Source organism: Schistocerca nitens, chromosome 1 (genome assembly GCF_023898315.1).
Source record: "Schistocerca nitens isolate TAMUIC-IGC-003100 chromosome 1, iqSchNite1.1, whole genome shotgun sequence".
Lineage (NCBI taxonomy): Eukaryota > Metazoa > Arthropoda > Insecta > Orthoptera > Acrididae > Schistocerca > Schistocerca nitens.
Window position 1 is genome coordinate 1,283,884,563 of NC_064614.1, and position 72,089 is coordinate 1,283,956,651.

Here is a 72,089-nt window from a genome sequence, read left to right on the forward strand (position 1 = left end):
TCTGTTTGTATCAATCCCTTCTCCGTTTGAAACTACACTGTGGGTGTGATCCACTCCTTACAAAGTATCGCAGAGCACAAACAGGACATTAAGTGACCAGGTACTGCATGCGGCCAGGTAAGACACGTGGGAAGATTAAGAAAGTTTTCTGTCAAACATGAGCCCCAGTAATTTTGTAGTTTCAGCAAACTGAAGAGCAGCAGGCCAAAGAGGTGAAGACTGTTTGTGGAAGAGACCCAATGAGTTGCCAGAAATTGTTTTATCAGTGGAAAAGTAAAAGCCAATGTCAATGCTCCATGAGTGAAGACAGTTGAGACAATGCTGAAGATGCTGATCAAGGAGACAAGTCTGTGGAGAACTGCAATAGGTTGCAGAATCATGTACAAAAGAGCTCGAGATGCAAAGCAGGAGACAAGCCATAGTACGGTTAACGGCGATAACAAAGAAGCTGACGTTCAGGACGGAACTCTGAGGCACACCGTTTTCCTGGATTAAGCTGTCTGACAGGGAAGAACCCACACATACCTTCAAAACTCTATATTTAAGAAATTCTTGAAGGAAACGGGACAATCGGCCTCGGAGGCTCCACGTGTAGTGAGTACACAGGATACCAGCCCCCCAGAAAGTGTCATAGGTTTTCTCCAAATCAAAACACACCGCCAGTCTTAGATTTCCACAAAAATCGTTTGCATAATGGAATGAAGTCACAAGACGGTCAACTGCAGAACAGCATGCTCTAAATCCACTTTGAAGCCACCACAGCAGAAAGGCATAAATCACTCGCACAATCTACTAACCACTGCACAAACTTTCCATCACCTTGTGAACACAGTGAGAGAGAAACGGAGATAGCTTGAAGGAAGGTGTTCGTCCTTATCAGGCTTATATATGGGTATGACAGTGGCTTCACGCCAGTGTCTGGTAAATGTTCCATCTGTCCAGATGCGACTGTACATATGATGGAGAAAGTCTTGACCACAAAAGAAAGGTTCTGCAACATCTGAATGTGAACTTAATCCGGCCCAATGTGAAAAATGAGGATGAGATGAGAGCATAATCTACCTTTCCCTACATAAAAGCAGCATTATAGCAGTCACGATTCTGAGAGAAGGGATTCACCAGGGCCTACTCCACTTGTTTCTGACAGAAGAAGGGAGGGTGACAGTGGGAGTAGCTTGGGATCTCCGCAAAATAGCGGCCCCAGGTACTGGAGACAGCGAGAGCCCACAATGATCATATCTACTATGGTCTGGCTGGAAATAGGAGGGGACCTAGGTCCCAGAGAGCTATCTGAGGTTTGCCCACACGATGGAAGAGGGAGTGGAACTGTTGGACACAATAAATAAAATCCAGCTAGCTTCTTTGCTATCTCTAAAAAATGTGATGGCACTGCAGACACAACTATTTACAGCAAATAGAGTTCGCCATAGTAGGACGACAGTTAAAAATGTGGAGAACACATTTCTGGATACGAATTGCATTGTACTGTCTCAGTCCATGAAGGGACCACGACATGGCACAGTAAAGGTGACGTGTGAGGAATGGAATTGAATGTTATGTGGCAGTAAGGATAACGTTTGTACGGTATTCTACCTGGTCAGCACAACTGGGGAAATTATGTTCATTGGACGTCACCAGGGAGGATTAAAGGCTCCCTAGCTGCCTTGTTCGCCACGCTCCCCCTGCCACTCCTCCTCTTAAGGGACTTTAATGCCCACCACCCTTTATGGGATGGGACCCATATCTCGGGCCAGGGTAGGAACGTTGAGGCTATCTTGGCACAGCAGGACATATGCCTTCTTAACACTGGTGCTCCCACATATTTTAGCTTGACTCATGGCACATGATCAGCCATTGACCTCTCTTAGTAGCCCAGGTCTTCTTCCATACCGCAGTTGGAGGGTCCACGATGACCTCTGTAGTAGCGAATACTTTCCTATCCTCGTTTCTCTTCTTCAATCCCAACCCACTGATGAGCTGCCACGATGGTCCCTTCATGGAGGTGATTGGGCAGCCTGCAACTCAGCTACTATTGCCATTACTCTGATGGCTGGTGACATTGAGTTGGCAGTGGACAAGGTCACTATGGCCATTTTTTATGCTGCTGAGGCAACTGTCCCCTGCTCTTAAAGTACCATACGGCGTAAGTCAGTCCCTTAGTGGACACCAGAGATTGAAGGAGCTATCCGGGACCGCCGGCGAGCCCTGCAACAACACCGGCGTCATCCTTCCCTACAGAATCTGGTTGCCTTTAAACGGCTGCTGTCCCGGGCTCGGCGGTTAATCTGGCGGAACAAGCAGGCCTACTGGGAACGATATGTTGCCACCATAGGTTCTCACACCTACCCATCTCAGGTGTGGTCGCGGGTATAGCAGATTGTTGGCTTTCGCCCTCATGCGTCTGTCCCTTGCCTTTCTCATCGGGGTGCACTTTGTACTGACCCAATCGCCATCGCCAAACATCTGGCAGAGTACTTCGCTCGAAGTTCCACGACAGCAGGCTACAGCACAGAATTCTGAGCCATTAAAGAGCAGGCTGAGCGTACGCAGTTGTCACTTCGCACGCACCGTTGGAAACGATACAACGCTCAGTTTAATGAATGGGAGTTCCAAAGTGTCCTTACAGCTTCCCCAATAACTCTCGAGGTCCAGACCGAATTAACAACCAGTTTCTTCGCGAGACCTGAGTTTCTCCTGGCGTATACAACTTTCAAATAACTTCCGGGAATTCAGCCAGGTAACACTTTCCTTAATGACACTGTCCCAATAGCTGGACGTGCATGCCAATATCTCTGTGTTATTATATAACATGGGGTGACCAGTATCCAAGCAATGTTCGGCAATAGCAGATCTATTTGGCTCTTGTTCGCGAAAGGATTCGTTTTACTCGTCGACGTTTGGATTCTGTTTCCAAAGAATTGTATCGTTTTCATTTAATGGTTGCATCTGAAGTGTCTGATTTCACTTGGGATTGGTTGGACGGTGCCTCATGGACCCAAGCTGACTGGGAGTACAACTCCGTTACTGCCCGGCATTTGGCAAAGTTTGAACGTTTTCATCGCGCGGAGTCGGATGTTATATCTCGACGTTCTGTGATAAATCTCACAGAGAAATCTTTTGACGACGCAACCTTATCCGTGCTAGGGAAGGGTTTAAATTTTGCACCCACTCCGAAGAATTTGCCGGTAGTTGATGTTATTAGTTCAATTGAACAGGCAGTTTGCAAACTACCTCCTGACGCTGCAGAGGAAGTTAGGAGGGAGGCATGCCGTGTTTCGACTAGGGCACGTCCACCCAAGAGTAATGTAACAGCAGCAGAGAGGGCTGCTTTACGCTCTCTCAAAGTTGATCCCAGTATTGTTATTTTACCTGCTGACAAGGGCAATGCCACCGTTGTTTTAAATAAACCTGATTATGTACAAAAGATGCAACGTTTATTATCTGATTCAGCGTATCGCAGAATCGATGCTGACCCCACGAAAAGCGTTGAGAGAAAGACCAACAGCCTCCTGAAGGAAAGTGGTTTTTCGCAGGACACAATCAAGAGGCTTAACACCTATAGTGCCGTTCCCCCTAGGTTATATGGCCTTCCAAAGGTTCATAAGGAAGGGGTTCCTTTCCGTCCTATAGTGAGTAACATCGGCGCTCCGACATATCGCGTATCCAAGCATCTTGCTTCTCTGTTGAGTCCACAAGTAGGACAGTGTGAACATCATATCAGGAACTCAGCTGATTTTTTACGTCGTTTGGAGGGACTGAGGCTGAATGACTGATATTTTAGTGAGTTTCGATGTGGTCTCTCTCTTCACTCGTGTTCCTCTGTCTGATTCGTTGCGGTTAATTGAAGCCAGGTTTGGTGCGGATTTAACTAATCTCTTTAGGCATGTGTTGACATCCACTTACTTTTTATTTAATGACCAGTATTACGAGCAGACAGATGGAGTTGCGATGGGTAGTCCGTTGTCTCCTGTGATCGCAAATTTATTTATGGAAGACTTCGAGGAACGTGCTTTGGAGTCGGCGCCTTTAAAACCCGCCTGTTTCTTTAGATACGTTGACGATACCTTCGTTGTTTGGCCTCACGGTAGGGAAAATTTGAATGTCTTTCTAGAACATCTGAACTCGATCCACCCGAACATTCGTTTTACGATGGAGGTGGAAGAGGATGGTTGCCTTCCCTTTCTCGACGTGTTGGTTAGGAGGAAGGATGATGGATCATTGGGACATGCAGTCTACAGGAAACGTACTCACACCGATTTGTACTTACAAGCTAATAGTTGTCACCATTTGGCTCAGCGTGAAGGGGTACTTCGTACCTTGGTACACAGGGCACATGTCGTGTCTGACGCTGAGACTTTGCCAGCTGAGCTGTCCCATCTTGAAGTTACATTTCGTCAAAATGGTTATAGTGATAGACAGATTGAACGTGCGTTGCGCTATCGACCAACTGTACATCGGGTGATTGATGATAATTCTGAGTCAACACCTAAGTCTACTGCCTTTTTGCCTTACGTAGGAAACACGTCCAATAAGATCGGTCGTATTTTACGGAAATACGATGTGAAATGTGTTTTCCGACCTCCGTCTAAAATTAGAGCACTTTTGAGTTCCGTTAAGGATGATCTTGGATTGCGTAAGGCAGGTGTGTATCGTATTCCCTGTAGCTGCGGTATGGCATATATTGGTCAAACTATCAGGACCGTGGAGGACAGATGTACTGAGCATAAACGGCACACACGATTACAGCAGCCAAATAGATCTGCTATTGCCGAACATTGCTTGGATACTGGTCACCCCATGTTATATAATAACACCGAGATATTGGCATGCACGTCCAGCTATTGGGACAGTGTCATTAAGGAGGCAGTTGAGATTAAACTAGCGAGCAACCTCGTTAACAGGGATGGAGGTTTCTGTTTAAACTGTTTGGAATCCGGCTCTCTCCCTTGTCAAAAAACAGAGGAACAGAGTCAATGCTGCCTCACCTGTGAATTCATAGTCTCACTATCGATAGCTCTGACTTTGGTCATCTTTGGTGGCACTAGTGTTCAGTGTGTGTGTTATCTTTCTGCTTCTGTCGCAGAACCGAGGTATTAAATTTGCATGCACGCCGCCTGTCCGTTGCAGTTTGCCTTGAAAATGGCGGGGTGTTCTCCCGCCGAAATATCGGCGGTCGCTGAAAGTGTTACCTGGCTGAATTCCCGGAAGTTATTTGAAAGTTTCTTCGCCATCTCTCGCCGCACTGTCAGGGTGAATTACTCTCCCTGTTTAACCGCTTCTGGATGGAGGACGTTTTCCCAACTCTTAGGCAGGATAGCGTTACCATCCCAGTGCTGAATCCTGCTGCAGACCCGCTGGTGGTTGATAGCTATCGCCCTAGCAGCCTTACCAACGTTATGTGCGAACTCCTGGAACGGATGGTGAGTCGGCATGTCATCTGGATACTCGATGATCAGGGCCTCCTAACCCAGCAACAGGTGGGGGGGAGGGGGGGCTTCCGTCAGGGCTGCTCAGCGATCGACAATTTAGTCTCGCTAGAGTCGGCTATTCGTACACCTTTTACTCGGCGAGAACATCTAGTTGCTGTTATTTGATCTTCGGAAGGCGTACGATACCACCTGGCGCCATCATATCCTTGGCACGCTGCACAAATTTGGCTTAGTCCACTACAGACTTTTCTACGGAATTTTCTCTCCAATCGCTCCTTTCGGGTTAGTTGGTACTTATTTTAGCTCTGCACATATTCAGGTGAACGGTGTCCCGCAGGGCTCGGTTCTCAGTGTTCCTCTTTTTTTGGGGCAATTAATGGTGTTACGGCTGCAGTGGGCTCATCGGTCTGTTCCTCTCTATATGCCAACGACTTCTGTCTTTATTACAGTTCCCCAAGCATCAGTGTCGCTGAACGGCGGCTGCAGGGAGCTATCTGTAAGGAACATTTTTGGGCATCCAACCATGGTTTTCAGTTCTCAGCCTCTAAGACCCGAGTGATACATTTCTGTCGTCGAATGGTCCACCTCAATTTAGAGCTCGAGCTTGCCAATGAACTCCTTCGTATTGAGGCATCACTTCTTTGGCATGCTGTTTGATGCTCAGCTCACTTGGACACCTTATCTTCGCGAGCTTAAACAACGGTGCCGGCGGCACCTCAACATCATTCGCTGACTCAGCCAAGCAGTTTGGGGGCTGCACGAACAACCCTCCTACAGCTCTATATGGCCTTACTGCAGTACAGTCCCGTCTCGACTGCGGAACTGTAGTGTGACTCAGCAGCACCTTCAACTATGCAGATCCTCGACCCAATTCTCCATTGTGGCGTCAGACTGGCGACAGGTGCCTTCCGCATTAGTCTGGCCACTAGCCTTCTTCTAGAAGCTGGAATTCCTCCCCTACGATTCCGCCGACAACAGTTGCTTGCGTCATACGTCGCCCGGATCCATGCCTCGCCCGACCACCCAAACTGCAGGCTCCTTTTTCCTTCTTTTGCACTCCCCTCCCCATGACGGCGGCCTAGGTCGGATCTCCCGATCGCGGTCCGCGTTCGTTCCCTTCTCTCGTCACTAGAGTCCTTTCCCCTTCTTCCATCCTTCCGGCCATCTTATTTTACCCCTCCTTGGTCCCTCCCTCGCTTGCAGCTTTGCTTGGATTTGTCGTGCCACTCAGTCCTCCGTTCCACCTGCCAGTCTTCAACAATTCCTGGCTCTTCTTGCCTCGTTTCGCGATGTAGATGTAGTCTACACCGATGGTTCTGTGGTCTATGGACGCACTGAGTTTGCTTTCATCCACAGCGTGTAGGTTGAGCAGTGGGAGCAGTGTTTTCACTGTGGAGCTGGTTGCTCTTTATCGTGCACTCGCTCACCTTTCCTCCTGCCGTGGGAGTTATTTGTCATATGCAGTGACTCCGAGTGCTTTGCAAGCACTCAACCAGTGTTTCTCTCGGGACCCTTTCGTGCGCGGTATTAAAGATGCTGTTTCTGCTTTCGCCGAGTGTGGTCGTTCAGCGACGTTTGTGTGGACCCCGGGCCACATCGGCATTCCAGGAAACGAACGTGTCGATCGGTTGGCCAAGCAGGCCACCACTTCGCCACCCCTGGAGCTTGGTCTGGTGGAAAGAGACCTCCGGTCAGCCCTACATCGCAAGGTCCGCGATGTCTGGAGCTCTGGATGGTCTGTCTTGAACACGCCAAATAAGCTCCCCACGGTCAAGTCGTCCACGGCCGTATGGAACTCATCCTTGAGGGGCACCCGTAGGGACTCAGTTCTCTGCCGTCTCTGAATTGGACATGCGGTTGACCTACAGCTATCTCCTTCGCCGTGAGAACCCGCCCAAGTGTCGCTGTGATGCAGGGCTGACAGTGGTCAATCTTCTGATGGATTGCCCCATTTAGCCCCCTTGCGGCAGTCCTTTAAGTTACCAGTTGCACTTTAATTCTAGGTGACGATGCCACTATAGCTGACTCAGTTTTACGTTTTATCTGTGCAGCTGGGTTTTATCACTCGCTCTAGTGTGGGCGCTCTAGCATGGTTTCTCAGGCTACACCCACTCCAGCGACTTCTTATTGTTACATGGATACCAAAATAGTGCCTTTTATGTTAACAAGTTGTGTTAGTACCTCTATCAACGCTTTCCAGCTGGAGGTTCTTAGTTTGTAGTTGAGTGGTTGACCTTTTATCTGATGCATCAACCACTTAGTCTGTTTTACTCTAGTCAACTATTTGCTCTGCTGCTTTTCAGTGTCCTCTATTTTGTGTTATTGCGGTGTTCATTTTAGCTCTGTACCCCTTGGTGTTCTCCCCCTCTGGGTGCAGAGGTTACGCTTTTACTATATAGACCTTTGTCTGTTTGGAACAGGGGACTGATGACCTCGATGTTTAGCCTCCATCAAACCCCAAAACCAACCAACTACTTAATGGTGTGCGCTCCACCTCACATCGGCCTTTGTTTGATGGGCCATGACCCGCCATAAACTGCAGCTACAAACGGTTGCTCACAAGCCTGACCCGCTATGTATGCACATGCGTAAGACATGGGAAGTTACTTAACTGCGAATGCGCATACGAGAAAGTTTATACATGGGTCGGGGCTAAATAGCCCATATATGCCCCCTGCGGGTCCGGGGATTAGAATAGGCCCGAGGTATTCCTGCCTGTCGTAAGAGGCGACTAAAAGGAGTCCATCCCCCTCACGGGGGTAGTTAGCGCCTGCGTCCGGAGACGGACGGTTTCACGACCTATAATCGTGGTCTTTTTGGTTTTTCCTTCTCGTTTCTTCCTTCCTTTTGTTGGTTCCTTTCTTTGCTCTTCTCCACTTCACTGTCTTCCTTACTTTTTCCCTTGACTTCTCCTTGCCTTCTCATTGCCTTCTTCTCCTTGCCTTCTCATTGCCTTCTTCTCCTTGCCTTCTCCTTGCTTTCTCATTGCCTTCTTCTCCTTGCCTTCTCTGGTCTCCGCCTCGGCGTTTGAGACAGTCTGTCCTCTTTCTCCCTCTCTCTTCTTTTTCCTCTTCTTCCTTCCTCCCTGTGCGTGTCTGAAGGCCGACCCACGCGTTCGCACGCGTAGCCGGTGACGGGGTAACGCGTAAGTCCCCGCCCTGGGTAGACATGTAAGGCACGCGCGTACCCCCTGGTAAAGGCCAGGCCCGGGGAGGGGTGATTGCCTGAGCTGATACCTTCTGACCATGCCGATTGGTCCCTCCGTCTGTTTCTCGGGAGGTGTGACCTGAGGTGTAAACATTCACCTAAGGCGGGAGTGCCCTCTGAGAGGGTCCCCACAAGGAAGGAGCGCGCCATCGGAGACGCTGGCAATCATGGGGGATTCCTCCGCAATGGATTCTACTCCATCGCTTTCGACTTCGACCCACAAACGGAAACGTGACCAGCCAACAGTGACAAAAATACTACCGCCTGCCCCACAGTTCCTCGTAGTTTCTCGATCTGAGGACGGAAAGGATTTTTCCTCTGTCAACCCTTTCGTTATCCAGAAGGGCGTAGATGCCATAGCCGGATCTGTCAAATCTTGTACCAGGTTGCGTAACGGTACCTTATTACTAGAAACTGAGAGCGCCTTTCAGGCACAAAAACTGCTTCGGGCCACACTCCTGTACACATTCCCTGTCCGGGTGGAGGCTCACCGAACTTTGAATTCGTCTCGTGGTGTGGTCTACACTAGATCCCTCGACGGTTTGACTGACGAGGAGATTCAATCTATCCTCGCTGAGCAGGGCGTGACGGCTGTCCATCGGGTCATGAAAAAGGTCAACAATGACCTTGTACCGACCCGGACACTTTTCTTAACCTTCGATAGTGTTAAGCTGCCATCGCGCATCAAGGCGGGCTACGAGGTTATTTCTGTTCGCCCCTATGTCCCGACACCTACGCGCTGCTACCAGTGTCAGCGTTTCAATCACACTCGACAGTCTTGTTCCAATGCGGCTAAATGTGTCACTTGTGGCAGGGATGCCCATGAGGGTGACTGTCCACCTCCGTCTCCTCGTTGTGTGAACTGTCAGGGTGACCATGCCGCATCCTCCCGCGACTGTCCTGTCTATAAGGAAGAACGCTGTATCCAGGAAATTCGAGTCAAAGAGAAAGTGTCCACCTCGGCTGCTCGCAAGCTATTGGCTAGTAGGAAGCCCACGCTGCTCCCAGCGGGGAAATACAGCACTGTCCTCGCCTCTCCTCGGACTACCCGGGAGGTAGCAACCCAGACATGTGATCTGACCTTCAGCACCACGGTCGTCCGTTCGGCCAGTGCTAAGATCGCGAGGTCGACGTCTCCTCTTCGTCCCATCACCCCACAGACACCAGCCCCTTCATCAGCTTCTGCTAAGACGAAGACCCAGAAGTCAGATGCACGGGCCTTCAAGAAGGAACCGTCCCGTGCAGACTTCCTACGTACCTCGACCTCCCAGCCTTCGTCCGGTACTTCCACCAAACGACCATCCAAGAAGGCTAATAGGAAGCACAGTTCTCCTTCTCCGCCACGGCGCATTTCTTCTCCTGCGCCACCCAGCGGTTGCCGCCCCAGGCCGTCATCCCTTTCGCCTGGCCGCACCACTGGTAGCCGAACATCTGGCCGTTCACCGGCGGAGGAAGCTCCCCCTCCCGGCCATCTTCCCAAGATGGCCGATGAACCTATAGAACCAATGGACGATGACTGTCCGCCTACTGATAGCGGCGGCAGTGCTCGCTCGAAGCCAGGCCCTCAGCGGCCTTCGAGGTGACCCCTTCTCTCATCTTCCTTTTCTTCCGATGGCACTTATTAACTGGAATATTCGCAGCGTTCGCTCCAACCGAGAGGACTTGAAGTTGCTGCTCCGCTCGCATCGTCCGCTCGTCGTAGCCCTCCAGGAAACGAAGCTACGCCCATGCGATCAAATTGCCTTGGCACACTACACCTCTGTGCGTTTTGACCTACCCCCTGTGGTAGGTATCCCAGCTCATGGAGGGGTTATGTTGCTGGTCCGGGATGATATTTACTACGATCCCATCACGTTGCACACCGGCCTGCAGGCAGTTGCCATCCGCATTACTCTCCCCACTTTTACGTTTTCCTTTTGTACCGTTTACGCTCCATCGTCATCTGCCGTTACCAGGGCAGACATGACGCAACTTGTTGCTCAGCTACCTGCACCATTTTTGTTAACTGGAGACTTCAATGCCCACCATCCTCTTTGGGGCTCTCCAGCATCCTGCCCGAGGGGCTCCTTGTTAGCAGACCTTTTCAACCAGCTCAATCTTGTCTGCCTCAATACTGGCGCCCCTACTTTTCTTTCGGACACATCTCATACCTATTCCCATTTAGACCTCTCTATATGTACTCCCCAACTTGCACGCCGGTTTGAGTGGTATGCCCTTGCTGATACGTATTCGAGCGACCACTTCCCGTGTATTATCCATCTCCTGCAGCATACTCCCTCTCCGTGCTCCTCTCGTTGGACCATCTCCAAGGCAGACTGGGGGCTCTTCTCTTCCAGGGCGACCTTTCAGGATCAAACCTTCACAAGCTGCGATCGTCAGGTCGCACACCTCACGGAAGTCATTCTCGCTGCTGCTGAATATTCCATCCCTCACCCTACCTCTTCTCCACGTCGCGTACCGGTCCCCTGGTGGACCGCAGCATGTAGGGACGCTATACGTGCTCGTCGACGTGCTTTACGCACCTTTCAACGCCACCCTACAGTGGCGAATTGTATTAATTATAAACGATTACGTGCTCAGTGTCGTCGTATTATTAAAGAAAGCAAGAAAGCCAGCTGGGCTGCTTTCACCAGCACCTTCAACAGTTCTACTCCTTCTTCTGTTGTCTGGGGTAGCCTGCGCCGGCTATCTGGCACTAAGGTCCACTCCCCAATTTCTGGCTTGAAGGTCGCGAATGAAGTCCTTGTGGCCCCTGAGGCTGTCTCCAATGCCTTCGGCCGCTTTTTCGCCGAGGTTTCGAGCTCCGCTCATTACCACCCTGCCTTCCTCCCCCGCAAACAGGCCGAGGAGGCTAGGCCACGTGACTTCCGCTCCTCGAATTGTGAAAGTTATAATGCCCCATTCACCATGCGGGAACTCGAAACCGCACTTGACCGATCACGGTCCTCCGCTCCAGGGCCTGATTCTATTCATATTCAGATGCTGAAGAACCTTTCTCCTGCGGGTAAAGGTTTTCTTCTTCGTACATACAATCGCATCTGGATTGAGGGACATGTTCCCGCATGCTGGCGCGAGTCTATTGTTGTCCCGATTCCTAAGCCGGGGAAGGACAAGCACTTGCCTTCCAGTTATCGACCTATCTCGCTTACCAGCTGTGTCTGTAAAGTGATGGAGCGAATGGTTAACTCTCGATTGGTTTGGCTGCTCGAGTCTCGACGCCTACTTACCAATGTACAATGTGGATTTCGAAGGCGCCGCTCTGCTGTCGACCATCTGGTTACCTTGTCGACCTTCATCATGAATAACTTCCTGCGGAAGCGCCCGACCGCGGCTGTGTTCTTTGATTTGGAGAAGGCTTACGACACCTGTTGGAGGGCGGGCATTCTCCGCACCATGCATACGTGGGGCTTTCGCGGTCGCCTCCCTCTTTTTATTCGTTCCTTTTTAATGGATCGACAGTTTCGGGTACGTGTGGGTTCTGTCCTGTCCGACACCTTTCGCCAGGAGAATGGGGTGCCACAGGGCTCAGTTTTGAGCGTCGCTCTCTTCGCCATCGCGATCAATCCAATAATGGATTGCCTCCCAGCTGATGTATCAGGCTCCCTTTTCGTGGACGATTTTACCATCTATTGCAGCGCGCAGTGTCCACGTGTCTTGGAGCGCTGTCTTCAGCGTTCTCTTGACCGTCTTTACTCCTGGAGTGTCGCCAATGGCTTCCGTTTTTCTGCCGAGAAGACGGTCTGTATTAACTTCTGGCGCTACAAAGTTTCTCCCACCGTCCTTACGACTCGGTCCCGTTGCTCTCCCACTCGTGGAGACAATCAAATTTTTAGGCCTTACCTTTGACAGGAAACTTAGCTGGTCTCCACATGTCATATTTGGCCGCCCGTTGTACCCGTTCTTTAAATGTCCTCCGTGTTCTCAGTGGTATGTCGTGGGGAGCGGATCGAACCGTCCTACTTCGTCTATATCGGTCGATCGTCCGCTCCAAGCTGGATTATGGGAGCTTCGTATACTCCTCTGCACGGCCATCCATCTTACGCCGCCTCAACTCCATACAACATCGGGGTTTACGACTTGCGATCGGGGCGTTTTATACTAGTCCCGTCGAGAGTCTTCATGCTGACGCTGCTGAGTTGCCATTTACCTACCGGCGCGATATACTGCTTTGTCGGTATGCCTGTCGGCTACTGGCAATGCCCGACCATCCCTCTTATCGTTCCTTTTTTGACGACTCTCTTGACCTTCAATACGGGTTGTATGTCTCTGCCTTGCTACCCCCTGGAGTTCGCTTTCGTCGCATCCTTCAACACCTTCATTTTTCACTCCCTGCAACCTTTCGAGTGGGCGAGAGCCGCACGCCACCTTGGCTCCAGGCTCAGGTCCGCGTTCACCTCGACCTCAGCTCGCTCCCAAAAGAGGTCACCCCCGGTTCGGTCTACCACTCCCGTTTTTTGGAACTTCGTTCGAAGTTCAACAACATGACTTTCATTTATACAGATGGCTCTAAGACCAATGACGGGGTCGGGTGTTCCTTTATTGTCGGGGCACAAAGTTTCCAATACCGGCTCCATGGCCATTGTTCGGTCTTCACAGCTGAGCTCTTTGCCCTCTACCAGGCTGTTCTGTACATCTGCCGCCACCGACATTCTGCTTATGTCATCTGCTCAGATTCCCTGAGCGCCATCCAGAGCCTCAGTGATCCGTACCCGGTTCACCCTTTCGTACACCGGATCCAACGCTCTCTTCAGCAGCTGGTGGACGTCGGTACGCCGGTTAGCTTTATGTGGGTTCCTGGCCATGTCGGTATCCCTGGGAACGAAGCTGCAGATGCCGCGGCCAAGGCTGCGGTCCTCCAGCCTCGGACAGCTTCTTGTTGTGTCCCTTCGTCCGATTTTAGCAGGGTCATTTGTCGGCGCGTTGTGTCGCTGTGGCATGCCGATTGGGCTGCACTTACCGACAACAAGCTTCGGGCCTTAAAACCTCTTCCCGTGGCTTGGACGTCCTCCTCACGCCCTTCTCGGCGGGAGGAGGTCGTTTTAGCAAGGTTAAGAATTGGACACTGCCGGTTCAGCCATCGCCATCTGCTGACGGCTGCGCCGGCGCCGTTCTGCCCATGTGGGCACTTGCTGACAGTTCGTCACATTTTAATGTCCTGTCCCAATCTTAAAACACTGCGCCTCGATCTTAACCTGCCTACTACTTTAGATGCCATTTTAGCGGATGACCCACGAGCAGCTGCTCGTGTTCTTTGTTTTATCAATTTGACAAACCTCGCTAAGGACATTTGATGATGTTTTTTAATCCTATGCCTGTCAGTCTGTCTTTTATTGTGTTTTCCCTTTTAGTTGTTGTCAACTTGTGCCTCGCGGTGCATTCTTAGAGTAGTCAGGGCGCTAATGACCATTGAAGTTGTGCGCCCGAAAACCACAAAAAAAAAAAAAAAATAGCCCATATATTCCCAACCGCGTATCAACGTATATCAAAAAATGAAATGGATAGATCAAGAGACGAGCTAAATAGGAGATGAAACCTAAAAATAACAGCACAAGGTTTCTTGTGCTAGTAAAGAAACTTAGATATGAAGCTACCTATGACAACAGGAGGAACTCTTAAAAACTCTACCTAAAGCCAGTAGTTAGCGTGGGGGGGAGGGGGGGCGTGAGGTGTTCAACGGGCTAAAATCACCATCATCGTAAAAGAAAAATGAGGATAAAAGGAAAGATGAACGGCATGACCAACCGCGCTCGCCAATCGGCGCGCGCATCTTATAATCCCCAGATCATCAGGTTTACATCTATGAGGAACAAAGTAAGGGCGCGAAACCTTCAAAAATTTTCTATTTCTTAGCAGGAGCTGGTAATTGAGGATATTGTCCTTAACATGTTGCAGATGCTTAAAGATCTGCATGTCTTCCAAAACATCCAGTTTTAAGCCCTTAACTTCGGTATGAAGTAACTCGATATTAACAGGGCGGCTCGGGGCATGAATCGTTTGCACAAGGTGTTCGGCATAAGTAGAGCCCTTAGTACCGTCACCGCTTCTAGTAGGAGTATGCTCTTTATACCTGAGACCCAGAGCTCGCCCCCCTTTGCCCGATGTAAAATTTTGGACAATCCCCGCACGTAATTTTATATACTCCTGATTGGGAAAGTTCATCGCTCTTACTCTGCAAGGAGTGAATTAAAGTCCTATGTAAACTATTATTACTAGAATAGGCGACTCTGAAATTATGGGCTCTGAGTAAACGCCTCAATTTGTAACTTATATTGCTTATGTAAGGGATATATATCGTTGCCACCTGTTTGTCATCTATCGCATCCCCTAGGTTGGAAGACTTGTTGTTGTTGTTGTTGTTGTTGTTGTTGTTGTTGTTGTTGTTTTCTTGTTATACATCTGTCTTATGAACTGAGGCCTATAGCCATTATTTATAGCAGTATTCTCAAGTGTGGCCAGTTCTGTTTCTACCGCATCTGGTGTAAGAGGGATAACTGTAACTCGATGGATATTAGAATGAAAAAGGCCATCTTATGGGCGTACGGATGGGCCGAGTCTGCACGTATAATATTGTCTGAAAACGCGTTTTTTCCGAAAAATATTAAATTCAATGCGGTTGTCAACTACAGTTAGTGAGGTCCAAAAAATTTAAGGGCCTAGTATCGGATTCTCACTCAATTGTAAAACTGATATTATGGTGAAGCTCATTGAAAATCGAAAAAATATGGTCTACATCATTTTGAGAACCGTCAGTGACTAACAGAATGTCAAGGTATCTTTTGTAAAATTTTATTCTCCCAAGAATCTATCACTGGCAAAAAATAACTCTAAGTAGTTCATAAAAATTTCTGATAAAATCCCAGCTAGACATAGACATAGACAAACCTGCTGGTTGTAAGTGAAGTCTCCCATTAAATGTAAAGTAGTTGTTTTAAAACGATCCGTAGCAGCAACAACTCACTGACCTCTTTATCCAAAGGTTTATGGTGACGTAACTTGCACTCTAGTATTTGTAGTGTTTGGTCGATCGGTACATTAGTATATAAACTTATTACGTCAAACGGTACTAGTTTAGAATCTTCAGAACAAGATACCCCGCGTAAACTGGTAGCTAAATGAATGGAATTTTTAACGGAATAGTTTTTACTAAGAAATTTTCTTTAATCTTAGTATGCAAGTATTTCGCCAGCTTATGATAGGCACTTCCCGTACTGTGAACAATATGGCGAAGTGGTTGATTTAACTTATGAACTTTAAACTGGCTTCTCAATTTAGGGGCTTGGGATTCATGTTTATCAGCCACTTCTTTCGGAACTCTGTCAAATTTTTAGTATTTTGGATCCCAGTTCTAATTTCTTTTTGGAGAGTAACAGTGGATCTTTAAGCATAACTATCCCGTTGTAATTCAAAAAAGCTTCGGTCTTGTCTACGTATTCCTGCTTTGTGGATGTAAGTACGAAGTTTCCCTTATCGGCTTTAGTGACAACAGTATCCTTTTGTGTTAGTTTGCGGTTAATACTCCTTAAAACCTTATTTGTGTTATCCTCTTCATGTGCACTGTGTGCGGCCTTACTCATAACTTTGTAGGCCTCATAAGCCAATAGTGTTTGTTTCTCGTTAAGCATTTTGGCATAATCTAGACAGATTTTCAAGTCAACTATTGTCTTCTCGAACTTTCGGATTTTCTGTGCTAGGCTCGAAATTAAATTTCAATGTTTTGGAGAGGAGAGACTCCTCTTAGACACAAAATTGAATTTCTGTCTTAATGACCCTGTCCAAGAATTTTCTAGGTTCAGCTGTAAAATGTCATTTTGGTAGCACGTTCGTAACTAAGTTAGCAATTTTTTGTCATGTCTGTTGGCAAACTCCTTTATTTGTAGAGCGAACCACTCATTTGCCCTAAACCAAAAAGCATTTATTTGAATGTTAAAGCAAACAGAATAAAACTTCGATCTTTCTAAATACAACATATATGCTCTTTCAATAAAAATCTTTCTTGGCATATAAATCGGAGATTATAGCATTAAATATTTGGTAACGCAGCTTCTTTCTAAAGACTGGCATTTTAAGGCATGATTTACCTATGAAACCATCAACAAAACTTTGAGAGGTTGAGCACTCTACACTGTTTAATAAAATCAGTAGCCATGCTTTCCTTAGCTCTTTTCAGAATAACATCAAAGTATCTACTTGCTGCATCCGACACCTCGGCTGGTACGAATTTAAGAAACTTAAACATCTTCAAAAATATTGTTTTTTAATATATTAACGATTGCTGACGCGGTGCGATGTTAAAGGTTCTAGTTTCCGGTCCCCTAAACCTGCAGGCCGACTGAGGATTTAGCTTTCGCGTCAGCTATAGTCGCAGAAATAGTCCGCATAACGTTACAGTTAAAATTCACAATACGCTGAGAAAAGAACATGTCAAATCTTAACACTGGATGTACAAGAAGCGATCGTCCACAATTGTTTCAATGAGTTTATTTTTAAAGTAATTCTAAAGCAAAAGAAAAGTATACATCATTGAAAAATGAAACCCACTTCACCAGTGTAGTGTGGCTCAAAATTAAACCAATCGTCCTGCAGTAATCTGAAATTTCTCCACATGCGATTGATGGTAATTGTTAATATCTAACATAACGATTGTTCGTCTTAGGAGGGATAAGGTTAGGTCAGGATTAGTGTTAACGTTCACATGCTCGTATTTTATCACTAACGTGAGCTTTAAACCAGATGAAGACTTGACAAATTAAACGTGCACCCTGGACTGGAGATTAATTTTGGGAATGGTTTCCCCATGATACCCTTTTTGTCATGGGTGTTAATCCACAAAAGTACGCACGGGAACGCTTGGGGCGTGTGAAGTCGGAAAGGTAGATCGAAGTTCAAAAATGGTTCAAACGGCTCTGAGCACTATGGGACTCAACACCTATGGTCATTAGTCCCCTAGAACTTAGAACTAGTTAGACCTAACTAACCTAAGGACAATACACAGCACCCAGTCATCACTAGATCGAAGTATTGGCGAAAGTAAAGCTGTGAGGGAAGGCTGTGAGTCGTGAATAGAGAACAGAGTAAGTACGATCTGTTCTTAAAAAAGGAGCGCTTCTAGTTTTGAGTTCCATTACGTCAAACAGTTTTAATCTGCCACCAAGATCGGAAATGGCTCGCACTCTGCGTTAAAGCTCAGAGCTAGACGAATGCACTATTAGTTAACACAGGTTCTCACCAACACGCAGTCGTTCTACATGGACCCGTCGTACCACTGTTAGGTTCTTACCTGCTGTCCAACCATTCCTGGAGTTCGAGGTACATGTCCATTGTTTCAAGATAAATACGTACTTTCCTTGAACATGTGATCAAAAATGATTTATACAACGAAACGTACTCAGAAACACACCTGAACGTATAGCCACTTTTGCTGTTATTCGTGTTAGTGTTCCACGATCATGACAAGGAAGCATATGACCTAAGTTTTTGCGCCCTAAAACATAAGACAAATCACGTATCAGGACCTACATAGTTTCTAAAAGCGAGTTTATCGTATGGCCCAAGGTAAACCAAATTTCTTACAAACTGTTGTTGGGGCATCCAGTGTAAGGATAATGGGCAGTGGGACTAATATCGATCTTAGACGGAAGCAATTCTGGAGAAATTTCTGGCTGCTGATATTGTCCCGTAATGACATGGTACCCTATATTGTCACGTTTTGAAGCTATGTAACTTTTGGGCTCAGATTACATTCATCAGTCTATAGAGAAGGCCCTGTCACCAGACATCGTGGGCTGGAAGTAAATCAGTGCAAGCCAAAGACGTTTCCATATTCTGAAAGCCCACTCCAATCCATACTGCGAGGGCCAGGGTTTAAACAACACAGCTTCGTTCGGGGCGAATGCTGGCTTGTTCGACCAGTCCTGCTAAACAGTATCCGTTCCAGAAGTCGCTGCATCACAATAAGCAGCGAAATGTGACGAAAGGTTTGTGCAAGATCTGAAGCTTCAGTTGGATTTGGGAGAGCAGCTACCTTCGCTCGTTTAAGTTCTTCGGGGCACGTTTCTAGTCTCCAGTAACGAGGTCACGAAATTCGCTCCCCCCCTGCGGGTCTGGGGTACGAATAGGCCCGAGGTATTCCTGCCTGTCGTAAGAGGCTACTAAAAGGAGTCCCTCCCCCTCAAGGGGGAAGTTAGCGCCTGCGTCCGGAGATGGACGGTTCCACGACATCTATTTGCGGTCATTTTGCTTTTTCACTTCTCGTTTCTTCCTTCCTTTGGTTGGTTCCTTTCTTTGCTCTTCTCCACCTCACTGTCTTCCTTACTCTTTCCCCTGCATAATCTCCTTGCCTTCTCATTGCCTTCTTCTCCTTGCCTTCTCATTGCCTTCTTCTCCTTGCCTTCTCATTGCCTTCTTCTCCTTGCCTTCTTCTCCTTGCCTTCTTCTCCTTGCCTTCTTCTCCTTGCCTTCTTCTCCTTGCCTTCTTCTCCTTGCCTTCTTCTCCTTGCCTTCTTCTCCTTGCCTTCTTCTCCTTGCCTTCTTCTCCTTGCCTTCTTCTCCTTGCCTTCTTCTCCTTGCCTTCTTCTCCTTGCCTTCTTCTCCTTGCCTTCTTCTCCTTGCCTTCTTCTCCTTGCCTTCTTCTCCTTGCCTTCTTCTCCTTGCCTTCTTCTCCTTGCCTTCTTCTCCTTGCCTTCTTCTCCTTGCCTTCTTCTCCTTGCCTTCTTCTCCTTGCCTTCTTCTCCTTGCCTTCTTCTCCTTGCCTTCTTCTCCTTGCCTTCTTCTCCTTGCCTTCTTCTCCTTGCCTTCTTCTCCTTGCCTTCTTCTCCTTGCCTTCTTCTCCTTGCCTTCTTCTCCTTGCCTTCTTCTCCTTGCCTTCTTCTCCTTGCCTTCTTCTCCTTGCCTTCTTCTCCTTGCCTTCTTCTCCTTGCCTTCTTCTCCTTGCCTTCTTCTCCTTGCCTTCTTCTCCTTGCCTTCTTCTCCTTGCCTTCTTCTCCTTGCCTTCTTCTCCTTGCCTTCTTCTCCTTGCCTTCTTCTCCTTGCCTTCTTCTCCTTGCCTTCTTCTCCTTGCCTTCTTCTCCTTGCCTTCTTCTCCTTGCCTTCTTCTCCTTGCCTTCTTCTCCTTGCCTTCTTCTCCTTGCCTTCTTCTCCTTGCCTTCTTCTCCTTGCCTTCTTCTCCTTGCCTCCTTCTCCTTGCCTCCTTCTCCTTGCCTCCTTCTCCTTGCCTCCTTCTCCTTGCCTCCTTCTCCTTGCCTCCTTCTCCTTGCCTCCTTCTCCTTGCCTCCTTCTCCTTGCCTCCTTCTCCTTGCCTCCTTCTCCTTGCCTCCTTCTCCTTGCCTCCTTCTCCTTGCCTCCTTCTCCTTGCCTCCTTCTCCTTGCCTCCTTCTCCTTGCCTCCTTCTCCTTGCCTCCTTCTCCTTGCCTCCTTCTCCTTGCCTCCTTCTCCTTGCCTCCTTCTCCTTGCCTCCTTCTCCTTGCCTCCTTCTCCTTGCCTCCTTCTCCTTGCCTCCTTCTCCTTGCCTCCTTCTCCTTGCCTCCTTCTCCTTGCCTCCTTCTCCTTGCCTCCTTCTCCTTGCCTCCTTCTCCTTGCCTCCTCTGGTCTCCGCCTCGGCGTTTGAGACACTGCCGTCTCCCTCTCCCTCTCCCTCTCCCTCTCCCTCTCCCTCTCCCTCTCCCTCTCCCTCTCCCTCTCCCTCTCCCTCTCCCTCTCCCTCTCCCTCTCCCTCTCCCTCTCCCTCTCCCTCTCCCTCTCCCTCTCCCTCTCCCTCTCCCTCTCCCTCTCCCTCTCCCTCTCCCTCTCCCTCTCCCTCTCCCTCTCCCTCTCCCTCTCCCTCTCCCTCTCCCTCTCCCTCTCCCTCTCCCTCTCCCTCTCCCTCTCCCTCTCCCTCTCCCTCTCCCTCTCCCTCTCCCTCTCCCTCGACGGGGTAACGCGTAATTCCCCGCCCTGGGTAGACATGTAAGGCACGCACATACCCCTGGTACAGGCCAGGCCCGGGGAAGGGTGATTGCCTGAGCTGATACCTTCTGACCATGCCGATTGGTCCCTCCATCTGTTTCTCGGGAGGTGTGACCTGAGGTGTAAACATTCACCGAAGGCGGGAGTGCCCTCTGAGAGGGTCCCCACAAGGAAGGAGCGCGCCATCGGAGACGCTGGCAATCATGGGGGATTCCTCCGCAATGGATTTCACTCCATCTCACTCGACTTCGGCCCAAAAACGGAAACTTGACCAGCTACCAGTGACAAAAGTACTACCGCCTGCCCCACAGTTCCTCGTCGTTTCTCGATCTGAGGAGGGAAAGGATTTTTCCTCTGTCAACCCTTTCGTTATCCAGAAAGGAGTCGATGCCATAGCCGGATCTGTCAAATCTTGTACCAGGTTGCGTAACGGTACCTTATTACTCGAAACTGAGAGCGCCTTTCAGTCACAAACTGCTTCGGGCCACACTGCTGTACACATTCCCTGTCAGGGTGGAGGCTCACCGAACTTTGAATTCATCTCGTGGTGTGGTCTATACTAGATCCCTCGATGGCTTGACTGACGAGGAGATTCAATCTTTCCTCGCTGAGCAGGGCGTGACGGCTGTCCATAGGGTCATGAAAAAGGTCAACAATGACCTTGTACCGACCCAGACACTTTTCGTGACCTTCGATAGTGTTAAGCTGCCATCGCGCATCAAGGCGGGCTACGAGGTCATTTCAGTTCGCCCCTATGTCCCGACACCTACGCGCTGCTACCAGTGTCAGCGTTTCAATCACACTCGACAGTCTTGTTCCAATGCGGCTAAATGTGTCACTTGTGGCAGGGATGCCCATGAGGGTGACTGTCCACCTCCGTCTCCTCGTTGTGTGAACTGTCAGGGTGACCATGCCACATCCTCCCGCGACTGTCCTGTCTATAAGGAAGAACGCTGAATCCAAGAAATTCGGGTCAAAGAGAAAGTGTCCACCTCGGCTGCTCGCAAGCTATTGGCTAGTAGGAAGCCCACGCTGCTCCCAGCGGGGAAATACAGTACTGTCCTCGCCTCTCCTCGGACTACCAGGGAGGTGGCAACCCAGACATGCGATCTGACCTTCAGCACCACGGTTGTCCGTTCGGCCAGTGCTAAGATCGCGCGGTCGACGTCTCCTCTTCCTCCCATCACCCCACAGACACCAGCCCCTTAATCAGCTTCTGCTAAGACGAAGACCCAGAAGTCAGATGCACGGGCCTTCAAGAAGGAACCGTCCCGTGCAGACTTCCTCCGTACCTCGACCTCCCAGCCTTCGACCGGTACTTCCACCAAACGACCTTCCAAGAAGGCACATAGGAAGCACAGTTCTCCTTCTCCGCCACGGCGCATTTCTCCTTCTCCGCCACGGCGCATTTCTTCTCCTGCGCCACCCAGCGGTTGGCGCCCCAGGCCGTCCTCCGTTTCGCCTGGCCGCACCGCTGGTAGCCGAACATCTGGCCGTTCACCGGCGGAGGAAGCTCCCCCTCCCGGCCATCATCCTAAGATGGCCGATGAACCTATAGACCCAATGGACGATGACTGTCCGCCTACTGATAGCGGCGGCAGTGCTCGCTCGAAGCCAGGCCCTCAGCGGCCTTCGAGGTGACCCCTTCTTTCATCTTCCTTTTTTTCTTTTTACGATGGCACTTATTCACTGGAATATTCGCAGCATTCGCTCCAACCGAGAGGACTTGAAGTTGCTGCTCCGCTTGCACCGTCCGATCGTCGTAGCCCTCCAGGAAGGGGCTTCCGGCAGAGGAAGTGACACACAGCCAATACCTTGTCAGAGAGCAGAGGAGCAGACAAGACGTTAGGGCACTCTTGTCCTTGGGATGGGAAACTGCCCATAAAGGCGAAAAAACCAGTAATGATCAACACACAGGGATGCAGAAGACAATGGAAACAAATACATTAAAGACAGTAACTCTTAGCCACGTCATCTGCTCTGATTCCCTGAGCGCCATCCAGAGCCTCAGTGATCTGTACCCGGTTCACCCTTTCGTGCACCGGATCCAACGCTCTATTCAGCAGCTGGTGGACGTCGGTACTCCGGTTACCTTTATGTGGGTTCCTGGCCATGTCGGTATCCCTGGGAACGAAGCTGCAGATGCCGCGGCCAAGGCTGCGGTCCTCCAGCCTCGGACAGCTTCTTGTTGGGTCCCTTCGTCAGATTGTAGCAGGGTAATTTGTCGGCGCATTTTATCGCAGTGGCATGCCGATTGGGCTGCACTTACGGACAACAAACTTAGGGCCCTGAAACCTCTTCCCGTGGCTTGGACGTCCTCCTCACGCCCTTCTCGGCGGGAGGAGGTCGTTTTGGCCCGGTTACGAATTGGCCACTGCCGGTTCAGCCATCGCCATCTGCTGACGGCTGCGCCGGCGCCGTTCTGCCCATGTGGGCAATTGCTGACGGTCCGCCACATTTTAACGGTCGGTCCGGATTTTAACACCCTTCGTCTTGATATTGGCCTGCCATGTACTGTAGAAGCCATTTGAGCGGATGACCCACGAGCAGCTACTCGCGTTCTTCATTTTATCAATTTGACAAGCCTCTCCAAGGACATTTGATTCTGCTGTTTTCCTTTTTTAATCCTATGCCTGTCAGTCTGTCTTTTATCGTGTTTTCCGTTTCGTTGCTGTTTTAAACTTGTGACTCGCGGTGCATTCCTCACGTAGTCTGGGCGCTAATGACCGTTGAAGTTGTGCGCCCTAAAACCACAAAAAAAAAAAAAAGGAATTCGCTAACCATGTCTGAATACAGAAGCTTGACTAGGTTTCTCCAGTATTGACGATGCACTCTCTTCATGGGTGATGTCACAAAAATATTCAGTGTCTTATATGGCTGCTGCTTTCGTCTTGGAGCTCCTGTTTAATAAGTGTTACTGTCTCTCGGTGATACGCTTCTTCAGGTGTTTGGCAACGTGCAAAGCAATTTTGTGAAGTGTTAGATGTTGCCAAGTCATATGGCTGGCTCCAGCTCCTAATTTTTGAAGCAGGATGCTTAGAACTGCTGGATACTTAGAAATCGATGGAGACTACTCAGATTATAAAGTTATACCTTCTTGCAGTATCCACGCTGTGCTTCAGTTAATCAGATAATTGTAACCGCCACTTCGAAAACCATTGTGGTGATCCTCACATTTCTTGTGCCAGCCTAGAATGTCTTTTCCGATATTCTCATGACATGATCTCATTCGTCGATGTGGTAACTGCTCGTAGTAAAGTCTTGCAGATACCAGCAGACGGTAGAATCCAGTAGAGGTACTTACCGAGGAAGACGTTCGAATCAGCATTTTTGGTTCTGTCTGGACTGAGGAATTACTGTTTATTAGGTTGGTGCACAAGCTAATGGCGTTTCTGTTTATCATGTTGGTTTTTCGGTTGCTAAGGATTGATGGATTACTTTTATTTGTAGTTCACATGGGTTTCCATAATGGTATTTTGTCATTGGAGGAAGTGGAGCTAGAAAATGCAGTGCCATATGGACAATTTGCAGTTTCGTCATGTCCTCGTGGTTCAGTTGAGTAGTGGAGTGACAGCAGCGGAGGCAGCCAGAAACTTCAGCGCTGTGTGTGGAGATGATGCCACTGGACAAAACACGACAAACGGTTTCCTAGTTAAAAGGAGAACCGTTCCGTCATAAGTGACTGTCTCCAGGTACAGGAAGACCTTTAGGGGATTAAAAATCTTTCACGCATTAATCCAAACATGATTCACGTCAGTGTACTGGAGGGATCGTAAACGTAGTGAACTGTTATCATTCCGCCATCGTGAGACATTAGCATGCAATGAGGATGATTAAATGTGGGTTGTATAGGTACTGCATGCTCTAAGCCAAAATCAGGCGGTTCTCATATGTGTATCTGTATGCTCATGATAAATTTTGCTCGTGAGACACCGAAGATTGCTACCCTGTATCGTCAGTGGTCACGGGAAATGGTCTCTCCATGCTAACATGAGAAAAAGATGAATGGTTGAGCGCAAACAAAGAAGCACTCCGCTTACAAGGGCATGCGCGCCTGTTCTGGTAGAACAGGGACGATGTGGTGTGCTACGAATTACTTCCCCGAGGTCTCGCCATCACTGATATTTCGCAAAAACTGAGACGTGTTGCAGACGCAAGCCAACGACGACAACAGACTGCCTGAAGTGATTATACTCCATAACGCCCGCCCACATGGTTAGACTGACAAAAAACTCTATACAGGAATTGCGCTACAAAGTCATTGAACACTCACTTTATCTTCCATTCTTAGATCGTTGAGATTTTCCGCTCTATCAAACTGTCTCCAAGAAATTTCCTTTCATGAGACTTACTCTCCTTAACAACAGGTTACTCGTACAGCTGCGGAATCGAAAATTTACTCCCAGCGTTGGCAAACAGATTTAAATAGCAAATATTACGAATTGTGTTTATTAAACTTGCACAAAAATGCTACAGACTTAAACAGCAACCTAATAAATGAAATACTTTTGCTGATTTGTTCTAAAGCAAGATAGTATTAAGACGGACATCTGACAATTTTTTCAGTTGCAGCGACAAAGCTATGCTTTCCATCAGCAGTGATAAAACGTAAGTCTGACTAGAAACCATTTTTCCAAGCTGCTGAAATGAAGGAATCGGATATTCAGAATTGAAAGTAAAATGGATGTTATTTCCATCTATTTCCTCATATTGATGAGTTATACCACACTAAAGGAAAAATAGCAGCAGCAACAAGGACGATACAAACTCGTAGTCGACATTGTGGTCTTTCAAAGTAAACAAAATTCGACCTTAATATTGCAACTCTGAGTCTGACGGTACGTAGTTAAGTTTTGGCTTGTTTCGTTGTGTAGGAGCTGTAATACCTAGGCGCCGCATTACAGGCCAAATACTGCTGAGTCTGCCGTATACAATATGAATACACATGAATCGAATGGCCGAAGGTTCCTATTACTCGGCAATTGCGAATTTTGAGTGTAACATAGTGAAGGGTGGCAATTAAATAAAATCTGCAGGTACTATTTTAACGACTTTAAATGATTAGTACGATAGCGGAACTACCTTGAAGAATGCAATTTATTACTGCAAAAAGACTTTTAGTGTCTATGGTCCAGCAGTTAAATAAAATATTAGTTGAATAACAGGGAAACAATAGATTCTTCCTTTACGTAATCAGTTATGAACATAGCTTGCAATATATTCACTATTAAACGCATACTACGTCTTCACTGAAGAAGCCACGGAAATCTCATCAGTGCACAAGTTGGCACTACGAAATACTATCTTCCGCGAGCACTCTCAAAATGCTCAACACTCTCAAACTATTTCCAGCACTCCCCTGTCCAGCACTCCGTGTCCTGTGCTACCCGATGCTCCACACAGTCTCTCCACTGACCTCGGTAGTCGCCTACCGTAGTAACGAGCGCTGTGATTGGCTAGAGCGCTTCCGCAATGTCTCAAAGCCAACGCGCACTTAAACATATTGAAACACTTCAAAAATACTGGATTTACATTTAAATAACTTAAAAATAAATATTCCTGTGGCTCGACCATAAACACTCCAACACACATTATTAAATACATAAACAAATCACACACACGCACATGAAACGAATAGAAACAAAATTAGGCCAGTAGCCTAATGTCTGTGCTTTCTAAAACACAGTAAATATTTGATCAATTTCTTCATGAATAGTAAATACCGGATATAAACAAACCTAGATGGATAAATATATTTAAAAGGATGTTTCTACCGTTTTTTTCGTGTAACCGTGTCCGCAGCTCATGGCATCGCGGTCACGTTCTCACTTCTCGAGCACAGGGTCCTGGTTTCTATTCCCGGCAGGGTCAGGGATTTTCACCTGCCTCGAGATTGGGTGTTTGTGTTTTGTCCTCATCATTTCATCATCACTCAAAGTGGCGAGATCGGACTGAGCAAAGGTTGGGAATTTGTATGGGCGCTGATAACCGCGCAGTTGCACGCCGCACAAACCAATCATCGAGTAACGCGATAAATAGTAATGGGCCACTTTGACCCTAATTTCTTGTACTATTCATGTTACATGCTTGTAATTGATACCAATTTAGGTTTACACCAATAGCTTTCTGCACACATGTCGATCGAAAAAATTGGATGAACGGTTTGGATTTTGGAAATTCGTTGCTGGCTGTTACTTGTATAATTTGCAGTCAGATACTGAACTTTAAAGTAATAAAGATATTGAAAATCTGATTACGCCATCAGAATCGTCGTGAAAATAATGGTAATGTACGTGTTTCTTTTTAAGGTACCTCCGGCTATTATTAGTTTCTACATGAACTGTGAAATGTCTGCCATTATGGTTTCACAAAGTCCACCATGTTTGGCACTCCCAGCATACAAATCTCTTTAGCCACAAAGCCCATTCCTTGACACCACTTCAACATGGAATTTCCAGCCACGCGGTCGGCCTGGACCACGCAGTGTGGCCACCCCTGTTGCTCTCGCTGATGTTGGGCACCACGCACCTGCTGACGAGCCCCTGCTTGCCGAGTGGCCCATGCGGCCATGCCAACTCCGAACTTTGGATATTTTCAGGGCGCCACAACTCGCCCATTGCATTAAAACATCTGAAAGATATCTGTTGAGATATCGCTCCATTCGCGTAACAGCCACTAGTGGCTCCACTGTAAGGATACAAGTCAGGTTGGCTTCAAATAGACGCTGTAACGAGATTGGATGTGATACGCTGACGTTAGTAGAGAATGCCTTTCAGGCGATAAAGACGCACTAAGTTTGAGGGAACACATAAAGTAGGGTTACAAGAAAACGGATATTCTTTTTGCTATATTGCAGAAAAACTTAAAAGGAATGCGGCCACTGTCCACGATTGTGGGTAGAGGTGGTCATGGGATCTATTGTCACAAGACCACGCTTCGGACGACCATGTAGCACTACCGAGAAGAAAGACCATCGTGTTAGACGTACAGCTTTGCTGCGTGGTAGTGCATGTGCAGCAGCAGTTTGAGCAGCTGTTGGCACCACACTGACACAAGGAGCTGCTCCAAATTGATTACTTAAAGAGCTGAGCCAGACCCCCTGTAGCGTGTTCCACTCGTACCAAACCATCGCCGTCTGCAACTTCAGTGGTGTCGAGGGAGAGACCATGGGAGGGCCGGCTGGGGGTCAGTTACGTTCCCTAAAAGAAATGATTCTACCCTTGTGCCAGCGATGGCCATCGTGGTTGACAGGTCAGTTCAAGGCCGGCGACCAGCCTGTCTGTGTGCTAGACACACTGGACCCAAACTTGCAGTTTTCGTCCAGGCTGAAACTTGGTATGACAGCAGAACGACTACCTGTTGAATACCATTCACGAACAGCATTACAGAGGGTGATTTCAGACAGTACAATGCTCGGCCACATGCCGCTGTTGTAACCCAACACGCTCTACAGAGTCCCCCCAGGGGATCCACAACTCTTTTGTGGATACGTGCGTAGCGAGCACGGGACCCCGAGATGTGGCCCTCCTTCCTTTCCGGGCTGAATACCTTCCCTTTCCGCATCCTTCCCCCATCCCCCATCTTCGCCACCCCCCCCCCACCTCTGGCTCTTTCCTTCCCTTTCTCCCCCTCTGGGAGTACGGTTTGTGCCTACGTCCGGAGACGGACGCTCGAAACTGTTACCAATTCCTTGCTTTCTACGCTTGCAAGTCTTCGTCCTTCCTCTGTCCTCTTTTCCTTACTTCTTCTCTTTGCTCTTTTCTCCGCTGTGGCGTTTGAGACCCCTCCTCTTTCCTTTCCCTTTCTCTTTTTTCCTCCCTGTGCGTGTCTGAAGACCGACCCACGCATTTCCATGCGTAGCCGGTGACAGGGTAACGCGTACTTCCCCGCCCCGGGTAGACAGGTAGGACACGTACGTACCCCCTGGTAACGGCCAGGCCCAGGGAGGGGTGATTACCCGAGCTGATACCTTCCGAAAGTGCCGATTGGTCCCTCCGTCCGATTGTCGGGAGGTGTGACCTGAGGTGTGAACAATCACCTAAGGCGGGTGTGCCCTCAGTGAGGCCCCCACAAGGGAGGAGCGCGCCATCGGAGACGCCGGTAATCATTCTTCCGCAATGGTTTCCTCACCTTCCACTATGTCTGCTCACAAACGTAAGTTCACTGAGTCTCAGCCACAGACGGTTCTTCCAACGTTGCCACAGTTCCTTGTTGTTTCTCGGTCTGACGAAGGTCACGACTTCTCCACGGTCAACCCTTTCATTATTCAGAAAGGTGTAGACGCAATTGCAGGTCCTGTAAAGTCTTGTTCCAGATTACGGAATGGCACCCTGTTGTTAGAAACACAGTGCCCTCCAGGCACAAAAATTGCTGCGTACTTCACTGCTCCACACCTTCCCTGTCCGGGTGGAACCGCACCGTACTTCAAATTCCTCGCGTGGAGTCGTTTACACACGCTCCCTCGATGGATTGTCTGACGAAGAAATTCAGCACTACCTGTCTGACCAGGGCGTAACGGCTGTTCATAGGGTTATGAAAAGGGTTGACACGAACATCATTCCAACCCGCACTGTCTTCTTGACATTTGACAAAGTTCAACTCCCATCGAAAATCAAAGCCGGCTATGAGATAATTTCCGTTAGCCCTTACGTCCCAAACCCTACGCGTTGCTATCGATGTCAGCGGTTCAATCACACCAGCCAGTCCTGTTCCAATCCGGCCTAATGTGTTACGTGTGGCAAGGATGCCCATGAGGGTGCTTGTCCACCTCCATCCCCTCGCTGCATCAACTGTATGGGTGACCACGCTGCTTCCTCTCGAGATTGCCCCGTTTTTAAGGACGAAAAGCTCATCCAGGAAATAAGAGTGAAGGAAAACGTGTCGACCTTTGCTGCTCGAAAATTATTCGCCAGTCGACAGCCCACTGTGCCTCAGACAGGAAAATACAGCACTGTCCTTGCTTCTCCTCGGCCAACAAAGGAGGCGGCCACGCAGACTTGCGACCTCACCTTTAGTACCACGGTCGTCAGATCGGCCAGCGCAAAGATCGCCCGTTCAACCTCACCACTTTCGCCTGCCCGCTCTATGGCTCACGCTTCGTCGGGTTCTGCTAAATCTCGAGCCCAAAAGTCCGACGCCAAGTCTTCGAAAACAGAGCATACTCGTGAAGCGTTTTTACGTACCGCAACTTCGCAACCATCAGTTCCTCCTTCATCTAAACATCATACTTCCAAGAACGCTACAAAGAAACCCAGTTCCTCTCCTTCTCCGCCAAGGCGTGTCCCATCTACAGCACCACCTGGCGGAAATCGCCCTCGGCCGTCTTCTGTGTCGCCGAGGCGCACTGCTGGTGGCCGGTCAACCGGCCGATCGCTGGTGGCAGGAGCTGCTACTGACCAACCTATGGATCAGGATCTTCTGCCTTCGGCTGAATGCCATTCCATGCTGTCAGTCACAAGCTCTGAGCAGTCGTTGAGTTGACAGCACCCTTGGTCACATTCCTCCATTTTCTGTTCACCCTATGTCCATTATCCACTGGAATATCTGCGGCATTCGAGCCAATCGGGATGAATTGTCGATCCTCTTACGATCCTACTCGCCGGTCATCTTCTGTCTTCAGGAAACAAAGCTGCGTCCGCATGACCGCTTTGTTCTCCCTCATTTTCAGTCCGTCCGATATGACCTCCCCTCTGTTGAAGGCACTCCAGCCCATGGAGGACTCATGATTCTTCTCCATGATACTCTCCATTATCACCCAATCCCCTTAAACAGTTCCTTCCAAGCTGTCGCCGTCCGTCTTTCCCTTTCTGGATACACGTTCTCTCGTTGTACGGTATACATTCCATCGTCCACACCAATGGCACGAGCTGATCTCCTTCATCTTGGTCAGCTTCCACCCCACTAATTGCTGGTTGGGGACTTCAATGCCCACCACCCGCTTTGGGGATCACATCCTTGTCCCCGTGGCTCACTATTGCTAGACGTCTTCCACCAAGCGGATCTAGTTTGCCTCAACACTGGGGTCCCCACATTTTTGTCTGCCTCCACGACAAATTTATCTCATTTGGACCTTGCGGTCGGTTCTGTTCCGCTAGCTCGGCGCTTCGAATGGTTCGCCCTTGATGATACACACTCGAGTGACCACTTTCCATGTGTCCTTAGACTGCAGCCTCAACTGCCATATATGCGCTCGCGACGCTGGAAGTTTGCTCAAGCCGATTGGACACTTTTTTCGTCTCTCGCGACATTCGATGACCGTCGCTTTCCCAGCGTCGACGATGAGGTCACACATATTACCGACGTTATTCTTACAGCTGCGGAACGTTCAGTACCACGCACCTCCGAATTGCCCCGGCGCCCCCCAGTTCCTTGGTGGAACGAGGCCTGCCGTGACGCAATACGTGAGCGGCGACGTGCTCTTCGCATTTTCCGTCACCATCCTACTTTGGCAAACTGTATCCGCTATAAGCAGCTCCGTGCGCGATGCCGTCACGTCATCCGCGATAGCAAGAAGGCAAGCTGGAAATTCTTTATTAGTTCATTTAACACCTTCACTCCCTCCTCGGAAGTTTGGAGTCGGCTTCGACGGTTCTCAGGCGCGCCTAGTTTCTCCCCGGTCTCTGGGCTCACTGTCGCGCATGATACCTTAGTGGACCCCGTCGCAATTTCTAACTCATTGGGTCAGCACTTTGCTGCGATTTCGAGCTCTTCAAATTACCCGCCAGCGTTTCTCTCGAAGAAACGTGCAGCGGAAGTGCGACATCTTGCTTTCTCCTCTCAAAATCACGAAAGCTACAATACGGTTTTCTCCATGCGGGAACTCCAACACGCCCTCTCTTCTTCTCGCTCCTCTGCCCCAGGACCGGATGGTATCCATGTCCAAATGTTGCTGCATTTATCAACCCATAGTCTGCGTTACCTCCTTCGCCTTTATAATCGAATTTGGACAGACCGTACCTTTCCCAGACGATGGCGGGCAGCTATTGTCGTTCCCGTTCGGAAACCTGGAAAGGACAAACATATCCCCTCTAGCTATCGCCCCATTTCTCTCACGAGTAGTGTCTGTAAGGTTTTGGAGCGTATGGTGAATTACCGTTTAGCTTGGTGGCTGGAATCCCGCAGTCTTTTAACACCAGCCCAATGCGGATTGCGGAAGCATCGTTCTGCACTTGACCATCTTGTTGCTCTCTCCACTTATATCATGATCAATTTTCTCCGGAAACACCAAACAGTAGCTATATTTTTTGATCTGGAGAGAGCATACGATACCTGTTGGAGGACAGGCATCCTCCGCACACTGTTCTCTTGGAGCTTTCGAGGCCGGCTGCCCCTTTTCCTTCGCGAATTTATGGCAGAGCGCACATTTAGGGTGCGGGTGAACACTACTCTCTCCCGTACTTTCTCCCAAGAAAACGGGGTACCCCAGGGCTCCGTGCTGAGTGTTGTACTGTTTGCCATCGCCATAAATCCAATTATGGATTGTCTCCTTCCTGATGTCTCGGGCTCCCTCTTTGTGGACGATTTTGCGATCTACTACAGCTCTCAACGGACCAGCCTTGTTGAACGACGTCTTCAAGGATGTCTCGATCGCCTCCACTCTTGGAGCATCGAAACCGGCTTCCGTTTCTCTCCCAGTAAGACCGTTTGTGTTAATTTTTGGCGACGTAAGGAGTTTCTTCCGCCCTCCTTACATCTAGGTCCTGTCAACCTTCCGTTTTCAAACGTCGCTAAATTCTTGGGTCTTACGTTTGACAGGAAACTGTGCTGGTCCTCGCACGTTTCTTACCTTTCGGCTCGCTGTCTGCGATCCCTTAACACCCTGCGTGTCCTGAATGGTACCTCCTGTGGAGCGGACCGAGTGGTCCTTCTCCGCCTCTATCGCGCCTTAGTGCGCTCGAAATTGGATTATGGAAGCATAGTCTACTCCTCTGCTCGGCTGTCTATTCTTCGGCGTCTCGACTCTATCCACCACCGTGGATTACGTTTAGTGTCTGGAGCTTTTTACACTAGCCCCGTGGAAAGCCTTTATGCTGAGACTGCTGAACCTCCGCTGTCCAATCGGCGAGCAGTCCTGAGTCGTTATGCTAGCCATCTGGCTTCCATGCCTGCTAATCCAGCCCATGACCTTTTTTTTCGACGCCTCCTTTGATGTAGAGTATACAGGCCGCTCCTCCTCCCTACTACCACCGGGAGTCCGCTTCCGTCAACTGCTCTATTGTTTCCTTCCGCTTTCCTAAAACCTTCTTGACAACTTGGGGTACAGCACCGCCTTGGCTCCGTCCCCGGATCTGCCTGCTCCGTGACCTTTGTCAATTGCCCAAGGATGGTACCCCTTCACTTGTTTATCGTCGGGCATTTGCTGCTCTAGGTGCACAAATGAAGGAACTCACATTTATTTATACTGATGGCTCGAATACATCGTAAGGTGTAGGGAGTGCCTATATTGTTGGCGACACCCCAAATCAATTTCGGCTTCCCGGCCAGCGTTCGGTTTACACTGCGGAGCTTTACGCTGTTCTCCAGGCTGTCCACTACATCCGCCGCCATCAGCGGAAACAGTGTGTTATTTGCTCAGACTCTCTCAGCTCTCTCCTCAGTCTCAAAGCTCTTTACCCTGTCCACCCTGTGGTCCACCGGATTCAGGACTGTCTGCGCTTGCTCCACCTGGGGGCGTTTCGGTGGAGTTCCTCTGGCTCCCGGGACACGCTGGTATCTGTGGGAATGAGGCGGCCGATATAGCGGCAAAGGCTGCAGTCTCTCTTCAGCCAGCTATTCAGTCGATTCCCTTCGCCGATCTACGGAGCGATTTATGTCGTCGTGTTGTTCATTTATGGCACGCGCATTGGTCAACACTTCCCCATAATAAATTGCGGGACGTGAAAGCTCTTCCTTGTGCTTGGACCTCTTCCTTCCGAACGCGTCGTCGGGAGGAGGTAATTTTAACTAGGCTCCGGATAGGCCACTGTCTTTTTAGCCATCGACATCTTTTAAGCGGCGATCCTCCCCCACTCTGTCCCCACTGCTCTCAGCTGTGGACGGTAAGACGCCTTTTAATTGAATGCCCCTATTTTAATCCGTTACGCTCCCGTCTACAGCTATCGCCTGATATATCGTCAATTTTAGCAGATGACACGCGCTCGGCCGATCGCGTTCTCGAGTTTATTAGTGACAGTGAAATGACGTCAGTCATTTGAAGTTTTTTTGGGGACCACCAACCCCTTTCTGTAGTGGATTTTTAAGCCTTCTTTCTGCTTTTAGTTTCTCCAATTTTTTAGTTTCGTTCCCATTTCTGCTGTTTTTCATTTTCGGTTTCTATTGTTTCCTAAGTCACGGACCGAGCGCTAATGACCATAGCAGTTTTGCGCCCTAAAACCAAAACAAAAATCCGAAGGCAGAGTGTCATCCACAACCAGCGTTAACATTATCTGTATTAACTAAGTACAACAGGCGTAGAACTCTGTCGTACACACTGGATTTAGTCACGTGTGAAACACACTGCATGCACGTTTGCATGCTTAGATTCAACATCCTGGCAGTTACACGGGTTTAAATGTAACAGTATTTCAAATTTGCAATGGCTTATTTCACGCTAACGTTATCCTGTGATTCGCAATGTTAGTCACTTAATTTCGTCACCTAGACAAATGTATTCCTGAAATTTCATTACTGTAGTTTTTGGTGTTGGGTTTCTTTTACGTCAGTGTGTGTGTGTGTGTGTCGATTGCATCTTGTGCAGGATGTCAGTATGTTTAAAGAACATGGATTGGCAACGGAGAACATGCCGGTGTGTAGATATTACGTATGGTCAGTTCTCCAGTTCCGATTCAGATTTGACGAATATAGTTCATGGAATCGGATAGCAAGTGAGCATTAACGGTTTTACTCAGGACACGTGACTGCTCCGTAGACATTGTGAAACGTTGCTCTGACAATATAATATCCCAGTATTTAGAACAAGAATGTAGAAGATGGGCTTAAACAGCACCTCCTGTAAGCTTTGGCATTTAGTTCTGGTAATGCTCTAAATGTTCAGTTGACATATTTTAATATGATCCCACTTTTGCAGATGGTTGACCCTGGAAAAGAGCTTCTGATGTGCTGAGTCCTTACCCTTAATCTACAGTCGCTGTGCACAGCGATTCCTTCTGGAATCAAAGTTGGTTACTTCTCATGTATCTGAAAAGATTCTCTAGCAGTGAGTTCCGTTGCTTTCTTAGCAGCACCCAAGCATCTGTAGGGCAAGTATAGGTTGTCACCTACGGATGTGAAGGTACATCGATCCCTGAAATACTTAAGGATATAGCTCAACAGTTTAACAATTGACGGTTACCTTCGGTAAGCTGTCTACTCCAATGTTGCTCAAAAGAATGGAATGAGTCATTTAAGAGTAACTGGCGGGCATTTGATTTGAACAGATTTAATATTCATGCATTTTACACGCTAATGGGAAGAAGTTAGTAAAATTCTACAGCAGAATACTTAACGTCTCTCTACAGCAGGGACAGATTACGTTAAAGAAGTCATATTTTTCTCACACGGAAGTAGTCGCGTCCAAAGAGTATGGTGACCGTGACGACAGATGAGAGAAAAAGGTTAACAGAACCGCTGGTAAATATTCTCAGCTTGCTCAATTTGGAACAGGACATACTTGGACTACATCTACATATGACTCCGATCATTCTACTAAGCAATAAAAATATTTTGAGCAGGAGAGAAAATCCCTCGGAAGATAATTCAGTGTGACAGTGAGTACCCAGAAGCCAAAAAGCAGCCTTTGTGACTGTTTCGTATCTAATACGAGAGGGCATCCTGGATCCGAAAGGTGCTGAGCCAAATCTGTTTGCAGACTGGGAAGTTCCCAGTGTAGTTTTCACTCTGAAAGCCCAGGAATATCGTGCTCGTTATTGTCACTGAGAATTTCTTTGGCTCTGTGACGTGATCTAAATTGCGTTAAATTAGATTCTTAGGCGCGCAGGGAGGGAGGTACCAGCAAACCAATTATTAACTTTCTATAAAATGTTGTTACTGACTGTTGACGGGTGACAATGGAACATGTCAGACAAGCAAATTTGCACTCTGCCCCATTCACTACTGCTGGTAGATAGGCATAAATCACAGACGTTAAAGGATACAGCACAGAAAGTACATAGATATTACTGCACTATTAACTCGGTTCATCACACCCAGCGCCAGGTGCATTTTGCCTGTATAGTGGCTTTTAGAAGCAACAAAATTTTAAATAATTTTAAAAACATAATTTTTGTAACCGAATGAGTCATAATCTGCTCATTGAGGGAGAATCTTAGTATTTGGTCTAAAATACTTGTTTTACTGTATGAAACCTGCGACCTATGCATGTTTCTCCAGGATGCATAGCTCACGACGCGGAAATTAGCCATACTTACTCAGTGTTCCGTAGTGAGGATATTCAATGTTAGTTGGCCGTTGCTAAGCATGATTACAAAAACGCTTCACAATTTTTTTCTTGCTTCCACTCCTAATGTCAGATATTTAACACACAGGAACAGTTTAAACTTCAGATTGCTTTACAAGTGAGTTGAAAACATGGGAGTTTGATGGCATAAAGGCTCAGAGGTTTACTATTCGATTTCTAATTGCTAACAATGCTTATGATGACAGAGGTTTCTCATGTTATAGATTTGGTCTCATATAATATTATTTTCAACATATGCTTAATGTAAGACTTCTTCTCCCATGAGAACTACATTAATTTAAGTGAAAAAAAAACGCTACAAGGTAATTGTTAACGTTGTTATCCCGGATAGAGCAACGAAACTTGCTCATTACGGTTGTACTGATTGTCATAAACAGGTTTTGATTTAGTTTCGTTGTGCTAATGTGACGGCGCTACTAAATATGTACATCTTCGTAAGTACTTACGCCATTCAGTGTATCTAGCTGCTTTAGCACTTGGGTACCCTGTTTCACTTCTAACAGGCAGAGAACTGTGCTGTTAGTTGTACCAATACGTCGGCAGTTCATATTAATTCGTTCAGTGCTGCAATAGCTTCATGCACTGCTTGGCGCAAATAGTAAGTTATTTACCACTTTGTTTTAAACAGGCAGTGTACTATAGTTTCCTTTCATGCTAATCAGTCAGAACTAAATATTTAATTCCTTGTAACCACTTAGACTATACAATGCCTGTAGCTATTACAGCGCTTACATATGCAGTTCGTAGTTTAGAACTGGTAGACTGTTTCATTGTACTTACGTCGGCACAGTGTGTAATTTCGAACAGGCAAGGAAATCTACTGCTCGAAATAAGTTTTGCGCTTTAAGTTCAGAACCAAACTTATTTTGATTGTAAGCACTGTCTGCTTCCTACGTGTTATATTAGTACAAACCACCAATTAAAACTGTCACTACGTAGCGTCATACTTGGATATGCAACGTCATCTGGCCTCAAACACTTGTACAGTTAGCAATACTAGTAATAATGCTATGTTTTACTAATTTTTAACTATTTGTATAAACATTTATTACTATTCTTGCACATTGCGTTGTATTTCCCTTGGTTTAATGCTTTTTGTAAGTCGTACGTAATTTCATACTATGGTGCTGCAGGGGCAACACCCGCTCTTGTAACGCAATCTGGTATTAAAAATTTGTATTCTCACCTAATGATGAGCTGTTTTATGTCTGTTAACATTAAAAAATGTAAATATTACGTCCAGTTGTGCTTGTAACTACGTCTACTAGTTGCATGCAGTTCCCTGGCACATGTCCTCTTCAGCTTTGCAATGCTTTTATTGTATGCCGATATTGGTTCTGTAACTCATTTTTATTTCATGAGTAATTGATTTAATTAAACAGATGTCTGATAACGAACGCCTGATTGCATTCAGTCATTGACTTTTTCAGTGAGCAATTCAGCAATGTGCAGACTATATGAAATTAGATATTAGCAGCACTTCTTGCTACCATATAGGTGACCTTTCAATTATATCTTACGGATACGAAATTTATAAGGGCCAACTCAAGAAATTTTCTCTAACCATGGTTCATCGTTTTTATGCCTTTTCATTATCTGTTGATTTTATTATGTGCTGTATAAATCTTGTTTTTTTAGCAATCCTCTCTCAGGACTGTAAAAGTAGGTAATTGTTTTTAGTTAAGTGCATTAGAGAATAAGTAGTTTGCTATTAATAATGGTAATTGTTCTAGGTGTAATCTGAACTGCATATGTAGATAAACAAGCATGTTACTAGTCATGTGCATTTGAACTACCCCATTTCTCGCTCTGTTCCAGAATTTTAATCAGAAATTTATTGGCTTTGTATACGCTGAAGCACCAAAGAAAGTGGTACGTATTCAAATACAGAGATGTACACAGGCAGAATACGGCGCTCCGGTCGGCAACGCCTACATAACAAAAAGTTCCTGGCGCGGCTGTTAGATCGTCAGTATAGCTACAACGGCACGTTATCAACATTTGAGTTTGAACGTGGTGCTATAGTCGCCGCACGAGTGATGGGACACAGCATCTCTGAGGTAGCGATGAAGTCCGGATTTTCACGTATGACCATTTCAAGAGTGTACCTTGAATATCAGCAATCCGGTAAAACATCAAATCTTTGACATCATGCTGCCGGAAAAAGATCTTAAAAGAACGGGACCAATGGCAAGAAAATGGTTCAACGTGACAGAAATGCAACCCTTCAGCAAACTGCTGCAGATATCAATGCTGGGCCATAGTGTCAGCGTGTGAACAATTCAACGCAACAACCGACACTGGATACTGGACGTTTGACCAGAAACACGTTGTCTGGTCGGACGAGTCTTGTTTCCAATTGCAACGAGCGGATGGACGTATGGAGACAACCTCACGAATCCATGGACCCTGCACGACACCAGAGGACTGTTACAGCTAGTGGAAGTTCTGTGACGGTATGTGGAATGTGCAGCTGTAGTGATATGGGACCTGTGATATGTCTAGATACGGTTGAAAAGTGGCACACTTGTAGCCATCCTGATAATCGCCTGCATCCATTGACGTCCCTTCTGCATTCCGACGGACTTCATCAATTCCACCAGGAAAATACAACAACCCACACGTCGAGAATGGCAACAGTGGCTCCAGGGACAGTCTTCAGAGTTCATACTGCCGCTGGCCACAAGACGTCCCAGACATGAACATATCTGGGATGCCTTGCAACGAGCTTTTCAGAAGAGATCCCCGCCCTTTCGTACTACCACGGATTTATGGACAGCCCTGCAGGATTCATGGTGCCACTTCCCTCCAGCACGACTTGAGGCATTAGTGGAGTCCACGCCACGTCCCGTTGCGGCACTTCGTCGTGCTCGTAGGGACCGTATTCGATAGTAGGAAAGTGTACCAGTTTCTTTGGCCTTCAGTGTGTTTCTTTCTGTTTCGGTTCACTTGCGGATAGGTTCATTTAGTCATTGTGCATAAGGAATAATCACAAGCAGTTTCAGCATTACCTTGAGTGCTGGTTGCCTACTGCTGTTGACCTCCCCCCCCCCCCCTTTTGTCTGAAGTGGAATACTCTCATAGGTCTAAGATTACATCTGGAAGCTCTCATGTTGGCTTGCATTGAGTTGGCATTAATATACTTAAGATTCTCAAGTTTATTGATACTCATATTGAAGTCTCTTAGCAGTATTAGATACTTCAGAAATATTTGATACATAAAATATTACTACATTCCTTAACATGGCTTCATTGCATTGTCTTTTAGTATGTTGTATTTAATAATAAAGCCCATTATATTATTTGATTTTTGTGCCCTTTACTTACCTCTGGGTTTGTGCATGGTTATGTTCATAAAGAATGTGCACTTTGTACATACTGTTCACTTTGGGAGTGAAGTGAAATTCGATTTCATAATCCTATTATTGAACGTACTCAATTTACTTTCATACAGTAATAGGAACTTGCGACATAATACTTAGCAGAAATTGTTTCATATTGCTATGCGCATGATACTGTTTGTCCTGACAGTTAATGTATAACTGGAAACTTATGTTCACTTTTATATACATTTTTATTGTGACAGTTTTTCTTCATATATGTAGAAATGTAGGATATCTGATGATAAATATTTTTTGATAAGTATGTTAAGATGACATTGTAATCCCATTGGATCTTTAATTCTTTCTATTGTATATTTGGTTTCCTTCTCTTATGGTGTTTGTGTAGTATTCAGAGTGTGGTCCGTGAACGAAACTAGTCGTAATAAATGATTAAGACAGGATTGTAATCGACTTTTCGAAGCCAGTAATTGATTTCGTACTGATCGCAAGTATATCCAAAAGTCGGTGTTTGAAGATAAAACAAGTTACTGCTTATAGATAGCTATAAAAGTAATTTTTTCTAACCTTCGATCTTTATGTAACTTCACAAATGCCACATGTGGGTCCTACTCATTGTAGTCTCACTTTCTCTTCCTTTTTAACCTGTCGCAGCCTACATCTTCTGCTTCAGGAACGTACTGCTAGTTACAGAATCCATGGTTTCCTTCATTGTAATTAATGGTACCTATGTTACCATTGTCTTTATATGAATTTTTGTGTGTTCATATTATTGTGGGTCACGATATGTATTAAACAGTGTAACACTCGATAATTTTTCATGTTCACATTTTAGAAGCTTGCAAAAGTGTTCAACTAGATTTTGCAAAGCAGTTCTTAAAAACAGTTTGTGGTGTGCTTGAAGTATTGCACTTCATCTGGGGAAAAATTATTCCTCAGCACAGAGAACTCGCTGAAATATTTGCAGTCAATGAGTTCATCGTAACTGAAATTGTTATTACAAGTAGTCAATTGAAATTCCTGTCTCTGAAAGTAAACTGTAATATTACGTGAAAAGTTGCTGAGATTTTTAAATTGGTGTTTTCTCACAAGCAGTGTAATAAAGCCTGTTAAAAAGTTGTCCACTCAATAAAATTGGTAAATGGTATACAGAAACTGGTTTACAGTTGAACTGTTACGAATACTTTACTTTGTATCACCAGATCTAACAACTTGCATAGTCATTTCCACTATAACTGAGATTAAGAAAATTGTAACTCAAGAAATTATTTTTAGGTAAGGTGTAACCTCAATTTAGCTTTCGTTGTGTAACTACCACAAACTTTAAATGTCAAATAGATCAGCAGAATTATTAAATAAGTAACTTCTACAACATACAGTGTGCAGATACATCTTTTAAGTTACCTTCTATTAATCACCATTCCTTTGTAAGCAGTATTACAGAAGCGCAGTCAGACTAGAATTATTACTTTAAAAAAATTGACAACCTTAGTACAGCAATGTTCCTTCCATGCTATATGGTCTTGCTAGTAACTGTTAACGAAGTCTGACTTTGCACTTACTTCATAATCTTGCTTCCTTTCCTGTCGGCCTCTCTTGGTCAACTCTTGTTCTTTTCGACCCCAATGGTATTAGGTTGCGAGGCCAGAGGGTGTCTTTCATTCTCATTTTTGCCTTCGATTGGGGGAAAGGGGGGGGGGGCGGCGGTGGCGGTGGCGGCGGCCGCCTCAGACACGGTGAGGGGGAGCCAACGTTCCTGGGAGGAATCCTATCAGAGAAAGCCTGGCCCTCCAAGCTGGGTGTTAAGCGATAAAGTCGGTAAACGATCCATGTAAGTCTTCATAGTCCCACGCCTAAAAATAATCTTTGGATGTGAAGACTAAGCAAGAGATAGAACAAGCCATACTAGATGTGTAAACAGCAGTGTCAGCAGGATCACTCACAATATCCCTAGTTCGTGAATAAAATGTGAATCGCAGATGGAGGCGTCACTCTACATCAGTAGTGAAGTAAATGGGATCGAAAAAGAAGCCTTAAACATCACGAAGGTTGCTTCTCAGGATGTAAACCATGTCAAATGCTAACTGTTGCTGATCTTGGAGGTGTGATATATTGGAGCATATTGGAATCACACAATCTAAAGTTCCTGCAATTACTACAGGGACAATCCTGGAAAAGTCCACAGCGTTGAATTGACCTTGATGGCTAGTGAACAAATGAAAGTGAGACAGAGAAGACTGATGTTCCAAAACTCCAGTGATATTATGTACCATGCTGTAGACCGCTCACAAGCACCCACTGCTCACAAGCAAAGTAATTTTGTGGTGGCCAGTTGCGAAGAGAAGACAATGTGAAGACGGGGATAGAACGCTGTTGTAGAGCATTGCTGTATCAGACACTGGTGTACTTCCTCCCAAAACAGTATGTCTGCAGTGCACAGCCCGCCAGATGGCACCATATTCAAAGTTCTGTATCTCAGACGTCTGCACTGATTATCATTTGTATGTTGGTGGCTATAACTGGAAGAGTTGTGATCATTTGTCATTGAAGAAGATCGTTCCGCAGATCAGTCAGCAAGAATAAGAGAAGAGGTCCAGCCAGAACTTCACCTGCAGTCGTTCACTTGGCGAAGAAGATCGTGGCCTCCGCTGAATGCAGTCCTTACAGCCATTTCACTATCACTACTCCCCGACCTGAAAGCACCCAGCTTACAAGATGTACAGTGAACGATGCAAGTTGTTGGCCAGCACCTCAAAAGTGGAAATCCGTTCCCAACGATTTACGAGCCTTTCATCGAGACATTCCAGAGTTGGCTCTAAAGAACAGTGATATTTTAATGGCCAGTGGCTCAGAAGTTGGGGACATTCCCCCCCCCCCTCCCCTCCCCTATCTTACGTACTTCATACTGTTGTTTACTGCTTCTGTACCTAAATGAGTTACATAAAATAGCAAGTAAAATTTCATGTTGAATATATATGTAAACTGAAATCAGCTGTCGGATCTCCTAGTAATCCATTATTTCCTAAAGTATGTCAATTATGTAAATGAAAATCAAAGTTAATGCATTACATCACATGACTGTAATACGGTTAAATGTGCAAAATGTGAGTAATATAGAACTGTCATTAAGACGTCAAATAGATTAAATTCAAACGGCAAATGTATCTCACCTTTGTAGAAGACGAAAGTTGTCGTCAGACGTAGGTAATAAATTAGAATGGTCGAAAGCGGAGAGAAGTGGTGTACTGTAAGTATCCTGTTTGAGGGTGTTTTTTATCTAGAAATGTGTTCAGCTAAAAAACCGAAGCAGATGAAACGCCTGTTGTATCCATAGTCCTTGAGATGGAGCTATAGCTCCGAAACACATTGGGCGGATAGTAGAAAATGAAGCTTGTGAATGATTAAGGATTTTTTCCTGTATGTACTGAAAGTTGACACCCACTGATGTTGAGTGATTTCCATGAAATTGTCTGTTAACAACAACAACAAAGAAGTTTATTGTAAATTAATATTATGCATGCGTTGTTACCAGTGCAATAACATGGCTATTCCAAATATCGACGTGATGTTTCCATATATCTCAAATTCATTTGAGAAAATGCTGTGCCTGAACATGCAGGCGTTCTAAATGTACCAGTAAACCTCTGAGCCTTAAAGACTCGAACTCTCGCGTACAAAACAGCTTCAGTCGTCTGATTAGCTACTGTTATAATAATTGCATGTCAAATTTAATTTCAAATCGTTCATAAACTTTCCTAACGAACTTCATGTACATAAGCAAGAAAATTACTGGGTGTTCTCATCCTCATGCTGGATGAATTGTCAAGATACTTCCGTGCTGTGTTATGCTGCCTAAGGTCACACAGTTTGTAACTGTAATACTTGCTTAGTTTCGTTGTTAAACTTCAAACATGAGATAACGCCTCGTAATGTGCAGATCATGATAGCATTGTATATATTAAGTCAATTACGTGACGTAATGCAACTCAAATTTGTTGCTTCTGGAAGCAGCTAGATTCTTCATGCACAATCGACCAGGTCTGTAGTAATTATATTGAATGGAAAGTCTGTCAGTAGTTGGATTAAAATAATCCTCTAATTTAGCACTCTCAGCTAGTGAAAAACTCCAACTGTGATGTTGAGCACAAATGTTGACGTAGCTAAGCAGCAACCTCTTGTAGCGAGAGGTCAGGCCACCTCCTACAATGGGGTGTATCTGACACCGGGACCACAGTGCCATCTTGTGTAATCAACACACGTCAAATAATGCTCTTACACTTCCTGCTGTGGGTTCGTCATCTCAGCACCCCATCTCAGATGTTTTGCGATTTCCAGTATTTCCTTACTTTCAGTGATTGTCCATATTTAGCTTCGAAATCTTTCTGTACAAACCTTCAAATTCTCCTTCCCTGATGTGTATCATCCCTAAAATATGCGGAAGGCTACCCGATGTAAATAAATGAGCTTGTGTGCAAGGTTTCTAATATTGATCAAACTTACACTTCCTTAGTGCAAGAAACTGTTACCATTTTCTGTAAATAATAAAGGTGTATCATTCTTAGCAGCTGACGAGGCTGTTGCAATGTAGTGAGCATTCCATCAAAATTACTGGTAATCAGTTTGAAGTCCAGTGCAGGGTTGGTCGTTAACTTCAGTTCCGCCTGCACATCCCGCAGCTTCTGATTAACTTAATTCTGAGCTTCTGTGCTGGCGTGCCATTCTGGCTGCTGTATCCAGCTCGGAGGGATGTGGTTACTGCACAAAGTTGTTAGGCATTGTGACGTGTAACTTTGATATTCGTGGTCTGTTACGGGGTCTTTGAAAGTACAGTGACGTAGCTGGAAAGCGATTACCCTGCGCATTTAGGGTTAAAGATTTTTAAACCCAGTCATTCGTAAGGTCACTTTTGTCCTATAGCTTATGGACACATTTCGAAAATACGTAAGCCAAATTTCTTCCAATTTCTATTCATCCTCGGGGCAGTTAGGCCTAATTGTTGTGTGGTATAAAAGAGTTAACATTATTTTGCATGACTGTAGGTGTCTGACTAGGCACAATTATTTTAAATATAGAATGTCAGTTACTCTCAGGAGAAAAAGATCTCATGTTTTACAGTAGTCAGTTTGTATGCTTTTGGAACTTCCTGGGTGAGAACAGGATAATTTTCTCAAACTAAAATAAACGCGAAAAGAAATTGAGTGAGTAGGATGATTTTTATGAGACCCAGCCAGGTGTGGGACGGGGTCACACTAGAGAAGCGAAACTCAGATTAAAACGTGAGATAATGTATCAGAAACACGTCGCACACGCTAACGATCACTTCGCCAAATAACAGGCCTTCAGCAACTGTCGAGGTGACAAAACGCCGTCCGGCAGAAGGCAGTGGCCGCTGCCCAGGGAAGGCGCGGCCAGGCCGCACTACTCGTCCAGAGCTCGGCTGCGGCCATACACGGCCCTGCAGGAACACAACTCCGGCACTCGTTGTTACACGCTGCCGACTTGGGCCGAAGACAGTCCAGACTCCGTAGTAGGGAAGACACATCTGCCGCTAACCGCTGTCCGTTCCTATCTGCCCACAGCTCGGAGACACACCTCGCTACTCCGCGAAAACGGCCAGCAGACGTAGCGTTCTTTTGGCTGTGGTGTTTGATCAGTCTACTGACTGGTTTGATGCAGCCCGCCACGATATCATGTCCTGTGCTAACCTCTTTATCTAAAGTAGCACTTGCAACCCACGTCCTCTATTATTTGCTGGATGTATTCCAATATGTCTTCCTCTACAGTTTTCGCCCTCTACAGCTCCCTCTAGTACCATGGAAGTCATTCCCTCTTATCAGATGTCCTATCATCCTGTCCCTTCTCCTCATCAATGTTTTCCACATATTCCTTTCCTCTCCGATTCTGCACAGAATCTCATTCCTTACCTTCTTAGTCAACCTAATTTTAAACATTCGTCTGTAGTTCATCTCAAATGCTTCTCTTATGTTCCGGTTTCCCCACAGTCCATGTTTCACTATCATACAATACTATACTCCAGACGTACATTCTCAGAAATTTATTCTTCAAATTAAGGCTGATATTTGATATTAGATTTATCTTGGCCAGGAATGCCCTTTTTTTTCCAGTGCCATTTTGATGTCCTCTTTGCTCAGTCAGTCGTTATTGTGCTGCTTAGGTAGCATAATTCCTTAGCTTCATCTACTTCGTGACCATCGATCCTGATATCAAGTTTCTCGCTGTTCTCATTTCTATTACTTCTGATAACCTTAGTCTTTCTTAGATTCACGCTCAATCCATACTCTTCTCATACAAGCACAGCAGTCTCACCTCAATGAGATGCGTTGGTCTGCACAATGAAAGATTTCTGGAAATAACACTGTAAGAAATGGAGTTAGCCAAAGCGGTCCTCACAGCATCATAGGCAGACAGTTGCGATTTTCCCCACCTGAACTCCGCATCTGTCTTACGTAGGTAATTCAAGGGAATGCTAATTAAGCAAAATGAGGCACGAACTTCCTTAAGAAAAATAGAGCATGCCTGTAAACCGAGCAATTACGTTCTTGTTCTGAGATGGAGAAAACACAAATATCTAGACTGTCCTTGATCGAATCTGAACCTTTAAGCTGACAGTAAATGCACTCCAGATTTTGGTGTTTCAAGATGGCGCTGTAGACACCATCGTCCAGATAATCGTAAATAGACTTAACTTCAGATCCCGCGAGATGTTACCCAATAATCGGGAGACGACGGTTCCACCTGTGTGCAGTCCAAGTAGAACTGTTAAACCTAAAAAAGTTCGTCAATGCAAGTGGCCATCACTGGCTTGGATTTTTCAGTGAGAAGAATCTGATAAAGTGCCTGGTTCAGACTGAAGACGGGAAAAAAAGCTTTCTTCATAAACCTGGTGATACAATGGCGTAAGTCGGTAAAGGATTCTATTGGTGACGCACGATTCATTGACCAAAAAGTCGGGGAACTGAGTGAGAACTTCAAACAGGCCCTTAGACTCCCCTGTGGTTAATTGGCTCATTCCGAACTCGGACCTCTCCACAGCTACATTGTTCATTCCAGTGACAACTTGACATGAACATGATCTGAACTTGTCAGTACAAAACCTAAAAAAAAATGCTTTATCGGCTTTATCTACAACTAAGCCCGCTCGCTGGATCCAAACTCGGCCAATAACTGCCTGAAAGATATCTAGTTACTAATACTTCAACTAGCAATGAAAAATATTGTGTAGACACATCACTTTACAATAACCCATCAGGGATAACACCTGTCCGTTGACGGTACGATGTCCTTGTAACGTGGGCTCCAAGGGAGAACACGTATGTGAAAAATTACGGTACGACTGGTAGTTGTAATCTCGCCCTCCCACAAATCACCATTCTTTGTACAAATTTGGAAAACAGTGAGATTACAGAAGAGCAATTTTTTACTTACCTTAATTATCTCGTTGTTGTAGATCGCTGTCTTGTCTACCACTACTTTCTTGCAGCTGAAAATTTCGATTTCTTAGGTTCGTGAAAAGCAAATAACTGTTCAACAGTTTCCTTTTGCTATGAACATACTTTTATTTTATACTATTCTTCTGAATCGCACATACTTCCATATTCAAAAAAACCAATAATTACATTGTCGCTTACAAGGTCAACAAAATACATTTGTTTCCATCAGACATGCCCACCACTCCTTACGTTCTGTGCGGTACCCACAATACGCCAAAGGCTTCACAAAGTAGAAGAGTTGGCAAAACAAAAGAATGATCACTAAAATATCATTATTTCATAAATTAATCCGGACATCAATAATTAGGAATAGATTGTACAAGAAATGAGAATTTTAAGTATGCCACAAATTTTGTAAGCTTCAAATAATTTCCAAAAATAGCCATTTTAACTGTTACTACCAATAGTGACACAATTTCTTTTTTATACATTTTAGCCTGACGTACATCATATACAAAATAAAATGAATTCTTGTAATGAAACAGCTGTTAGTTTTTAACCTATGAGAGATCAGAGATTATACATGGTATCGCTTATGTCTACAGAAAAGGTAATATCAGAGGAGGAAGAATATTCATTATCTAGTGCCACAATAAGATATTACTGCCGGATTCGAGTAAAATGCAGACTGTACAATCAACCAAAGCACTTGAATAACATGTGGCAACTCATCCAAGGTTAGCACATCCAATCCCTGCACCAAGGTACATATAGGATGGAAGAGCTTAGCAAAAGGTCGTCAGTCTTTTACTACAGCCCCAGTAATTCACACGTTGCTGTACATACCACCTTGATTTTCTACGCTAGTCGAAAAACGTATGAAAGAAACTGCAGAAAGCTTACTTACCATCATTCACCATATGTAGACATAGTTACTGGGTAGCTGTCGGTAGTGCCTTGATTTTCTACCCTAGGCGAAAAATTAAGAAAAAGCCCACCGGAGCTTCCATACTAACACTTTGGAAGCCCTTCTTTCCACACAGACGTAGACAGCTGACAGCCTGCATCCCTGATTTGAAACGATCATAATAGTTGTAGTAACCCCACAGTCGCAGCAGTTGCAAAAGTTGCAAACGTTGTTTCGGGAGCAGAACTGTCGCAACATCGTGAGGGTGTCGACGAAAGGCCACTCTTTGATACCTGGAATTAAATCAGTAGACGGCCGTGCAAAGCAAGTACCGAGGCATGCAGCTAATGGAGCTAGTATATATATATGATTGGCTCCCTCTCAAGGATATGATACCTATGCTCACGAATCGGTTGTCTGTGGACTGGTAAGATGAATGGTCGCAGACATCGAAAATCAAAGGCGATCACTACACGTTAGTTCATCCAACAGTTCAGTGTGTTCCAGGGTATCACAACTACAGTGCGGCAGAAAAATAACAATTGGAAGTTCAACAAACACTTGTATCGACTACCTGTAGAGAAGTGTAATCACACCACTCACTTGTACGACGTCCTCTGGGCACGTATCACATCAACGTACTAACAAGTAATCTTCGGGCTCTTTGTCGTGTGTTCCCAGTCAGCCTCCGAAGTACGTTAACGTCGAACGCTGTAGCAACATATAACCTGCCGTACGAATTCGACAACAGTGCCAGCATCAGGATACAGCTCCCAGTTGTTAATTAATGCTCAATGTACTTACAAAGCCAGAGGAAGACCAAAGCTCAATTGACTGTATCTGCTACTCTGCAGAATATGGAATGCTCAGTCTCTAAATTTATGTGGCTCTGTACGTTCTGTGTACTTGCCTGTGTACTGGTGTATCCATGCGTGTGGCTGTAATAAAGCACTTTAGTTCTTGTGAACTGTTCCGCTCTTCTGTTCTGTGTAGACGGAACCTATAGAGTTGTACAGACATTCAATTGTCTTTCCGAAGTTTTGAAACAATTGTCAGAACATACAAAAACATTTCATTGTTAGTCATTATTGTGGACTGACCGGCAATATCCCAAATTTGTACCAATGGCGAGTTATTTCTTCTGTTAGCAGAAGAATTTTTATAGCATACTGGCACTGTGTATCTTGTGTTCGATTTTCGTCCTGTTCACTCGTTTCGTGTACTGATCGTAAAACTTGTTATATGTCCAATCCGATACTTGTCAATCGTGTGTTACATCGTACCAGGACACGAATTGAAATGTCTTGCATGAACGGTCGAAACCAACTGTAATAACATTTTCTGTGTTTGGTTGGCTGTATGTGCATGTTCCAAAAGCCAAGAAATTAAAAAAAAAACATTGTTACGCCTCCTATACTTCCTGCTCTATTCACACACTTGCTTCACCGACATGCACTGATAAGGCAATGTGCTATCATTTGGCAATGCACTTTCACAGGCCTAATACTTCCACTACTCTGCTGGTCATTCCTGAGCGATGGATAGCTCCCGCCAAATTCAACGATTACGAATTTTATTGGACTTTAAAGGATTTCATTTCAGTCAGCTTCGTACAACATGACCTTTACCAAAGATCTACGGCAAAATGGTGTAATGCAGGTATAAGGATGGCACACAATGAGAGAGTAGCCTGACCACAGTGTCTGGAAACCCAAGAGCGACCACCTGAGTCCCACCTATCAATCTCTATCCAGTTATGTCAAACGCACCCACTAATGGCTGATAAACATTCCTTTAAATGAAGACTGCAGTTTTCAGAAAACTGTCACTGAGGACACCTTTTACATTAAAGACTGTGGAACACGAATATTCTACTTCAGGAATAGAAAAGCAGTTTCAAATTAACACTTGAATATATCGTAAAAGCAGCTAGTACGAGGACTGGAGATACCAGTACTAAGACAAATGACTGTACCAGTTTGCAACTTGGTTGCTGATCATGCATCGGGGCTTGGCTACAGACGATTCATGCAGAAGTTTGACACTTCTGGTCAACGATAAATTATGACTCTAGGTACGAAACTCTTGCAACAATTGTGCACACACTGTCGTGAAATATGGGCCATGTAAACGTCCTTTGAATACCAAACGCTGCCCAGGGATTATCCTGATACAACGTAACAAGACAGTCACACGTCCGCAACTTCGTGCTCATTCGCAGCGAGGTATCCACCAAGGTCCTGCATGAATACCGAAGGGAGAGAATGACTGGCGAGCAATGAATCGACATCCCACAGCCATCCCACTTCGCCGGGGCGCGGACTGGCCGATCGCCGTGACCATTGGAATCCGCCACGTCCTGGAATAGGGGGTGGGTTGGAACTTAGACCGCACACTGTTTGTGGCCCTAGTAGTTACGATTCATTGGTAGAAAATAGTTTTTATGGATAATTTTGAAAGACCTGCAGCGATTTCCAGTTAAGGCCAGCCCAGTGCAAAGGGCACGCCCACTGGGATTAGCTCAGTGGACACGGCCGAGAGAGAGAGGTTTGTATTTCGCTGGCACATTTTCAACGCTGCGGGACGTTGCTTGGTAGAGTAGACAGCATAGTAGGTTCCCCCCAGGGGGTCCACTACTCTATTGTGGACACGTGCGTAGCGAGCACAGGACCCCGAGCTAATGTGGCCCTCCTTCCTTTCCGGGCTGCATTCCTTCCCTTTCCGCATCCTTCCCCTTCCGCATCCTTCCCCTTCCGCATCCTTCCCCTTCCGCATCCTTCCCCTTCCGCATCCTTCCCCTTCCGCATCCTTCCCCTTCCGCATCCTTCCCCTTCCGCATCCTTCCCCTTCCGCATCCTTCCCCTTCCGCATCCTTCCCCTTCCGCATCCTTCCCCTTCCGCATCCTTCCCCTTCCGCATCCTTCCCCTTCCGCATCCTTCCCCTTCCGCATCCTTCCCCTTCCGCATCCTTCCCCTTCCGCATCCTTCCCCTTCCGCATCCTTCCCCTTCCGCATCCTTCCCCTTCCGCATCCTTCCCCTTCCGCATCCTTCCCCTTCCGCATCCTTCCCCTTCCGCATCCTTCCCCTTCCGCATCCTTCCCCTTCCGCATCCTTCCCCTTCCGCATCCTTCCCCTTCCGCATCCTTCCCCTTCCGCATCCTTCCCCTTCCGCATCCTTCCCCTTCCGCATCCTTCCCCTTCCGCATCCTTCCCCTTCCGCATCCTTCCCCTTCCGCATCCTTCCCCTTCCGCATCCTTCCCCTTCCGCATCCTTCCCCTTCCGCATCCTTCCCCTTCCGCATCCTTCCCCTTCCGCATCCTTCCCCTTCCGCATCCTTCCCCTTCCGCATCCTTCCCCTTCCGCATCCTTCCCCTTCCGCATCCTTCCCCCTCCCTCTCCCCTCTGGCTCTTTCCTTCCTTTTCTTCCCTCTGGGAGTAGGGTTTGTGCCTAGGTCCAGAGACGGACGTTCGAAACTGTTCCAAATTCCTTGCTTTCTACACTTGCAAGTCCTCATCCTTCCTCTGTCCTTCTCTTTTCCTTCCCTCTTCTCTTTGCCTTTTTCTCCGCTGCGGCGTTTGAGACCCCCTCTTCTTTCCTTTCCCTTTCTCTTTCTTCCTCCCTGTGCGTGTCTGAAGGCTGACCCACGCACTTCCATGCGTAGCCGGTGACGGGGTAACGCGTAATTCCCCGCCCCGGGTAGACAGGTAGGACACGTACGTACCCCCTGGTAACGGCCAGGCCCAGGGAGGGGTGATTACCCAAGCTGATACTTTCCGAAAGTGCCGATCGGTCCCTCCGTCCGTTTGTCGGGAGGTGTGACCTGAGGTGTGAACAATCACCTAAGGCGGGTGTGCCCTAAGTGAGGGCCCCCACAAGGGAGGAGCGCGCCATCGGAGACGCCGGTAATCATGGGGGATTCTTCAGCAATGGTTTCCTCACCTTCCACTATGTCTGCTCACAAACGTAAGTTCACTGAGTCTCAGCCACAGACGGTTCTTCCATCGTTGCCACAGTTCCTTGTTGTTTCTCGGTCTAACGAAGGTCATGACTTCTCCACGGTCAACCCTTTCATTATTCAGAAAGGTGTCGACGCAATTGCAGGTCCTGTAAAGTCTTGTTCCAGATTACGGAATGGCACCCTGTTGTTAGAAACACACAGTGCCCTCCAGGCACAAAAATTGATGTGTACTTCTCTGCTCCACACCTTCTCTGTCCGGGTGGAACCGCACCGTACCTTAAATTCCTCGCGTGGAGTCGTTCATACACGCTCCCTCGATGGATTGTCTGACGAAGAAATTCAGCACTACCTGTCTGACCAGGGCGTAACGGCTGTTCATAGAGTTACGAAAAGGGTTGACACGAACATCATTCCAACCCGCACTGTCTTCTTGACATTTGACAGAGTTCAACTCCCATCGAAAATCAAAGCCGGCTATGAGATAATTTCCGTTCGCCCTTACGTCCCAAACCCTACGCGTTGCTATAGATGTCAGCGGTTCAATCACACCAGCCAGTCCTCTTCCAATCCGGCCTAATGTGTTACGTGTGGCAAGGATGCCCATGAGGGTGCTTGTCCACCTCCATCCCCTCGCTGCATCAACTGTATGGGTGACCACGCTGCTTTCTCTAGAGATTGTCCCGTTTTTAAGGACGAAAAGCTCATCCAGGAAATAAGAGTGAAGGAAAAAGTGGCGACCTTTGCTGCTCGAAAATTATTCGCCAGTCGACGGCCCACCGTGCCTCAGACAGGAAAATACAGCACTGTCCTTGATACTCCTCGGCCAGCAAAGGAGGCGGCCACGCAGGCTTGCGACCTCACCTTTAGTACCACGGTCGTCAGATCGTCCAGCGCAAAGATCGCCCGTTCAACCTCACCACTTTCGCCTGCCCACTCCCTGGCTCACCCTTCGTCGGGTTCTGCTAAATCTCGAGCCCAAAAGTCGGACGCCAAGTCTTCGAAAAAAGAGCATACTCGTGACGAGTTTTTACGTACCGCAACTTCACTACCATCGGTTCCTCCTTCATCTAAACATCATACTTCCAAGAAGGCTACAAAGAAACCCAGTTCCTCTCCTTCTCCGCCAAGGCGTGTCCCATCTACAGCACCACCTGGCGGAAATCGCCCTCGGCCGTCCTCTGTGTCGCCGAGGCCCACTGCTGGTGGCAGGAGCTGCTACTGACCAACCTATGGATCAGGATCTTCTGCCTTCGGCTGAATGCCATTCCATGCTGTCGGTCGCAAGCTTTGAGCAGTCGTCGAGTTGACAGCACCCTTGGTTACATTCCTCAATTTTCTGTTCACCCTATGTCCATTATCCACTGGAATATCCGCGGCATTCGAGCCAATCGGGATGAATTGTCGATCCTCTTGCGATCCTACTCGCCGGTCATCTTCTGTCTTCAGGAAACAAAGCTGCGTCCCCATGACCACTTTGTTCTCCCTCATTTTCAGTCCATCCGATATGATCTCCCCTCTGTTGAAGGCACTCCAGCCCATGGAGGACTCGTGATTCTTCTCCATGATACTCTCCATTATCACCCAATCCCCTTAAACAGTTCCTTCCAAGCTGTCGCCGTCCGTCTTTCCCTTTCTGGATACACGTTCTCTCTTTGTACTGTATACATTCCATCGTCCACACCAATGGCACGAGCTGATCTCCTTCATCTTCTTGGTCAGCTTCCACCCCCCTATTTGCTGGTTTGGGACTTCAATGCCCACCACCCACTTTGGGGATCTCCACATCCTTGTCCACGTGGCTCCCTATTGCTAGACGTCTTCCACCAAGCGGATCTAGTTTGCCTCAACACTGAGGTCCCCACATTTTTGTCTGCCTCCACGACAAATTTATCTCATTTGGACCTTGCGGTCGGTTCTGTTCCGCTAGCTCGGCGCTTCGAATGGTTCGCCCTTGATGATACACACTCGAGTGACACCTTTCCATGTGTCCTTAGACTGCAGCCTCAACTGCCATATATGCGCTCGCGACGCTGGAAGTTTGCTCAAGCCGATTGGACACTTTTTTCGTCTCTCGCGACATTCGATGACCGTCGCTTTCCCCCCCCCCCAGGGGGTCCACAACTCTTTTGTGGATACGTGCGTGGCGAGCACGGGGCCCCGAGCCATTGCAGCCTTCTTTCTCTCCAGGGCTGCATTTCCTTTCCCTTCCCCTCCTTGCTCCTTTCCCCTTGCCCTCTCCTCTCCCTTGCTTATGTTGGCCCCCGCTATCCTCCTGGTTCTGTTGGTTTTACTCTCCGGCTTTGTTGCGTACTTATCTCCTCTTTTTGGCATTCCTTGGGCCCCCTCTGGGGTTTGACCTCCATTCCAAAATTTCTCTTCCGTAGTGTGAGCCATTTGGGGAAGAGCACCTTACCTAGTGTCTCCGACGTGCGCCCTCCTAGTACATTCCACCTTTTCTTTCACGTCGTGGTCTGATGCTAGGGTGCATAGCCAGCACAGTAGCCAGCCCGTGTGGTGGGGTCGCTATGTACCCTTTTGGTTGAGCCCCCTGAACACACAGGGATCACACTTCTGATACCTGAGCTGTGACCTCCTCATGCACGCCTTGGAGTGGTTGCTCGTCATCCTGGAGCATCGGAACTCCCGGCAATGGCCGCCGTGCCAGACGGCCCTTGCTGTGGCTGGGTGGCGCCCGTGAGGAGAGCCCCTGATCAGAGTGGGTGGTAGCAGGGCGGACGCTATGCAGATGAAACGCATACGGGTCCAAAACTCTGGCCGTTCTGCGGCCGTCTCTCTGCGTGGTACTGATTCCTCAAGTTCTGATTCTCTTGCCCCTTCGGCCTTCCCTTCCATGGCTACCCCCTGGGAAGAGGGTCAGGCCCGTCGTCTAGGGGCAAAACCTTTCCCCCGTTATCTAGTTTGCACCAGGACTGATGGAGATACTTTCACCAGTGTCAAGCCTTTATTCTTTGTGGAACACATTGAAGACAAGTTTGGCGAAGTGGACTCCCTGAGCAAGATGCGGTCGGGTTCGTTGCTGATTAAAACTACTTCAGCTGCCCAATCTGCGGCCCTTCGTGCCTGTACCCATCTTGGCACAATTCCTGTGTCTATTACCCCTCACCAGTCTCTAAATATGGTACAAGGTGTGATTTTCCACAGGGACCCCATCCTTCAAACTGATGAGGAACTTCGGGACAATCTCGCACGGCGGGGTGTTCACTTTGTTCGGCGTGTTCAGAAGGGTCCTAAAGATAACCGTATTGATACTGGTGCCTTTATCCTGGCCTTTGAAGGGGATACCCTTCCTGAGAAAGTTAAGATTATGGTCTATCGCTGTGATGTGAAGCCGTACATCCCACCTCCTATGCGGTGTTTTAAGTGCTGGCGTTTTGGCCACATGTCTTCTCGCTGTTCCCAGGACCCTCTCTGTGGTGACTGTTGACGTCCACTCCATGAGGGGAGTCCCTGTGTTCCCCCTCCTGTATGTGTAAATTGTCATGGTAGTCATTCTCCACGTTCACCAGATTGCCCAGTATATAAGAAAGAAAAAAAGATAAGAGTATAAGTCCCTCGATCGTTTAAGCTACACAGAGGCCCGTACGAAATATGCACGACTGCACCCTGTGTCCATGACATCAAGTTACGCCTTGGTTACATCTTCCCCCCCTTCCCCCCCCTTCCTTACCCCCATCCCGGACCCCACTCCTCCCCCCCCTCCCCTGCAGCTCCCACACGTTCTCCTCTGGGTGCTGCTCCCCCTCCCCAGCCGGAGAAGTGTCCCACTCCTTCGGCGTCTGCCGGTCAAGGGCGCCTCTCCTGGGATGCCCCTTCCCGGCACCTTCCAGGTCAAAGGTCTGCTGCCGCGCGGCGACCGCGAGAGCCGCGGTCTGTCGGCCCCCAGGTCGCCCGGTCTCTTTCTGTTCCTGATCTTGCTGCAGCTGGCTCCTTTATGCCACACAGCCCTCCTCGATCTCAGCCTGAAAAGAAGTCCCGGGACAAAGAGCCTCTGGTGTCACCGGAGGTCCCTTCCCCGACTTCACAACTGGATTCTGACCTGTCGTTTATGGATGTCGCCCCCTCCTTGTCTGTGACGGGTGGGGACCCGGCAGTATGACTGGATTTAGCGTGTTCAGCCCTCATTTAAACCATCGTTCTGTGGTTCTCCAATGGAATTGTAATGGCTACTATAGACACCTTCCGGAATTGAAATCCCTTCTTTCGTCCTACTCTGCAGCTTGTGTGGTTCTCCAGGAATCTCATTTTACTGATGCTCACTCACCGACCCTCCGTGGGTTCCGTGTTTTCTGTCTAAATCGGGTCGGACCCTTGCGGGCTTCTGGTGGCGTTTGTACGTTGGTCCGTACCGACATTGCTTGCACGTGGATTCCTCTCCAAACTACATTGGAAGCGGTTGCTGTTAGGGTCCACTTAGACTCTGCAGTCACCGTTTGCAATCTTTATCTCCCTCCTGACAGGGCTCTTACACCTGCTGCCTTAACCACCCTTCTTCAGCAACTTCCTCCTCCCTTCCTCCTCCTTGGGGATTTTAATGCTCATCATCCTTTGTGGGGCAGTGCCTTTCCATCTAGACGAGGTCTTCTTATAGACCAATTTATTGCAGACCACGACCTGTGCCTTCTTAATGATGGCTCCCCTACTCATTTCAGTGCTGGTCATGGTACCTTTTCTGCCATTGATCTTTCTCTTTCTTCTCCCTCTCTCCTCCCTTCATTACACTGGTCGCCACACGACGACCTTTGTGATAGTGACCATTTCCCGTTGATTCTCTCTCTCCCTTCCCGCTCCCCGATGGACAGGTTACCTCGTTGGTCTTTCCACCGCGCCGATTGGCCTCTATACACTGCACAGGTCGAGTTTTCTCCCTCTTTGTCGGGTTGTATTGATGACGTCCTACGTGACGTGTCTGACGCGATTGTTCGCGCTGCTAACCTTGCTGTCCCACGCTCATCTGGACCATTTCGTCGCCGGCAAGTCCCATGGTGGAGTCCGGCCATTGCCATTGCCATCCGTGATCGCCGTCGAGCTTTGCAACACTTTAAGAGGCACCCATCCATAGCCAGCCTTACTGACTTTAAACGCCTCCGCGCTAAAGCCCGTTATTTAATCAAACGGAGCAAGCGGATATGTTGGGAACGATTCGTTTCTTCCCTTGGTTCTACTGTTCCTCTGTAATGGGTATGGGCTACACTTCGCTCTCTCCAAGGTTGCCATCGGCAGTCCACCCTCCCAGGCCTTCACCTCCCAGATGGCCTTTGTACGTACCCATTAGTTCTTGCAGAACATCTTGCGACCCATTTTGCAGAGGCTTCAGCGTCAGCCTCCTATCCAGATGCTTTCCTTCACCAATAACAGCGGGCTGAAGCTTCCACCTTATGTTTCACCACTTGTGAGTCAGAATCTTACAACGAACCTATTGCTGAATGGGAATTTCTTTCTGCTCTAGCTTCTTCTCATGATACGGTCCCTGGCCCAGATTCCATTCATAACCAACTGCTTCAACATCTCAGTGCTCCACAATGGCAACATCTTCTTCGGGTGTTTAACCGTATCTGGCTGCAGGGTGACTTCCCTTCTCAGTGGAGGGATAGCATTGCGGTTCCTGTCCTTAAGCCTGGTAAGAACCCCCTATCTGTTGACAGCTATCGGCCAATTAGAATGACCAATGTTGTTTGTAAGTTACTTGAACGGATGGTAGCCCGTCGGCTCACTTGGGTCCTCGAATCTGGGATCTATTGTCCCCTTACCAGTGTGGCTTTCGAGAGGGACGGTCTCCAATCGATCATTTACTTCGCTTGGAATCCGCAGTTCGGCAGGCTTTTTCCCAGCGCCGCCATTTGGTTGCAGTGTTTTTTGACCTTCGCAAGGCCTATGACACGGCCTGGCGCCATCACATCTTACTAACCCTTCATCAGTGGGGTCTTCGGGGCCCACTCCCGATTTTTATCCGCCAGTTCCTGATCCATCGGTCATTCAGAGTTCGAGTTGGTACTGCTTTTAGTTCTCCACGGACCCAGGAGACGGGCATCCCACAGGGTTCTGTCTTGAGTGTCCTTCTTTTCCTCATTGCCATCAATGGACTTGTGGCCTCTGTCGGTCCCTTGGTCGCCCCTGCCCTGTTTGTGGATGATTTCTGCATTTGGGTTAGTTCCTCCTCGATGGCATCTGCAGAACGGCAGCTCCAGGTGGCTATACGGCGTGCCTCTGCATGGACCCTCTCACACGGGTTTCAATTCTCTCCTATAAAATCGCGAGTGGTCCACTTCTGTCGCCGTACTACGGTCCACCCTGATCCAGAGCTCTATCTCGCTGCACAACGATTGCCTGTGGTTTCACAGTTTCGTTTCCTGGGTCTTCTTCTCGACAACAAGCTCACTTGGTTGCCCCATATCAGACTCCTGAAGGTAAGATGTTTCTGTAAACTCAATGTCCTTCGCTTCCTTGCCCACTCCTCTTGGGGTGCGGACCGTTCCCTCCTCCTCCGTCTTTATCGTGCTCTAGTTCTGTCTCGTTTGGACTATGGTTGTCAAGTTTATGGTTCAGCTGCTGCTTCCACACTGCACGTGCTGGATCCAGTACACCATCGTGGTATCCGTTTGGCCACCGGTGCCTTCCCTACTAGCCCTGTTGATAGTCTCCTGGTTAAAGCTGGGATCCCACCCCTTTCTGTTCGGCGGTCCCAGCTTCTGGTGTCTTATGCCCTCACTATCCGTTCTTCTCCCACTCACCCCTCCTATTCTATCCTGTTCCCAGACCATGGACGTCGCCCACCTGACTCCCGCCCTCGGGCGGGTTTACCGGTTGGGCTGCGCCTTGCGTCTCTTCACCGTGATTTTCAACTTCCTTCTTTGTCCTGTCTTCCTCGCTCCCTCCCCTCCACCCCTCCTTGGTTAGTTCCTCGGCCTCCAATTCGGATGGATCTCCGCCGCGGTCCGAAAGATTCCATCCCCCCGGTGGTGTTCCATTCCTTTTTCCGCCAAATTTTATGGGAGTTTCGGGATGCTGTTGTTTTTTACACTGATTGCTCTAAATCTGCTGATCATTTTGGGTATGCCTTCACGTCCTCTGTTGGAACGGAAAATCTGCTGCCACCTACATGTGGGGTGCTTACTGCGGAATTGATGGCAATTTCCCAGGCCCTTACCTTTATTAAACAGTCCCAACACAACCGCGTTTTGTTATGTATGGACTCGATGAGTGGCCTTCTTGCTATTGACCGGTGTTTTTCGCGCCATCCCTTGGTCTCTGCCATCCATGACCATCTCGCTGATATTCACCGTGCTGCTTGTTCCATTGACTTCCTATGGGTCCCTGGCCATGTGGGTATCCCGGGAAATGAGCTCGCTGATCGTTTGGCTGGGGGAGCAGTTACTTACCCCCCGTTTTCTGTAACCCCTCCTGCAGCGGATTTACGGCTTCACATCAAATCCCACTTCGCACAGTCATGGGCCAATTCTTGGGAGGCTACTCCACTGTCTAATAAACTTCGTGCAATTAAGGTGACACCAGGCCCATGGCGTTCTTCCTTTCGCCTCTCCAGAAAGGACTCGACCACACTGTGTCGTCTCCGCATTGGCCATACCAGGCCTACCCATGGTTTTCTTTTGCGTGGTGAGCCACCCCCGCTATGTGGTTGTGGAGCCTTCCAGTCAGTGGCCCACATTTTGGTTGAATGCCCCCTTCTTTTGGCTCTGCGTGCTAAGTACAGACTCCCCCACACTTTACCTTTGATGATGGCTGATGATTCCCGGATGGTCTCTCTGGTTCTCGGTTTCCTCCGGGAGAGTGGTTTTTATTCTCAGTTTTAAGGTTTTTACTCTCTCTGGTGTTGGGGCAGGGCGGTGAGTGTTTGGGTGTCTCCCACTGTAGGCAGTGTTCAGAGATTCCCGATTCACCTCCCTGACCGGAATCCTCTTTTCTTCCCCTTTTACTCTTTTTACCCTTTCTTAAGGCTTGGTTAGTCTTTTTATTCCCATACGTATTTTCTGCATTATAGCAGTTGTACCTTTTAAGTCACCGGTTGTCTTGCCTATGCTGCTTCAGCATAGTGTTGGGTTCGTTCTCTTGCCGACTTCCCTCATTTGTTTTTACCAATGACAACGTGACTGCCCTTTTACGTTTTCCCTGTTTTCCGTTTTATTGTTCTGACTTTTCTGAGATGTCCCGTTAGCAGAATGGAGTATATTTGAAACAAGGGACTGATGACCTCGCTGTTTGGTCCCTTAAACCTCAAACAACCAACCAACCAACCAACCAACCGACCGTCGCTTTCCCGGCGTCGACGATGAGGTCACACATTACCGACGTTATTCTTACAGCTGCGGAACGTTAAATACCACGCACCTCCGAATTGCCCCGGCGCCCCCCAGTTCCTTGGTGGAACGAGGCCTGCCGTGACGCAATACGTGAGCGGCGACGTGCTCTTCGCATTTTCCGTCACCATCCTACTTTGGCCAACTGTATCCGCTATAAGCAGCTCGGTGCGCGATGCCGTCGCGTCATCCGCGATAGCAAGAAGGCAAGCTGGAAATTCTTTATTAGCTCCTTCAACACCTTCACTCCCTCCACGGTTCTCAGGCGCGCCTAGTTTCTCCCCGGTCTCTGGGCTCACTGTCGCGCATGATACCTTCGTGGACCCCATCACAATTTATAACTCATTGGGTCAGCACTTTGCTGCGATTTCGAGCTCTTCAAATTACCCGCCAGCGTTTCTCCCGAAGAAACGTGCAGCGGAAGTGCGACATCTTGCTTTCTCTTCTCAAAATCACGAAAGCTACAATACTGTTTCCTCCATGCGGGAACTCCAACATGCCCTCTCTTCATCTCGCTCCTCCGCCCCAGGACCGGATGGTATCCATGTCCAAAGGTTGCTGCATTTATCAACCCATAGTCTGCGTTACCTCCTTCGCCTTTATAATCGAATTTGAAGCGACAGTACCTTTCCCAGACGGTGGCGGGAAGCTATTGTCGTTCCCGTTCGGAAACCTGGAAAGGACAAACATCTCCCATCTAGCTATCGCCCCATTTCTCTCACGAGTAGTGTCTGTAAGGTTTTGGAGCGTATGGTGAATTACCGTTTAGCTTGGTGGCTGCAATCCCGCAGCTGCTCTCTCCACTTATATCATGAACAATTTTCTCCGGAAACGCCAAACAGTAGCGATATTTTTTGATATAGAGAGAGCATACGATACCTGTTGCAGGACAGGCATCCTCCGCACACTGTTCTCTTGGGGCTTTCGAGGCCGGCTGCCCCTTTTTCTTCGCGAATTTATGGCAGAGCGCACATTTAGGGTGCGGGTGAACACTACTCTCTCCCGTACTTTCTCCCAATAAAACGAGGTACCCCAGGCTCCATGCTGAGTGTTGTACTGTTTGCCATCGCCATAAATCCAATTATGGATTGTCTCCTTCCTGATGTCTCGGGCTCCCCCTTTGTGGAAGATTTTGCGATCTACTACAGCTCTCAACGGTCAAGCCTTCTTGAACGACGTCTTCAAGGATGTCTCGATCGCCTCCACTCGTGGAGCATCGAAACCGGCTTCCGTTTCTCACCCAGTAAGACCGTTTGTGTTAATTTTTGGCGACGTAAGGAGTTTCTTCCGCCCTCCTTACATCTAGGTCCTGTCAACCTTCCGTTTTCAGACGTCACTAAATTCTTGGGTCTTATGTTTGACAGAAAACTGTGCTGGTCCTCCCACGTTTCCTATCTTTCAGCTCGCTGTCTGCGATCCCTTAACACCCTCCGTGTCCTGAATGGTACCTCCTGGGGAGCGGACCGAGTGATCCTTCTCCGCCTCTATCGCGCCTTAGTGCGCTCGAAATTGGATTATGGAAGCATAGTCTACTCCTCTGCTCGGCCGTCTATTCTTCGGCGTCTCGACTCTATCCACCACCGTGGATTACGTTTAGTGTCTGGAGCTTTTTACACTAGCCCTGTGGAAAGCCTTTATGCTGAGACTGCTGAACCTCCGCTGTCCAATCGGCGAGCAGTCCTCCTGAGTCGTTATGCTAGCCATCTGTCTTCCATGCCTGCTAATCCAGCCCATGACCTTTTTTCGACGCCTCCCTTGATGTAGGGTATGCAGGCCGCTCCTCCTCCCTACTACCCCCGGGAGTCCGCTTCCGTCAACTGCTCCACTCTCTCTCCTTCCTCTTTTCTAAAACCTTCTTGACAAATTGGGGTACAGCACCGCGTTGGCTCCGTCCCCGGACCTGCCTGCTCCGTGACCTTTGTCGATTTCCCAAGGATGGTACCCCTACACTTGTTTATCGTCGGGCATTTGCTGCTCTATGTGCACAAATGACGGACGCCACATTTATTTACACCGACGGCTCGAAAACATCGTTAGGTGTAGGGAGTGCCTATATTGTTGGCGACACCCCAAATCACTTTCGGCTTCCCGACCAGTGTTCGGTGTATAGTGCGGAGCTTTACGGTGTCCTCCAGGTTGTCCACTACATCCGCCGCCATCAGCGGGTACAGTACGTAATCTGCTCAGATTCTCTCAGCTCTCTCCTCAGTCTCCAAGCTCTTCACCCTGTGCACCCTCTGGTTCACCGGATTCAGGACTGTCTGCGCTTGCTCCACCTGGGGGGCGTCTCGGTGGCGTTCCTCTGGTTCCCGGGACACGCTGGTATCTGTGGGAATGAGGCGGCCGATATAGCGGCCAATGCTGCAGTCTCTCTTCCTCGGCCAGCTATTCAGTCGCTTCCCTTCACCGATCTACGGAGCGGTTTATGTCGCAAAGTTGCTTATTTATGGCATGCGCATTGGTCAACACTTCCCCGAAATAAATTGCGGGAAGTGAAAGCCCTTCCTTGCGCTTGGACCTCTTCCTCCCGAACGCGTCGTCTGGAGGAGGTAATTTTAGCTAGACTCCGGATAGGGCACTGTCTTTTTAGCCATCGACATCTTTTAAGCGGCGATCCGCCCCCACTCTGTCCCCACTGCTCTCAGCTGTGGACGGTAAGACACCTTTTAATTGAATGCCCCAATTTTAATCCGTTACGCTCCCGTCTACAGCTATCGCCTGATCTATCGTCGATTTTAGCAGATGACACACGCTCAGCCGACCGCGTTCTCCAGTGACAGTGAAATTAAGTCAGTCATTTGAAGCTTTTTTGGGGACAACCACCCCTTTCTGTAGTGGATTTTTAAACATTCCTTCTGCTTTTAGTTTCTGCAATTTTATGACTTTGTTCCCATTGCTGCTGGTTTTCAATTTCGGTTTTTTACTGTTTCCTACGTCACGGGCTGGGCGCTAATGACCATAGAAGTTTTGCGCCCTAAAACCACAACCAAAAAAAAAGCATAGTAGGTTGAATAGTAGGCTTGAACATAGAGTACCTAGCTTTCCATCCTGTAGTTAATATTTAGTAGATAAAAGAATAGTAAATGCTGCTTGGTAATCGGTACATTGTGTGTAATTAGGACCCAATTATGAGCGTACGGCACTGGTGGCCGGGAGTCCCCTTGCGGGGCGGTTCGGCCGCCGCTCCACAAGTTCTTTAACGCCACCACGGCGACTTGCGAGTGAATGAGGATGAAATTATGATGAAAAACATACAACACCCAGTCATCTCGAGGCAGAGAATATCCCTGATCCCGCTGGGAATCGAACCCGGGACCCTGTGCGCGGAAGCGAGAAAGCTACCGCAAGACCACGAGCCGCGGACAGGACCCACTAATCTTTTTGATGAATAAAGATTTAAAAAAAGGCCCACACAGCCTTAGACCCCAAATCTGTGGTACGAAGAACACCCCTATATTGTCATTTTAAACCATAACTGTATTAAGCTTCTTCGCTATTGTGGAAGGTTATAACATAACCTTTTATTTTTCAGTTTTGTCTTCTCTCAGTTCACTTACTATCAATGCATTTTTTCTTGTTGATAGCTCTGATTCTGAAGAAAATGCGTGCCCTTGTGAAACATTCCAGGAAAGATCAGAGAAAAGCTAACGTTACATAAGATAGGCCACGTACATTCGCGTCCTATGCAATATCTTCAAATGACCAGTTAGTACGCTGTCCTTCCATGAACAGTTGTTGATACAGAAAGAACCATGGATCACCTTTTGAATGTGTTTTAATTTCCGTAGCTCAGTGCTATATCCTGTATTCTTTTGTCTGAAAATCCTTTATTTCTATTTTAACAATTTCTAATTGTTTGCGTAGGCCCGCATTGACAGTCACACAGCAGTGCGTGTTCGTGGTTAACGTTTTGTCTAGTAGCAATTTCTTCGTTATTCGTTAATTCGGCTCATTACTACGGCCTGAATCAGCAGTGGATAGTTTTAGAATTGGAACAGCATCAGTCTACCTGCATTTTGAACGAGTAGTCAACAGTTCTTTTCAAATCTCTTCCGTAATCGCAACCCACAAGAGCATTTTCAACTGGAAGCGGATCTGCAAGTTTCAAGCACTTATCTATTTTCTTTTTGTCTCACCGCTTCTAGGGCTCGTAGCGAATCATTATTTTTCACTGAAGAACTTACTCTAGAAATCCCTCAACTCGCCGATAATTACGCCGTAGCTCTGTATTCAATCACCAGTCTCTAATAAAAATTAAAATTGACGCAAGCAACCATGTTTTCGCTCGAAAACGCAATTACAACACAGAACACAGTGGCAGTCCCGGGCTGCTGAGCGCTGGCCGGGTCCACTTCGACGCCGGCGGTGCTGCTCGCTAGTGTGGAATACACCTCGTGATCCCTGCCGTGCCTTCTAGTATCCATGCACACACCCTACTGACAGCGAAATCTTGAAAGGTCATTCTTATTCGCCATTTCACCTACATATTCCCCAAGACGTTTTGGCAACTTCGTAACCCTTCAAAAGAACATGAAACTATGGGAATATCAGCACCTATTTTGTTGCCACATCTACCCACCATTTTCTTTCCATTCGTAAGTGAAACCTTAGTCTGATCCACACATTTGGTTAAAAATAATCTGATTTACTCCTAATAAGATTACGGCAACAATGTAACAGTCGAGCCCCTGAAGGGAATTTAGTAGTAACTTACACTTTTCTAGGAAACTTGTGAACAGACAAATGAAAACTTCTGCACTAAACGTTGATGCTTCTGCAGCTCGTTCCGAATTTTCTGCCTGAATGTTCAGCAGAGTTAAATTGTCTACTTCAAAGCCATTCGTGAACCATACTGACACACATATTTAGTGTCGCTTTTTAAATTCTATTTCAGAAATCTTCTTTCCCATTTTTGAATCAAAAGTTAAATGTGCTGCCGAATCACTCGCAAAAACAGTACTGCAGTGTCAAAATATCTATGGCCGACATTTCACCATACCGAGACTAAGTTATGGTTCATACATAGGGCAGGGAGGGCTCTAAGGGCGCTGTGCACCCAGCTTCCCAAGCCAGACAACCCCGACAGAAAATGAGGCAAGAGGCGGCAGCCCCATCACGTGACTTAACGTGCGCAGATGGTGTGTCTTTCGCAATGTGGAATGTTAGAGGACTGACCAACACAGAAAACAAGCTACACCAAGTACCCAAGGACAGGGAAGTATACACTGCAACAACAGAAACTAAGAGAAAAAAAGATCTGACGGACTGCACGTTAGCTTACAGTGGCGTCACGCAAAGAAAACGAGCTAGTGCTGGAGTGGCAATTTCAGTCAATGATAAAGGGAGAGGGCAGATTCGAGAATTCAGCCTCATAAATAATGACAGATTCCAAATTCCAAGAGATCATCTAACAGTAAAAGCTGTCTACAGCCCAGAGGAGGAAAGAATGATCCTGACACCTTTTACGATGATCCTCAGAAAGTAAATAAAAATCAACATGACACCATCGCTGGTGATTTTAATGCAACAGTTGGAAATGTACCTACACCAGTAATATCAGGCTTATTTGGAGAAAAGACGCTTGATAATAACGGAAATGAACTACGCACGGTTCTCTCCAACAATTTTAAAATTACTAAGACATTTTACAGACAGACAGTAACAAGTTAACATGAAGTGCACGAAGATTGTCTGTGATTGACTACACTCTGATTAATGATACAATGAAGAATCTGATGAGATACACATGTTTATAGAGGATGAGACATAGGTAGTGACCACTTCCATCTACTCAGTAAGATAAGGCTACTGCCAAAATGGAAGGAGACAAACTCCTAAAGAAACGACACCACGAGTTGTTCAAAATACATCTGTCGGAATACAGTATTAGGAAACTTCATCAGTACTGACTCCAATGAAAGCTTGCTTTATTACCAGTCAACAAACACATCGATGTAGAATGAAATATCAAAACCGGCATCGTTGAAGCCCTAGAAGCACTTGGTAGAAAGAAGAAAATAGATGGGGAAAACCACTCAATTTGGAACACAGAAATTGAAGAAGCGATTAAAGAACAACACACAGCTTGTCTGAAGTTTCTACCGATTAAAACGTCAGAAAGTTTGCAGACGTACGAAACAAAGCGGAATGCTGCCCAACAATTGTGCAAAGCACACTAAGTCATGGGACCCATTCATAAACGTCTTAGAACACGATGTACATTCCAGACAGCAATGTGCATACGAGGTCATGAAAGCCCTCAACAAGAATTTCTAGTAACAAAAAAATAATGGCATTCTGAGGAAAATCACAAGTCAGGTCAAAAATTGTTTTGGACAATTCAGTTTTAGAACAAGTGTCTGAACTCATATTTAGGCTGCGCTGTAAGTTTTGATTTGGACCCTGATATTGAAAATACAGAAATTTCAAGCTCTGTGGCACCGCTAGCAGAACACTGGCTTATAAAGCACAAAGAGAAACAGTCGTGCTATTCTATAAAGTAACGGCGGTTCCGGTGTTATCCTACACAATCTAAAGTTTACCACAAAAGACAACAAAATAAAATTCAAACAGCAGAGATGGGGTTCCTAAGAAAGACAAGGGCTGGACAAGAAGATATGATTAAAAACGAAGAATTAGAAGAGAGATATTTCCAGCATGAATGAAAAAGTTAGTATCGTGAAGATTGGGAGGAAAACTTCATGAGAATTCCAGGTCAGAGAATTCCTCATACGATTGTGAACTACAAGCGGAATGGGAGATATTGGAAGGCCTGCAATAAGATGGGTATGAAGTTAGTTTGAAAGGTCGCAACAGGCAACAGCCTCATCCTTATAAGGATGATAGTGTGTGTAGGTGGCTTATGGAATTTCTTTGCTTAAAACAGCTTGAATACGTGCATAAAAATCACTCGTAGGTGCAGCTCCGTCATGTGACTGTGCAACAGAAATTTAAATTACGGTTGGTAGTTTTTTCTTAACACGTTCGCTGCGGTCGCCAGTGCGAGCCGCTAACGCGCGAGGCGGACGCTTGTAAGCGCACGTGCGCTGAGAGCTGAAATCATAGCCCTGCGAAACCTGTAAGTTTGTGGCGAATAAACTAGATGCCGCCAGCTGATTCGTTTGGAGTTCGTACGCTGGCTACCAGAGGCGCAGCGTTCCACTCAGTCAAAACAGTTCGGGGCTAGCTGCCAGGAGCGCTGCAATCACTTCTCTTTGCAGCCGCACGGCCTTCTATGATTTTTATTTCGAGGAAATAACTCTACATAGTTACCGACTTAGCTCGCCACTGTATCTTTTCATAATTCTTATGGATGAATAAAACTTTGTTCTGCAAGGGAAGTCAGCAGTTTCAAGTTATAATAAGATACTGCTGGAATTTATATTTCGTAATCCATACCTGGCTGAATACAAATTATGAACACGCCTAAATTTTGATCGCAAGACTAATGTCTAGTTTTGCGACAAATTCATGTTGTGCACGAACGTAATATTGGCAACGAATATAACGTCTGCGGAAGAGGTGCTAGATATAGAAATACAAGTACACTTTAGCTGCATGCCGATCATGTGATAAATGCTGCCTGCTGTCTGTCGCTTATAAGCGTTACATGCATTTATTGCAAACAATTCTAACAAAGCCCCTTATTTATTTATTGTATTGCTAACTGGACAGAAAATGCAATTCACACAAGTGACAAATCCACTCCATTGAAAAAGAATTAGTCGGAAAACACCAAAAGATTTATAAAACGAAGAAAAAGAAACAGGACTCGTCTGCAATGTGGTGCTATGGAAACCCAATCACAAATATATACATATTATAAAAATGACTGTATGTGTATGTATGTATGTTCCACATCTCCTCCTACTGGACCGATTTCAACGAAACTTGGTACACATATTCCTATTATCGGAAAACTATCACTGTAGGGGTAAGAACCACATACGACACATACGTCAGGAGATATGACGTCATGAACAATGTAATTCGTCAAAAACGGCCGCATCATGTGACGATATTCCACATGTGCTCCTAAACTAGTACACCGATTTCAATCAAATTTGGTACAAATCTTCTCTAAGGTAATGAATCATTTGCTATGGTAGCAAAAACTACTTACGATATATAGTTCAGGAGATATGACGTCATAAACAATTCTGTTCTTGAATAACCGCAACATCAGGTTTGGGATTTCTATTTATTATGTCATTACTACTAAAGCTATTCGCGACGAATTTTGCAGAGGATATGCATATATACCACTAAATGTAGCTTTGAAATTATATCATAGTATGACACGTAGTACAGGAGATATGACGTCAAAGCTATGAAACGCACGAAAATCCGTCCCACTATGCATGTGGTTGTAATGTATTACGTCTGTAATACCAACTCCATTCGCAACTCATTTTGCAGTTTCCTAATATTCTTCCCGGGGTACATGGAAAATTATATTCTTGTGGGACACATAGTACAGGAAATATTATGTCATGAAGATTGACCTGTGTGAAAACGGAACTGAGATGAATGGAAAATAGATAGCGATAGAACAGGAGGCGATGGACAGAGAGAGAAGAAGCAGATGGACTAAAATAAGACAGGAATGAATACACACCCGGGCAACGCCGGGCACTGCAGCTAGTAACAAATACGTTTTCAAGGTGTAGAGGTGATGTTTTTATAGCAAACCACAAATAAGTCCACATACGGTACTGTACAGAAACATCATATTCTGAGCAACCAATGTAACTATATTTACATGGCTATCAAATAAAGCAAACACTTTACAAATCAAACACAAACAGATCTTCCTCTGTAGATACGACGTCCCATTACCTTATGGATGTGTAATTGTGCAGCAGTTCAAACAGAATCCAGGTTGGTTTGGACACGTTATACACACGTATGGTGTATCCGTACGCTTGCCCCGTGCCGCGCACGTTTTACATCGCTTCCGCATAACTTGCTTCGTCCCTTCCGTTGCGTCCCGCTTTTGCACAACATGTGTGTCTTTACATTTGTTACGCACACCTTTTGTAACGTCCATTGGTGGAAGTAGTCCCTTTATTATTTGTATTCTATAATCATACAAAGTCATATTATGCCCTGAGTATTTATTATATAGGTAATGTGCATTGAACATTAGCATGTCAACTACATGGAAGACTAGTTTCTTTGGCCAGCGGATTGTCTTTCGTTCACATAAATAATAAGACAACATCTGGTCCTGCCTATCGGTCCCAGACATACAACTATTATATCAGATAATTGGCAGTGGTTTCGCGACTATTTGCTGGCGTGCATTCTGCACACGTTCCATTGTATTGGGGTATTCTGTGGAAATATAGGAGACCTCTCGTCTATCCTTCCATTTGCCGATCATTACCCCGTCCGAATATCGTGCTATGGTGTCCCCTTTCCCCAGCTTGGCGCATACCACGTCTTTAGGGGTATTTTTCCTATTTACCCTTAGTGTCCCGGTGCAATGTGTTTTTGCATTCAACAGGGTTTTAGCTAAGGCAAAGCTGTTGTAAAAATTGTCCATGTAAATGTGATGGCCAACATTCACCTTCTCTTCTAACAAATGCAATACTATCTTTTCAGCATGCCCTTTTCCCCCCATATCACCACGCATCCCCGTGTACACAGCGCATTTATTGATGAAGCCGTCTGGGTTATTTAGCATGTACAATTTGATGCCATACTTATTTCTTTTGTTTTTTATGTATTGTCTAAATGACAATCGTCCCCTCCAAAGAATCATTGATTCATCTAAAGAGAGATCCCTACCTGGATAATACACATTACACATTTTGTTGTTGAAATAATTCAATATAGGGCGTATCTTATACAGTCGATCATTTGGTTTCGGTTCTCCTGACTCTGGATTTTTTGCAAAATGCAATGCGCGTAAGATCAGCAAATATCTGTCTCTGCTCATACTCATCGTTATTCCTTTACTTTCGAACAGCGGATCCCTCTTCCAGTAGTCTTGTAGTCGGGCACATTTGACATTACCCATATGTAATGAAATCCCCAGGAAGACAAGTATTTCTTCTATACTTACGGGTTTCCAATTACTAATTCTAGAGCCCTCTTGTGTATTTGCGCTCGCAAATATATTCCGTGCGTTATCATTTGTTTCGTCAACTATGAGCTGCAGTATGTCATCTGTAACCAGTAGCCTAAAGAAATCCATTGGCGTATTGCCAGCAGGCTTCATCAGCAAACATTCTGCTTTCGTAAACGGGTGATACTGCATCCCATGTGGTTCTTCATGCCACGTAACACCTGGTTTGCTTACCTCTGCGAGCGCTGGTTCTTTATCGTCGGCGATTTCCTCATCATCGTCGCCCGTATCGTCCGATTCCGAACTGTCACGAAACATACTGGACAGTTCTGCTTCCACACTGTCATCACTGTGGTCTGTTTCTGCAGTCTCCAAATGCCAGTCACCCTCATCTGGTTCGTCCTCTCTGAACTCTACATCACTATCTTCTAACACACGTAGTAACTCATGGTCAGTATATTGGTCACTCTTCCTACACTTTTTCGCGTTCTAAGGCCCCGGTGTCGGTTCAGTCGCCGCCATTGCAAACAATGCACAACACAGACGACAAAAAACGAAAACACACAACTGCAGACAGGAACACGTTACGTGATATGTTGTTGGTTACTTGAACTAACACGAGTGCACAGCCGAACAAACTGAGAACTCTGCTAGTGAACGCGCCGCTTATATGCGTCAGCCGCAGCGAACATGTTGACGGCGTAGCGTAATGGTCAAGCGCATTGCTCACGAAACAGTCGACCTGGAATCAATCCCAGGTGCTTCCTAATTTTTTTCAATTGTTTTCATTCTTATTTTCCTTGGTTTCGTCAGATTTTTCAACTATTTACCGTAGAATTTAAATACATTCAAGTAGTATATTTATATAACTAGGCGAAAGTTTTAATGAAAATAAAGATTTTAAAGATTCTTGTGATTACGTGCGCTACTTTTTATTCATTACGACAGTAGAAGTTTGGCCATTTTTATGGTGACATATCATAGAAACATGTGAAACATATATGTTTCACTCTAGGCACATTTTATGAAGGCATTGTTTGAGCAGTTACATTTCTCTGCAACATGCTTCATTGGAAAGCACACTTAATTCAAGTTTTAAAACTAAGGTGTTTCCTCTAATAGTTTGGATGCAAACCAAGCGTACTAGATCATAGGGGTGTCCACAAGAGCACTGAATTGATGCAGCACGGTCGAATGTATTTTAATTGCATCTTCTCTTGATGATACCTCTCGCTGTTGTTGGAGTTATTCAGGGGCACTTTGTAATCTTTTAATTAGATTTTTGACTTGACGATAGAAATATACATCTACCGTAAATAACCGAACACTCTGAAGATACGAAGTAAAATAAAAATGAGAAAAAAAAATCAGGACGGACCTGGGATTGATCCCAAGTCGCCTGTTTCGTGAGCAATGCGCTTGACCATTACTCTACGCCAATAACGACGAACAGAGCGCTAAATAAGGTATAGCCTCCTATAGTGCTATCGGAACAACTTTCGAGAGCATGTTCTCCTTTCCTATGGCCAACTCAGGCGAAATATTTCGGGCACGTTATGTGGAGTCCCACCTCTTTCTAGAAACAATTTGGACGAAATCGGCGTGTCCCAGTTGGCGACCTCCCCTAGTGAGAACTCAGCTAGCGAGCGCACCGCTTATAAGTGTTACCCGCACTGGCTTGCTGATCGCGGCAACGCTTATGAGCGTCAGCCGCTCTGGCGTGTTGATCGCGGAAACGCTTATAAGCGTCAGCCGCAGCGAACGTGTTAATGTAGGCCGGCGAAGAACAAGCGACCAAGTTTTTACAGGTTCGAAGACTAGGAACGCTTCGTATACGTTACCACCTAAACAGCACCGAAGGACTATTTTCTCAGTTTTCGAAAACCCTTTTGACTCTTCAAACATTAGAACAAAATACTGGGCTTCTTTCACTTCATGTGAGGCATTCTAGCATATTGCTAAGGTTCTAAGAATTATATTTGGTGTACCGTGAG

General features: G+C 46.8%; 2 protein-coding genes across 2 annotated transcripts in view; one reads left to right on the forward strand and one right to left on the reverse strand.

The window, feature by feature from the left end:
* Positions 1-18,977: 18,977 nt before the first annotated feature.
* LOC126234100 (uncharacterized) lies at positions 18,978-39,373 on the reverse strand. The gene is made up of 2 exons (XM_049942906.1): positions 39,358-39,373; positions 18,978-20,101 (listed from the first exon to the last, which is right to left on the reverse strand). Exons 1-2 carry the CDS (start codon positions 39,371-39,373, stop codon positions 18,978-18,980), a joined length of 1,140 nt encoding a protein of 379 aa, XP_049798863.1.
* A 25,802-nt stretch (positions 39,374-65,175) lies between these two features.
* LOC126234116 (probable serine/threonine-protein kinase DDB_G0282963) overlaps positions 65,176-72,089 on the forward strand; it is a 29,537-nt gene continuing 22,623 nt past the window's right edge. The window contains exon 1 of the mRNA XM_049942907.1: positions 65,176-65,504. Coding sequence (XP_049798864.1) covers positions 65,176-65,504 — 329 coding nt within the window. The remainder of the gene's footprint in view (positions 65,505-72,089) is intronic.